We start from the raw sequence: 72,089 nt of genomic DNA on the forward strand, positions 1-72,089 counted from the left end.
TGTCGTAACTACAATACCCTTCCTTTTTCACGAATGTGACCTACCGAATTAGACTATTTACCAAATTTGTAATAACATAAGCAACACATTTCTGCACTATTATTTGTCTGTTTGTCTTTTTTGTTTAGGCCATTGCCTAGTCAGGTTTTTTTTTCTATCTATGAGTTTGACTCTCTCTCTGTTATCTTTTGTCCCTCGTGCACGACCCTTAACATGCTCAAAGTACACTTTATGACAAAATGTCGCTTTAATTACTGAGTATACAAAATTTTTCAGCACTTCGGTTTTGACATGAATATCAATTATATGATCATTTTTATAAATTTAATGTTTGCCACAGTATGAATTTTTCGAAATACTAAGAATTATAATACTGGTACTTTTGATAACTATTTACATCATTGGGTCGATGCAACTGCTGGTGGACGTTTCGTCCCCAATTGTATCACCAGCCCAGTAGTCAGCACTTCGGTGTGGACACAATTATTAATTATATGGTCATTTTTAGGAATTTACTGCTTGCCAAAGTATGAATAATTCAAAACACTAAGGATTTTCTTATCCAAAGCACAGATCACCATAGCCGTTTTAGGCACAACTGTTTGGAATTTTTGGTCATAAATCCTTTTCATTTTTGTACTTGTTTGGCTTTCTAAATATTTGATCTCAGCGTCACTGATGAGTCTCAGGTAGACGAAACGCGCGTCCGGTATATTGAATTATAAGCATGGACCTTTGATTACTATTAAGTATTTTAATTATATTTTAAGTCAGAGCACTACAGTTGGACATATAATCTTTTTTGTAATGACAGAGGTGATCATCACCTTCGTGCACACTTAATTAAATCACTTAATCTTTATTTGACGGCTGAAGAGACAAGAGTACACACATACGTGAACGCAAATGGTACTCCGATACTGTCCATAGGCTTCATTGAAGCATTTGAAAAAACTAACTCAATATATCAAACAAAGTATATATAAGTTGTGTCTTTTCATCTAAAATATGAAGAGAAATTAAAAATTTGCTTTTCAGACAAGCCTTCCATCAAAATTAATGTTAGTGACACGTTAATTGATGAAGGTAAAGCGGCAAATCTCTGTTGCTCTTCTCGGAGTAATCCAAAACCGTTATCAGTAATGTGGTTTAAAGAAGATAAGAAATTAGTTTCATCAAATAGCGAATCTGCAGTGTGCTATATGATGAACAACGTGAGTCGACATGACACTGGCAACTACACATGTTATTCCATGAACAAGATCGGAAATGCATCCAGTGAAATAATGTTCGTTATATCATGTAAGAAGTTAAGTATCATAAACATGTATTTCTGTAGAAATTTCGTCTAAAACAGGTTCAAAGTTTATTTCTGAATAATATTTTACATATTTTGATGTATATATATTTTTTTATCCTCAAATAGAAAACATATTTTGATGTATATATTTTTTTTTATCCTTAAAAAGAAAGTAATATCACAAAAATACTTAAAATTCAAAAAGGAAAGTTCCTAATCAAATGGCAAAATCAAAAGCTCAAACACACCATAGAAATGTATAACAACTGTTATATTCCTAATTTGGTACAGGCATTTTTCTATATAGAATTTGATGGATTGAACCTAGTTATAAAGCTAGCTAAACTCTCACAACAGTCAGCATAATGTTTTGGTCGTAATCACTATAAAAACAAACAAATATGTAATATAGAAGCACAAAACTGCATATAAACTAAGCATCTGAGCAAAAATTTAAGACAAGAAAACAGAAATTTACCATAGTACAATAACAATATGAAAGGATGTAAAAGTACAGAGCCACGTCACATATGTATCAATGTAACATAAAAAGGCATATAGACAAAGTACATTAACAAAGATGATAGACAAGACCACCAAATTGTTGTACAATAACACAAAGCAAATTTACTAAGCAAAAATGAAAGATAATAATGCAAGAATTATCATAGAACACTAACACAATTTTTTTTTAAGTTGCTCCCGTTGTTACAGTACGATACAGTAAGTTTAATGACGACAGTATGGTAGGAGTAATTGAATGTAAGGCAGAAGGGGAACCAAACAGTTACAGTTACTATCCTTGGGAACATCGATCCCTACTTAATGAACATATACGATATTTAGGCACGACAGATAATGGAATTTTGCAACTGCCATTTACCAACATATCAAACATATATCAAGATGCTGGGTTTTACATATGCAATGTTACAAATGGCGTTCCTGATTATAATGGCAATGTTTTTCAACAAGGGAGAGCGTACATTGAATCAAAAGGTATTAATGAAAATATGTTAATTAAGTTCGTTGTAATCATGTGAATCCATTCATCATTTGTCATGTATCTTTAAATTTCACCGTTACGTCAAAAAACAAATTAATAATATAACTTCAACATAGATTAAGAAGAAGATTTCTTGTATAGGCAATGAACTCTCAAGCGACAAAATTTCTGCTACCTATTAACATCATATTTTAAACGATATACAAGTTTGTTATATGCGATATGGATGTGAATATGTAGCGGGATTAAATTGTGTTGCCACTCGACAACCCTCAAATTTAAAAATAGAAAAATGTTAAACATCATTCCTTTCTTATAGTTATAAAGTACATTACAAAGTTTATGTTTCTGTTATGTATTTTGAAGAGACGTAAACATGGTAAATCATGGTGAATTGTAACATATATATAGTCGCTGAAGCAATCACGTAGTACTTTTTAACAAATACGATATCCATCTGTCCTACACTCAAGCAGCACTTTCATACATATTAAAAACGTTTCATCATTAGCTTTAGAAAATTTTCATGAGGCATTTTTTCTAAGGATATGTTCATTGATGAGAGAATAATAAAACCGTAAGTAAGCTGGTGGAACGAATAAACCTAAACATAGATATGTGATATAATGGTAACTATTTTCTTTAAAGCTTAGTTGTATGAAATTCTAGTTATGGTGGTTTTTTTTTGTATTTACCATGTTTATTAGCTATTGATCATTATATATATGTTAGTTTCGAAACTATCGGCATGTCGGTTAGTGTTTCGATAATGATATGATATATGACATATTTATGGATCATTTAGAAATTAATAGGAAAATAAAAGTTTCAATTCCTAAATGCTGTTCAAGAATATTGATGTTAAGCTAAAATCGACCATTCTGTTTAGGTTCCTTTACCTGAAGGCCATATATATCATAACTTTACTATATACCTCATCATATGGACTATCAATATCTTATAACTGTACTATATTTATCTACCTGATGTGTACATTGTTTGTTCCATTTATTTCATCTTTAAAAAAAAGGACCTCCTGTATTTGCTGCCAACAACGAACGAAGTCAAGGGAAAGCAAATGAACCAGCTGCTGAAGTTAAAGTATATGTGTATAGTTCATCGGCGATCAACTGTCACAACATAACGAGAATAGGCAGTGTGTTAGCTTCAACTATGGATATAGATGTGAAAACAAATCTCATTCTTTTAAAAGAGAAATACTATGATGCAAACATTACAGTAAATGGCACAGAAATAATTTTTATTTTAAATGGATTGAATTTTCATGGATCTCGCCAATTCAATATCACTGTGTGCAATAGCTATGGGCAAAGCAGTTTTGTTGTGGAATTAAAATCTGCGGGTATGTTTTCAGCTTAACCCCATTAAATGAACAAATATTGAGAAAAAAACTAATGTTGTTATACTTAATAGACCTGATGGACAGATAAGAGATTGGTGACATCAACATATTTTATATATATTTAAGTTTTCGTAAAACGCTAACACAACGTCAATAACAGAAAGTAGGTTATCCACTACAGATTGCATTAACGCAGGTTCTTTTGAGAAAAAAAAATATTGTTTTTTGCCAACTTTTATGCTCTTCAGCTTTGTAATTGTTTGGCTTTAAAAATATTTTGATATGAGCGTCATTGATGAGTCTTATGTAGACGAAGCACGCGTCTGGCGTACTAAATTATAATCCTGGTACCTTTGATAACTATTTACACCACAGAATAGATGCAACTACTGGTGGACGTTTCGTCCCCGAGGGTATTACCAGCCCAGTAGTCAACATTTCGGTGTTGACATGAATATCAATAATGTGGTCATTTTAATAAATTTCCTGTATACAATACCTTGAAATTTTCGAAAAACTAAGGATTTTTTTATCCAAGGCAAAGATTACTTTAGCCGTATTTGGCACATTTTTTTGAAATTTTGGATCATCAATGCTCTTCAAATATTTTGATATAAGCGTCACTGATGAGTCTTATGTAGACGAAACGCGCGTCTGGCGTACTAAATTATAATCCTGGTACCTTTGATAACTATTTACTTATCTATATGTATAGTCAAACGGTGTACAGTTTGTTTGGTTAAAAATACAGACTTTACACATCAATTAGCATTATCAACTATAACTGATTATATTGGCGGAACTATTGTATTTTATTTGTTTTGACAACATACTTCTTAAGTCATTTGAATCGTTTATGACAGTAACAGTAAATTGGAAAGGTCATTTTTTTTAAAAGTCACGTTTTTCACTAACACGTATCAATACTCTATCGTTGAATTGGATTTGTTTTGCATTTTGTAGTTTATTCTTGTCACGACTACATGTTCGTTTTAAAACACAGTAATACAGGGAAAAATTTACAATGCGGTACTTGTCTGTCAATGTAAACACATAAATTAGAAAAAAAACAAGGTATATCAGCATACCAAGTGGTCAATGCCCGAAAACTACTCTATCAACAGCCTGTGAATACAACAGTTGTATGTTCAAAACCCGCATGTAGCAGGTGCTTTCGGCTATATTCCTAATATATATTGGGCAGTGGTTTTCTCTGGTCACACAAATTCATTCGACCAATAAAAACAGAGTGCCACTATATGGCCAATAGTGCCGAAATTGGCGTTAAACCGAAAGAATCAATCAATCATCAAGAATAAAATATACATACATATCAATACATAAGAATGACACTTTTCTTATAGGTGTCAGGAAAATAGCTGTTACATAATATACAGGTAGCTTCCATCCTGCTAAAATCTGGTACTGGTAAGAAATGTTTGTAGCTTATCGAATTGTTATTTAAATGATGTTTTCAGCTTGTTGTACATTGCGTTAAAAAATAAACCCAAGTATTTGTACTAGGTAAATAGTATAAAGTTCAAGTTTGTAATATTTGTATGTTAGTGACACTTATAATCTATACTGGCATTTTTTTTATAAATAAATGGAGACACAATTAAATTTTTTTCCAGCATCAAGGAAAAATTCTAAACGAACAACTATACCGACTGCAATAATTGTAACGACAGTCATTTTGACATTAATATTCCTACCACTTTTACTGAAATGTTTTGGTAAGTATAATTAAAGTGAACATATAAAAGTGTTTATTTTGTTAATTCAGCCTTACATGCTTAATTATGAATTAGATTTAAAATAGATTTAGGTAGAGTAGATATTTCATTATTTTCTTTGTGGGCTATAGTCTTGAGCGTGTTCTTTCAAAGACAAGAGATACGATAACGATTGTTCAGATTTAGATAAGTTCATATTACAAATTTGACATGTTTGCTGATTCTTTTATCCACCAGAATGTTTATATTGTAGTTATTGTAAAAGACAACATCAAGAATGAGTAAGTCGATTTCTATGTAATTTATGGACTATTTAAACATCAGTGATTGATAATTTATTTTTATTTTACGATTTGACTACTAGGTAATTTATTTTGTGTTGTAATTTTCAAAGGTTTTCAGAGTTGACCTAACGCACGAAGTTGAATAACCAAATCGATCTCGAGTTACCAAATATAGCTAAACTACGATTGTATAGGATAGAACAGACAGCTTATATACAAAACAATCTTATATGAATGAACAAATTAATACATTGTATTATCCTTGTGGTTATGTTTAATTTAGATATTTCGCGTTATCAAATCGATTAAAGTAAACAGTATTGAAAAATTCATAGCCTAACTTACTACAATAAATATTACGTATGCAAATATAAGTGCAAGGCATTTTAGTACAGTACGAACATTTGTTAATTGCAATTGAAAATTGTTATATAATTGTTTTAATTTTATCTGTGTTATAGAACTGTTGACGAGGAGTCTGAAGCAATAGAAGGTGTCTAATGTTAAAATACTAAATCCCTGTGATGTGTTTTTAAATAATTGATTGTATTCTCTCATGCATGATTTATATGTTCTTAATAGTGTTTTTTTCGCTTTTAACAAGCTTTCAGTAACTGCAAGTCGTACTTTAAAATCGTAATGCGTGATAAATTGACATATTGACACGATTTGTAATATATTTTTATTATACAATAATTATTTATTTTGTGTTATATCTCGTATCAATTTTAATATATACAACATTAATAAGCAGGTAAATTTTCCTTCTTTTGTCGTTCTATGATGTACTATAAGCAATTGTCAAAAGAACAAAATTTCATAAGAATTACAGAAATAAAAAAAAATGATAACAATTTAACGACAAAAGTAAAAATCGACTTTATATGTCCAATGTATAATGTCTTATCAGCTTGTAATTAACTTATTATCTGACTCTGAATCTCGATTCATTTATTAGTTGAACGCATGTTAACGTTAATGTTTTCAATTAATCATACTGTATATTACTGCACTTATGTTTACATGAGTGTATATGTAATCTTACTATTATTACTCATCACCAAATTAATATCTTTAATTCCTAGTACTAAATTAGCTCACTTTCTATCATTGTATACTTGCACTTAATAGATCGTCTGAAAATTAATTAGATTACAAAGAAAACAATATAATCACCTTTAACTATAATAAACGTACATGTGCTATTAATGTGGTCTTTTTTTTTAATATAAGCTTCGTCTGTTATATGTTCGTTGGTCGAGTTGTTGTTTCTTTGGCATATTCCCAATTTTCATTCTCTATTTTTGTTGTATTGAGTTGTTAAGCATAGTTTTAGATATAACTACCAACATACAAGCAACGAAGAAATACAAAAAGGTATATAGTCATAGCAAATTTGAAAAAAATGAAAGTAATATTCCTAAAGACAAATAAAAGAATACTACAACACGTTGGTAAGATAATAAATAACGTCAGTATCAATAATCTATATGTGAAGACCATTAGGTATTATTTGTAAAGTAGATACGGAATATTCATCGACAAAGTCTTGGTATCTACCTAAATGTTTTGTAAAGGACATTACATCCTTTGACATAATCCAGGTGTATCAACTTTCTACTCAGACACTGATGAAGTTTTGCAAAGTCTGAGTAGCAGCTGCGAGATCCTGAATATCGAAAAAAAACATTTGGGAAATACATATTCCTTATGCAGTTGGAGATGGTATATTGCTGCTAATGTGTGGGAAATTGATAATTTCAAAATTAAAGTCGTCTCGATAGTAAACAAAATTGGTATACCGTCTATGAAAATTTGGAGGTATAAGTCGAAATTGATGTGGAGGAAGCCGTGTCTCTTATTTCTCTGTTTTGGGGGTTATATTCACGGAACCCATTCGAAATGTACATTAAAAGAATAATTTGAATCATTTCAGGGCAATCAGAATCAGTTGCAAACAGGTTATACAACTCTGTTCCGGAACGTGACATGGGCTTTTCACAGACACTCCAAGATGAATTAAGGGATGATGGCTCTTTGACAGGTCTAAGCATTGACGATTATGAATATGCTCCAATTTGTTTACATTTAGTTTAAATAGGATTGTTAAACATTAAAGCGTTTATGAAAAAAAAATCTACGTTACTTATATTTTATTTTATTTTTGTATTACGAATGTGAGGGAGTAAGGTAAGGTCTTCTGAGCTAAGAAATCAAAGTCACCTTTTAAACTGCAGTACCATAATAAGAATGAGATATATCTAAATAAAGGCAACAGTAGTATACCGCTGTTCAAAACTCATAAATCCATGGACAAAAAACAAAATCGGGATAACAAACTAAAACCGAGGGAAACGCATTAAATATAAGAGGAGAACAACGACATAACACTAAAATGTAACACATATAGACAAAATCCCACGAGAATAACAAATATAACATATATATATAACATCAAAACCAAATACATGAATTTGGGATAGACAAGTACCGTGACACGTCTTATCGCAATGTGAATTTACACTCAAAAATAAGAGAAAACAAACGACACAACGTTATAATGTAATACACACAGAAACGAACTATAATATAACAATGACCATATTCCTGACTTGGTACAGGGCATTTTTAAAGGAAAAAATGGTGGGTTGAACCTGGTTTTGTGGCATGCCAAAAATTTACTATATTGGTTCATTTTTACTCATTACTTTGTCACGTTCCACAACATTTAAAATATGCCTGCTTCATGTATTTGGTGAAATTTATACCTGTATTATACCATCGGTCGTTTAAATCAGCACTCCAAATTCACTCTTTTTACTCTCACTTACCATTGTATTTAGGTACTTTTTAATATTCATTTTTAGCTCACCTGGCCTAAAGGGTCAAGTGAGCTTTTCTCATCACATAGCGTCCGTCGTCAGTCGTCCGTCGTCGTTAACTTTTACAAAAATCTTCTCCTCTAAAACTACTGGGCCAAATTTAACCATACTTGGCCACAATCATCATTGGGTTATCTAGTTTAAAAAATTGCCGGTGACCCGCCAAACCAACCAAGATGACTGCTATGGCTAAAAATAGAACATAGGAGTAAAATGTATATTTTGGCTTATAAATTTTAAACCAAAGCATTGCGAGCAAATCTGACCAGAGGAATATTGTTTATCAAGTCAAGATCTATCTGCCCTGAACATCGGATAACCGGGTGTTGGGTTGCTGCCCTGAATTGATAATTTTACGGAAATTTTGCCGTTTTCGGTTATTATCTTGAATATTATTATAGATAGAGATAAACTGTAAACAGCAATAATGTTCAGCAAAGTAACTACAAATAAGTCATGATGACCAAAATGGTCAGTTGATCCACTAAGGGGTTATTTCCCTTTATAGTCATTTTTTACCATTTTTCGTAAATTTTTGTAATCTTTAACAAAAATCTTCTTCTCTGAAACTACTGGGCCATATTTAACAATATTTGGCCAAAATAGTCATTGGGGTATCTAGTTTAAAACTGTGTCCGGTGACCCACCAAACCAACCAAGATGGCAGAACATAGCTAAAAATAGAACATAGGGGTAAAATGTGGATTTTGGGTTATAACTCTGAAAGCAAAGCATGTAGAGCAAAACTGATGTGAGTAAAAATGTTTAGCAAGTCAAGATATATCTGCCTGGAAATTTTAAGATGAATCGGACAACTGTTTGTTGGGTTGCTGCCCTTGAATTGATAATTTTAAGGAAATTTTGCCGTTTTCGGTTGTTATCTGGAATATTATTATAGATAGAAATAATCTGTAAACACTAATAATGTTTAGCATAGTAAGATTTACAAATAAGTCGACATGACCAAAATGATCAGTTGACCGCTTAAGGAGTTATTGCCCTTTAAAGTTATTTTTAAACAATTTTCATTAATTTGGTAAATTTTGGTAAGTTTATAAAATATTTTCCTCTGTGACTAACGGGCCAAGATAGAGAAAATTGTAAGTAGCAAGAATGTTCAGTAAAGTAGTATCTACAAACACATCACCATCACCAAAACACAAATTTGTCATGAATCCATCTGTGTCTATTGTTTAATATGCACATAGACCAAGGTGAGCGACACAGGCTCTTCAGAGCCTCTAGTTTAATATTGTTATTATTTATTTTCCAGTTACTAATGCAAGATTGTACGACAATCCGGAAATTACAACTGCAATGGTAATGTTCTATATTTTAAAGCTGCTGTAGTTCTTTACAAACTAGTAGAAGTGAACAGTATTTTTACCTGACAGTACAGAATATTTCTTTACAAATAAGTCTATTTGTTTACTAGAACAACCTGATCTAAATCGTAACCATACCCGCTGTAATAATATGAACTCAGCCTATATTCAAACCATTCTTAAAATTTTAAGCTAGTACTCCCCTACGTATAATCTGAAACAGTCCAAACCAATACTTGACTAGCTCTTAGAAAATTGAAATCAAGCTGAAATGGCATGACAAGTTGCGGTAGTTAACATCACACAACATAGACATCTAAAGACACCATAAAAATGGGGGCGATCTCTGGTGACAATGAAGGGTAGCCGATACTGTGCCATTTGTAACATATGCGTGTTGGTTATATAAGTATGAATTTGGCGACAATTATAATCAGGTAGATCTCTTTTGAGGAAGAGAGGACTGGATTGTGGAAAAAATCAAATGAAACCTATCCGTTGTCATCTGTGAAACAGTTGTTTCATAAACATCTGGCAACTAGTGATCGCGTTGTTTTTTTTTTTTTTTTAAACTTCTTTAACGTATGGTAATAGTTATAATAAACAGAATTTACCATACATGTATGCTATATATATGTTGTTCTTTTTGTTTTTGTCGTGTATAACTTACATGATCCGATTTGAAAAAAATAATTGGAATGTTACGGTTTACATGTCATGTTAGTTATGTGAAGCATAACATAATTATTGGTAGGATCATACAAACACTTTATGTTTAAGGAAAGCCAACTGAACTATGCTGATGTGATTTTTCAACCATCCTCATCAGGAAATGAAGTGCAAATAATCGGCTTAGAAGACAGAATACACTATGCAGATGTTGACGTGTCAGCAAGAACAACAGTAATACAATCTGATGATAGACGCGTGGGGATTGAAAGTATAGTTGGCAGTGACAGAAGCAGCAGTGAAGACGACTTCGTAGATGTAGGTGGTATAACAAACTACATGCAAAATCGATCCATAAATATCTAGTTATTAGCAAATGAAACATGATTTGGTACTTTGTTGAAAAGTTAATTTTATTGGAAGAATTGGACAACAACAGAAAATACCATTTTGACAAATAGGAAACATAATACATTGTTTATTTCAAACATTTGTTAATATTATGTTTGTAGAGGTTAGTTCAATGGTTTCTTCTGTCTGTTCCTCCGAGCGTTCATGCCGATTTTTAGCTGAAATTTTTTAGAAATATAGAATTATTTGTTTGAATTACAACAGCAAATATACTTCATAGCTAGCATATCTGCGTGTGAAATTACTATGGTACTATTTATGTTAAGTGTTAAAAGTGAAGTTAAAGACTGATACAATGTACTGTAAACTTTTATGAACAAATATTTTGAAATATTGACTATGAATATTGAATGAGATTTAAATGCTCGTTTGAAAGTAAATGTATATTTAATTTGCAGTATCCATATAACTCAATGATAAATAAATAAATATTCTCCTCTTTAATTTTCTTTAAATGTAACCCTTTGTGTATCTTACTGGTTATTCGTATGCTCATTGATTAAAAATAAATTGTTAATAAAATAATCTTCAATATAAAACAAAAGTACAAATACAATAGAGGAAGGTTAGATAAGATATCAGTGATCACGATAGGTACCTGTATAGTGTCCGGCTAGGATCGAGGTTTTTCGAGTGATTCGGTCCATTTTTTTCGAGTGTAGTTCGGGCTTTTTCGAGTGATAACACATGCGATTAGTTCAATTAACTGCTTTTTCGTAATTATAATAGTTTTTTTTACATTACTACCTATCTTATATTGAATACTTTACATGTTTCGATCAACAAAGAAGCACAATATCCTTGTATGTAAACCAAAAATTCAGTGTTTATTATTGTCCGGGTTTTTTCGAGAGTAACTGTGAAATCGTCCGGATTTTTTGACAAATGGTCCGGTTTTTTTACAGAAAATTTGAATAAGAAAAAAGGTATTCTAGACTTTAAAAAATGACTTTTATAGTTTATACCTGTAATTTATTGAATGAAAATATTATCTTTTCTCAATAAATCATAAAAACATAATACTTCATTGATCAAAACTAACCTTTTTGAATTACAGTTTTCTGTTCAGAAATCGTTCTACCACAACTTCCCAGTATTAAATTAGAAATTATTAGATCCTTTATAAAAGGTATTTAGAACAAAGTGCAGAAGAATCATAATCTCTTTTACTTTTGTAGGTTTAAACATATTTATTAATAGTTGATTGGGAAACAAGTTATTGCAACTTATATTAATCTCTTTCCACTTTGATACTTTTGTTGACAAAGTAAATAAAAATTGCGTGGTGAACCATGGAGTTTTTATACGGGACGTAGTATGGTACCCCGGTGTTCATTCCTTCATCGCCATCATGTCGTTTTACGTTTTCTAGTTATGGGATTTTATCAAACATTATAGTTTCTTAAGAGCCTATGTCACTGACCTTAGTTTATTTGCTGCAGTGCATGTCAAACAAAGGACTCTCTTCAATATTAAAGAAAAGTCAGAATAGAATTCATGGCAAAATTATCTGTTTTTGGTGATGGTGACTTGTTTGTAGATCTTATTTTACTGAACATTCTTGCTGTTTACAGTTATCTCCATCTATAATGAACTTGGTCAAGTAGTTTTAGACGAGAAGATTTTTTGAAAGTTTGTAAAAGTTAAGTTTTTGACATTGAGAAAATATCTATAGGTGTCATAACGAGTGAGAATAGATATCGCTTTATATCAACTCGAGTTATTTCATTTCAATATAATTACTATTTGAATTAAAAAACGAGAGTTGATATCAAGCGATATCCCATTCTCACAAGTTATTAAACCTAGTTGTTTTAATACGGCCAGCAATCTCATTGCGTTAAACTTAAAGGTCCAAGAATCGTTGTTTAAGCATTTTGCACACGAAATGCACAGCGTCGTAACCTTTGAAGGTCATGAATGACCTAACGAATAGCCATTGAAAATGCCGTAATATCGTCTTATGATGATGTATAAGGTGTCAGACCACCAACTAAAATTCCCTTTCTGTTCTACCAAATTTTGCAATTTTCACAGCTTTCTAAATATCTTACCCTAAGCATGCTAAGTTACCAAGTATATCCTGATTTGTTCATGTATCATCTTTCTACGTGCCAATACCCGTAAAACCTTTTCGAATAGAGGTACTCCAAAAATAACCCCTGGTTTTCTCGAAATCGTTAATTGGTATACCGTGGAGCGCAATAATCCTGAAATTTTTAATTCTAACTCACAGACAAGTAAATTTTTGCTCCAAATGGTCTAAATATATTTCTTTTTCACCAAAAGTTTGATTTTTGAAAATTTGTTTGTTAGTTTAAGTAAACAAGGACATCGAAAGCACTATTTTGTGACAGATTAGGGCTACTTTTACATACGTTCTACATTGGAGGGAGTAATTGATGGTGTGACATAAGCAGATCAAATCAAGATACTCGTATTTTCATATCACACTCTGTTCTATTCATGCAAGAAATAGATAATAAAACACAACCATGCATAAGAGAAATGAACTTTAAAAACGTGATAGGTTTATCATGCGACCATGGCGCTGCTGTCTATCAATAAACGGAATAAGTAACCTCAGAACTGGACAGCAAAGAAGAATCAGAAAAGTGCTATGTATTAAAGCACATCTACTAATGGAGGCCTGACCCCTGCCCCAACAACAAAAAAACATGAATGAAAATTTGAAAATAAAAACCACAGACACAATTAGTCCGCTCGATTTTTTTCCCAATTGACAAACAATCATTTGAATTAGATTTTATATATAATAAACAATGAATTGAATAGCTCATCAGGAATACAAATATATGTATGTACGTCTTAATCGAAATAATTTATGCGTACATTATATTGTTGACATCACGAATATGTACTGTACATGAAAGTTATTAAATATGACAAACAGCAAAATATATACAAATGAACGAATGTTATAACATGTAAGTGTTAGAACACGATTATAAAACTGACGAATGCATTGGTCTATGTCTGGAAAAGTGCTTAATTTGAAACTTAGTTTATTATTTTTAATCGTAAATACACTGACAAATAGCATTTTAAATTAAAAACAATTTGTATAATCACTCGAAAAAAAATTGACACACTCGAAAAAGCCCGGACTGCTCTCGAAAAAACCCGAACATAAATAAATGAATTTAGCTTAAAAATGTAGTTTTCAATGCAAAAACAAGAATTTTTGTAAAGTGTCTGTATTTTTAAGGATATATAGATTCCATGTATGCATTTCCTTCAACATTATCAGTGTTATATGTCTAAAAATAGCTTTATACTGCATTTTGGAATTAAAGAATTTTAAGGATTATTTAAATTTTTTTAACGAAAAATAATGTCGGGTTAGTAATATCTTTCTATATCAAATACTATCATACAAAACATAACTTTGTATATTAAACACAAGCGTCTGGTTAGAGATGTAGTCTGTTTGTTTACATATTTGTTCATATTCACTCGAAAAACAACGATCCTAGCCGGACACTATACCTACCGTGAGTATATACAACGTAAACATCATTCAACATGAAAATTGGAAATATCTAAGTGTACAATTTTAAGTGATATATACCGGAGGTGATATTATCACAAAAGAGATGCTGGAGGTTACAAAGGAATCGTCAGGTTCAAGCCAAGAACGAGGTGACAATGACACGACAAAATTTGAAAATGACCAAATGTCAATTATCAATGATTAATAACTTGTTAAAAAACAAAACAAAGAACTAAATATTGAGCAACACTAATTCTTCAGAAAAAAACGAAAAGCTCCTACTCACATGTGGCATCCGTCGAGTTGCTAAGACCAGTATAGTCCGACATAAACTCTAATTAAGGTAAGTCACGTTCCAGAAACCAGAAAAATGAGGACGGAATTTTGTTTACGACGATTAAAACATAATTATATATGTTTAACGCCGCTGCATTTTTGCGCTTGTTCCTAGTCAGGAGCCTCTGGTCTTCGTTAGTAGTCTTGTATGATTTTAATTTTAGTTTCTTTTGTATAGTTTGGAGTTTAGTATGACGTCCATTATCACTGCACTAGTATACATATTTGTTTAGGAGACAGTTTCTCGCTGCCTTGAAGATTCATTGTTGGCCTTCGGTTATTGTCTGCTCTATCGTCGGATTGTTGTCTCTTTGACACATTCCCCATTTCCATTCTCAATGACATTGTCGTCATCTGTGAAACAGATATGACATGAAACTCAAACAACTTGTTATGTTGTCCGTAAGATTTGATGAATGACTAATCGTAACATATATATGGTAGTGTTTTTTAAAGCAGCAACCCTCTTATGGAGATCATGATCAAACATGCAATCTGGAATATCATTCGTAACATACATACTCCATATGCAGGCGTCGCAGGGATTTTAATACATAGAAACTTAAATTGTCAGTTGTTAGCATAATTTCAATCTATGAGTTTAACTGTCAATCTGGTATCTTTCGCCCCTTTTTTAAATCTAACAATTAAAACCTGGAATCATCTCTTTTGTCTCACAAAATGTGAATTATGAATGAAGACGACATTGGTTCTTTGGTAAATAGTTGACTTGTTGACAAATATATATTCCTATTTCTTATACTAATGAGTTTTGTTTGATCAGAGTCTCTCATACACCTCACCGATAATAAACATGTTAAAACAAATAAACAAATAAAACTAAGGAAGTGTATACTAGTCTAGCAAATTGTAATGTAATGGTTTGAATCAAAACCAGACATTTACGTTGGTTGTTTTTTTTAATATCTTGTTTTCTGTTTTTTAAATTGACTGTAAGCTATATGTTAGAATTTCGGTGGTTTCATTCTGGTACTCGTTATTTTTTTTGTAGAAAAATTTATTAAATTTAAATCCATTTAGGTAAAAAATAATCTGTCTGTTTATTTTAACATGAAATGTGCAAAGAAACAACCTTAAATTGGAATGTGTTGTCTTAATTATTAGAAAAATTATACAAACTTTATTCATGACACAATTGAATAATTAACTAACCTCTTCGCACTGAAAAAATGGCTATGGATATCACAACTACTGAGGCAACAATCAAACTCACAGCTACTGACGTCAGATATATATCGTTAGCTGCAAGTATTAAGCAAAAGCATTGCTTTCTTATATTCTGCATACTTAACTAATTATCCATATCTTTTTTATATCGTGTCAAATTGACTTTCTATGAATTAAAAATACCAGATACCAGAGCATTAGGATACTAGTAGTGACTATAAAATCAATAAAACAACATTCTAATGGATCTGAATCTTTACTTCCTCACCAACGGAGACTGAAACAAATTAGTACACGTTTCTTTTATGTACTGTCTTTTAGCATAATTGCATTTAAGGCGGCATTCAAAAGACATTTTCCGGATTTACATTTATCCGGGATGCTTGAACCAAAACTTTTAAAGCCGGTTGGATAGTAACGAATTATTATTTCATTCTATGATATTGCAAGATTATTGTTGTACATGTTGTAGGCACTATATAATTGTCGATTCCATGATGATGCACATATATATATTAACTGCTGAAGATACTAAGATATTACATTTATAATGGCCTCCATTTATGACGTTTACTCAAACTGTTCAAAGTAAAACCACTTAGGTTAAAATAAATAGCGAACCTGTGTACAATATAAACAATCGTGCCACTTTAACTCTCACTTTAAATTGCGAGACAGAAATTCGTTTGCAAAATAGTTTTCATCAATGTACAAGTACAAAAGAACAGTAATAACTAACGAATACTGTAAACTATGGATATTGAAAAACGAAATTTGATCATTCTGCTAACAGTTCTGATATACATTTGTTGTCTTTTGATAAAATAAAATGATTAAAAGCATTCTATGTCAGCATTTAATTTGTCAACAAGATATCTATACATCTGTAAGGATTTTACAAATCAGGACTGATTCAAAAACTATAACATGTCACACTTTAGAATCTATAAATGTTTCAGGTGACAATAAATCTAAAATGTCACAGTGCTTCTTTTGCAGTATATCAAAAATGAAACTATTCTTCAATGATCAAACTACAGTTCATAGCCGAATCATCACAACCTTTCTGACTGAACTTCACGAAGAATCTGAAAATAAATTTGAAATAAATTAAATGATAAGAAACAGCTTCTTCTTAAAAAATTCTATTACTTCAAATGTTATGTTTTCATAAATACAAATTTATTTAGACTTGATATAACATGATATCCATTAAAAAAAAATGCCAAAAATTCAGATCTAGATTTTTAGTGTGTGATTTTTTTGTTTTTAGTATAAACATAATTTAATATAATAAGTCTAGTGTACATTGTCTAATTGTACTAACCCACATACAATATGTTCCCTGTGTATTGGGTTTGGGAAATTGCAATATTATATTGTTTGCAATAATTTTCTTTGTATAATCTTTATTTTATATCAGACGCTGTGTGTTCTTTTGAAATTAACAATTATTCGTAAGAATAAAACATAAGATATAACATTGGACCTACGAAATGTAAATCGTAATTCTTGCGAACCATATTGCTTACATACCTGTAGGTAAACTCTTAATGTTCTTTGAAAACTGATCACTTTTTTCCAACGATCACTTGAAATAAAAAAATAGAAATGTTTCATACAGAATCTCTGACATTTTGCCTTACTAGTTGAGGACACTATAGTTGAATAAGCCTCAAATTTCACTGTATCAATACCTGTTTACTTCATATTAATATAGTTTGTCCAATCAGTATTGAATTAGATGATGCACCGTTGTGTGGTTAAATTTTAGTTCTAAGTAAAAGTCTTAGACTTCTCCTTAAACCGAAAATCTTCAGCGCGATAAAAATAAGATTGTAAACAATTAACCACACACATTTTAAGAACGTCTTCAAATTTAGGATAACACATTTCTTTTGAATAACAGCCAAATTGAGTGTTTGATATACCTTGGAATCGAAACCTAGCCCCTTCATTGTTTAGCTGCATAAATCTTATATAAAGTCTAACAATTTCAGGCGATCTTTTTCAGAGCAGCTATCGTGAACATATTTTTTTGTTATCGTTTTAAGGTGCAAATTTTTATATAATATATATATATATATAACATGTTAAGGTGAAAGTAGATATTTCTGTAAAAGGTTTTCTTAGTTTTTGTTACTAAATGTGTCTGTCCCACTTGCTGACTATCAAAATGAGCAGGGATAGAGGATACTCTAGTCCTATGAATATTAACTGTTATTTTAGAACACCTATGATATGAAATTATGAAACGCAGTTAGAGGTTATGAAAGGGCGTCGACTTCCCATTACACTAACCAGCTAATCCACCTATGCTTTACCAAATCGTAAGATTTTTAGTGCCTTTTCCCCAGGAGCTTAGGAGAAGTTTTTTCTAAATCTTCTTTGTAATGACATTGTTCGATAATATCTCATGAGATAAGCAACTCGACTAATTGAAGTGATTTGTTTTGAATGGTTCCCCAAAATGAGACTGTAGTAGTTGTGTTGATATGAGCAATAAAATGGGGTGTTGAATTGAATTGTTCAGTAATATGTCGTTCCATGTCTGTGCCGTCTAATTAGGAGCTAGTAGAACTACTTTTGTTTTTTCTTCTTTGATTTTCTTCAAGTATTTGGCTATCAAGCTGAAAGGGGGAGGCATATGCTTTCAAATGTATCCAAGGATGCAGAAAGCATTCTGAATCAGATTACCAGCTTATGTATGTTGAGTGTTTAAATAATCTGCAAAAAAGACGTCTGAATAATGTTTATAAATGACGTCTTGACCTGGAGTGACATCTGTTTTTATCCCTTTGACTTTCTGGAAACACCATTTTCGAAGCAATAGGTCTAGTTTCCTGCAAATATTGGACAGAGTCACCTCCTCCTTCCAACTATGTTGATATATAATAACAAGTCATTGTTAATATATTGTCTGTCTGTAGCAAGACTTGTAAAATGTGACTCTCTTTAAAGAAAGAAGATTTAACCCTTGGACCCCCTGTTAATAGTTTGTACATTACTGCTCCCTACACCAAATTGCTTGCATCTGTTTGGGATTATTACAGATAGTTGGATGGTCATAAAAGACATTTAATTCCGTTAGATTTACTGATGTATCCATCAGTTTAATTCGTTTAACGCTTTTGATATAGAACAGATAGGAATATAGTAACTGAAGTGCCTATCTGTAAATATCTGTAATAAAGTGGAGCTGGAAAAATTGCTTAAATTGAAGCCGTCAGATTTCAGATTAATTCTAATAGTGTTTTACTCTTATTTTTTTCTGAATCTTTTACTATCAATCACACGTTTTTGGTATTTGGGACAATCTCATATCTACTAAGTATAGAAATCGTTGGGAAAAGCATTTGTTGAAATTGGACAGAAAGTTACTTTTTTCTGTTTGTAAGAAATCCTAAACTTTGGAGAAGCTATAGAGTAAGTTGTGTTTCTATCTGACATGTATCTTTTGGTTCATCATCAAGTTATCGTTCAAATATATCACTAGACGAAGACTGATTTTGTCTTGGTGGTACATATGAATTTAACTGAATTCTAGTTTAACACCCTGAATCGTATATAAAACCAAAGGATCCGACGTAAAGAAAACTCCAGTTCTGGACAAACTACTTTGTTTGCGACAAGTTAGTGAGCAAAACAGTATGTTGTAAATGATCGAAAAACTTGATTATTTAACATTTACCTGGTGTATTTATAGTTCTCGGTATTGAGCAACTCCTTTGGTAAACCTTGTGTTGATATTTACTGGTCTCCGCCTCTGTCTCGGCCCGGTCCGGCCCCAAAACTGCTTTTTGTGGTTGGTTTTGGGCTCGAAACGAAAAATTGGTTATTGCCAATTCCATGATCACTACCAAAGATAACAAAATCTAGAAGATTAATTTTGGAACGACGTATTGTTTGAGGTAAACTAGACAATTCCCTGTTGTCCTTGCTTTCTTTGGTAAGCAACTTCATGATTTTGAGACAAAATTGTTCAAGCGAATTTATAAACAGAGATTTTTGCCATTTTTATCTTTTTTGTTGCTCCTCCTTTGGTAAACTTTGTGTTAATCTTGACTGATCTCCTCCTCTGTCCCGGTCCCGGCCCAAAAACTGCTTGTTGTGGTTGGTTTTTGGGCTCGAAACGACAAAAGTAGTTAACAGAGCTGTTTGCCATCTTTAGCAGCTAATACATTGATACATGCAGGTAATACTCTACAAAGTTACAACGACGATAGGAAAATGCACATAGTGATCTTTCCAATCAGGGCTAATGCTCTCTAAACAATGTCAATGACATCTACAAGTATTCCAAAAATATAAAAAGGGAGAGGGTTATGTACATTACCGATGTATTTTACAAACAATTGCAAACAAAAAAGGCGTGAGAAACCAAAGGGACATTAAAAACGTGTAACATGAAGACAGCATTGCAAAAACACGAAAAAAGAACAAATACAAATAGAAAATTATGAACGAAGCTAATATTACCTACTAAGTTCTCCTGAAAGCCCACCAACCACGTCAAGGTCAGAGTCCATATGGTAGGGTTTTTTTTTTTTGGTTTGGTTTTTTTACATATTTTCCCTTACTAGATAGATTATCATTTCCCACGATTTAAAAATTGAGAAGATGTTATATTTCTTGTTTAGAAAAGATTATGGCCTGCCTAATTTTCATCCGATGGCTAACAATGATTCGTCGTCGTCATCAATGTTTCTAACTGCAACCAGACGAGTATTTACATTTTGACAAATGTCATTTGCCTGACATGGGCATAAATCTGTACTATTATATTTTTTTCGAAGCAAATGCAAACAAAATCTTGCAGAAATTCATATGACATCTGATCTTTGAGATAGAAAGGAACAAGTCATTCTTCTTTTCCCATCCCATCCGAACTGAAGAGGCAAATATAGGATAGTTTTGCTATATGGGAAGACATCAAATTTATGTCTGAAGTGAAGCTCTTATTGTATAAAAGCATATTTACAAGGAGGAAATTTGACAAGGGAGAAATTTTAAATTGTAAAATTGAGAATGGAAATGGGGAATGTACCAAAGAGACAACAACCCGACCATCGAACAGACTATTTTAGAAAATGTAATGCTCAATGTGTTTAGGTCACAATCATCTATTTTGAGTTTTGACTTGCGATCATTCAACGTAACAACAAGATCTCGAGCTGCGTGTTTAGATTCATCGATGTCACAATTAGAAAGGTTTGACAAATCGAAAAAAATCATCTGGGTTGTCCTTCAAGATTAAAAAAGTGCGCGTACCGATCCTAAACAGGGATGACGCTGTATCGCATCATGTTAAAACATGTGCAGCTGGTAGACTGTAACAGATTGCAAACCCGAGACTTTTACATATTTCGTGGACAGATATATAGCGGCGCAAATCTTGTGTGCCAACTTATAGTGCCTGTTTGAAACCATAGCTCATGCATATGCTGCATGGAGGGGAAGTAATGAAATTGATGCCTTTCACACCGAACTCTTTGTCTAGTACATGACTAGCGTGTAAAATTATGCGGGTATCTACTTCATCGGGCGTACAAAACAATTCTTAAAACATGAATACTCTTTCTGAGCAGATTTAGGGTCCTTAGAAGTGCTAGCTAGATAAATGACTTCCTCATGTATCATAGAAACTGTTGGTCTATCCTGATGCTGAACAATCGATTCGCCCAGAAATCTGACTAAGGCCTGCTAGTTTCACTGACTCTAAGAAATTTTTTCCAGTCAGGAATTTGACGATCTTCTATATATGACCTGAGACACTTTTACAGACGAACAAGATCTTGATTCAGCTTTAAAATAACTGCAGTTGTGTCTGCTATAGTGTAAGATTGATAGCAAGAATGCTGGTACCGCATGTTGTAATCATCAGTACGAAGATGGTCTAGGTCTGAAGCATCATGCAATATACTAAAATATACATGATCTTTCCGTGCTCCCTGAGCCACGATAAAGCTTTTGTTTGTGCTAATTCCTTGAATATTAAAAAGCAATTCAGTAGAGAAACCCTGACATATAACACACTTTTCCCACTGTATTTCATTCCTACTTCTGTTGGACTGGATTACTGTCTAAATATGAGAAAATAAAGGGTGGCAGGTAGGTGAAACTTAAATGAAGAAATAAAGGAGAAATAAACAAATGGATACCCGATTTATATAATTATAAGGCCTTCCATTGGCACCAGAATCGACGAAGCAGCGCATCTATTTTGGACAGGCAAATATACACTTTTTTTATATGGGACGAGTTCTGACGTCCCACGGCCCCAGCTTGTCTGGCAAAACAGCCGTTGGACGTCAAAGTAATCTCGGACTAGGACTAGATGGGCATAGTTTCACAGGACTGTGAATGTGTGCCGTATTCCGGGTCTGAAACGTGACCGAAGGATTTAATTTGTATATTACAATTATAACAAAACTATCAATTACAAAAAACAATGAAAGTTTAAAAAACCAACAGAACAAATATTTCCTAAAACATGTAAAACAAAACAACGATCTTCGAAATAACTAGGATTCAAAATATACAAGTCAACCATACAACAAGCAAAAAAGATAAATAAAGTTTGTGACAATTTTCCTAGTTAATGACCTGATAGTGTAAGCTGCAAAACGATTTACGGTACGAAAAAGGCGTGTTTGAATCAAGGCAGAATTATCACTAAATTTGTGTTTAAATTTCTTTTTGTCTTCTCACCGAATATCATTACAAGAAAGATATTTGGCACACATATGAACCATATCTAATTGATGTAAACAGAGTAAAAATCCCGTGAAAGTATCACGTAATAAATTTTTCTTTCGTTCAAAAAGTGGCAAATTTCAGCTAAAAAAGGGTCTTACTAAAATCATGAAATACTCATACTTCAATTATATAAATCTTTTCAGCTTTCGTTATATGATAAATTTAATTTTTAAGCTTAATGATAAGTATCATTTCAACAAATAAAACAGAAAGCAATAATTCTATTTTTCGTTTTGAAGATGGCTTGTATGGGGAGGTATTTTGGAGTACCCTAGGAAACTACAAAGGTTTGAAAAACGTGACCACGTTAGCTTACGACGACATTCAATAGTTTTCATATAAATATAGCCGTGTGTTATCCGTTAACTTAATTTCGTTAACTAGACGTCTTTTTCGGTACTGGGCACCCTACTAATTAGACTTTATAAATAAAGGCAATTGCAATATGAGTTTTGTCAGATGATATTTCCTAATCGTCAATTTTCAGAGACAGCGTGGTCATTTTAATATGTCTGTCATGGATGGAAATTAGCATGTATATGCTGCATATCATAAATTCTCATTTTCAATTATGTCTTGTGGACATACGGGGCAAACATGATATCGATTACCGTCCACATATGGTAACCAATAGTTCAATTAATAGTTTTATAACATTGTTAACATTGGTAACACATATATTCTTAAAAATACTGAATAACTAGTTTGAAAGTACCTGATATAAATTGTTTTCCTTGATTTTGACACAATTGAGGTAGTTTCAACTAGAATTTACGACAAACCCTTTTTACTCTCAGATGATGGATTACCTTGATTTGTTTCTTCCTTGTCGGTTAATGATAGTTAAACACTTGTAAAACATTGTAACTCGGGATTCGTATTTTATAAACTGTCATTTATTTTCCCTGTTGTTGTTGATCTAATTCGAAATCAAGCTTGAGTTGTTCCAAGTAAGGAATATAGCGGGTGTTATAAAAAAGTTTGTTTCTATTTAATGTTAGCAGTTGTTCTGGAAGCTATTCATTGTTTTTGTTGATCCGTTGTATTTCTGTCATAGTTGATGTATTTCCGTCAGTTTTAGTGTGTAACCAGGATTTGTGTTTGCTAAACCGATTTATGACTACTAAACAGCGATATCTATCTTTCCTTAATTCACTACGTTACTGTTATCAATTACTTTGGCAATTAAATAATTGCTCTAGGATGTATGCTTCTTATGAATAAATTGTGTGGTGTTGTTTTGAACGCAATGAAATAAACATCAAATCTAAATATATATTTAAACATTGAGAGGCCGAGTCTAAATGTGTCCCTTAAATGTGTAAGTTTTACTTGTTTAATAAAACCCGATGTGGAAACTGTTATATCTTGTCTTGACTGTTCTTTCAATAGTGATATGATGTTCCCATCGTTGGGTCATAAACAAACCAGAAATCCGAATTATACCAGATATTTTACTCACCGTTAGGGGATGAACAGGCTTTGTAATCTACCACTGTTAGCACAGTTTTCCCGACTGTGCATGATACTTTAAGTGAATCTGTACATGCCGTCTCGGAATTGGAATATTCAAATTGCAAAGATGACTGATAAAATGTATCATTTCTTTTTACAGTAACAGATAAAAATGATGATAAGTTATGAATCTGAAAACAGAGATATCGTCGGTAAATTGCACGTGTTGCAGTAATAGTTTAATAAAAAAAAATGTGTGGCATATATTTAATTGAGATAACCATGCTTTATGGTATGAACATATACATTGTGTAACCTACATTTTGAAGGTATATATTTTGTGATTCTATCATATATTTTTTTAATTTTTCTTGTTACAATTTTAGATTTGTTGTCTTGGAATATATTTTATATAAAAGGATAAAAGCCTGAACGTAAAAATGTGAAAGTTAATGTCATACATTCAAGTATGTTTTTAATTATAGAAGGTAAGTTTACCAATGGTGTGAATACAAAGATATCAAGCTGGTATTGAAAGTTTATCATTCCAAGAAAGACGGACAAATACCATGGAAAAAGTACAAATAACAAAAATGGCAAACATAAGTGTAAAAAACACTTCATAGAAAACTTAATATGGAACAACACAAACCCAGCAAAACACCGGAGGTGAACTTGACCGATACACTAATGTACGTCCCCAACGATATCATTAACTCACCAGTCCTTGCTTTGGTACATGATTTTGAACAAACCTTTATCAAACTAACCGTTGATAAATTGATGAATTTTTTAAAAATAACTTAGGTTCCAATAGTCTCAAAAACAATTGATCAAAGATGAACTTGGTTTTTTTTTCTAGTCCCATTAGGTTATATAGCTTTTCAAATGTTTGAATCTAATAAATCTTTGGCTTTCAAGAGTTTGGGTGTGTGCGTTCCTGATTCAGATTTATTGGTTATAATGAAATCTAGCGAATACACGAAATTTATAACAAGTTACTAGATCTACTTTAGCTTGGTCGATACCACTTCTGCTAAAGTTAGTTCCTAACGTTATGTAGACATGACTTGTCACAAACATTTTTTCCAATTCTTCGTTGACAATTTCAGACATTATAAAGAAACAACAGTTGTAACGTAGGCAAAGCTGACCTTGGACGAATTTGGCTATATGTGTATTAAAGTGACTTTCTGGCATATGTTTAGTTTATACATCATTGGCTTTAAATATATTTGATTTTGAGCACTCGTGCTGTTTCAGCTTTTAATTTGCCAATATGATAATGGACTATTCATTATGAATTTTCCTTGATATTCTGTAGTTTTGTTATTTTACTTTTTTCTGAAAACGGTGTATAAAAAATCGCTTCGGACGCACGAAATTAATAGAGCGTGGTTTATTTCCTGTCAATTTAGGTAAAACAAAAAGCAATAGCGAGATAGTAGGCTATTCGTTTTCATTGGTTACGCAAGTAGAGTTCATATGATAAGTTGCATTCCGAGAAAAAAACAAAGAAACAATGATAGTTCAAACAATCATTTGGATCGAAAGAGTCGGCACCGCATTTTAATAAATTCCAACTATTGGAATTCGGACCATGACGATATGTTTAAGTACTTTTTCCCAAAAGATGCATAAATGTATGCGTGTAAAATGTCATATTACTGACATCATTAAACGTTTGTTTACCTACATGGCATTACTGCTTCTTAAACTAAAGTCTTAATGTCTGCCTTATCGTTTACCGTGGATTCTTTTTTCTAAAATCAACGCTTCTTAAATCTGTCGCTGAAGTGGACTCACCAAATTATATATTATTGTTTCGTTTGTGTGCTTTATTTCATTAATTTTGAATTTGCTAATTTACTTAATTCTGTTCACAAGTGGAATTAATTTAAAAACTTTTTTTTGTTTTGTTAATTGTATATGCTCTCAGTAGGAGTTGATCAATCTCTGAAATTTGAAAAGTGTGATTGGCATTACACATCAATGAAACCTCTTGGCTACCAATGGGTTGCAATTATATGTTTAATTTATATATATGTAAATGAACATGTTATACCCATCGGTACAAAAGCCACTCACGGTTTTTTCCTATAACTACATAAAAGGCAATCGTATAGTATAAGTTGGTAGTCGCAAGGTAAGCATGCTTAATGAGTTAAACAGTCATGTTAAATGTAGATCATTATTGGTTCGAATATCTGTATTCTCATGGTTGTCCCTTTTCTTTAGTTTTTCAATTTATTTTTTTATGTTTGCTATTGTAATTAAAAAAAAAATATTGCAGTGAATTTTTTCAGGCTAAAATTTATAGTGATATTTGGATTTTAATAATGGTTATCAGTGATGCCACGCAGTAAAAAGAAATCTCGAAATAGAGCACAAAAGTATTTTAGTGATTCTTCATCGTCGGATCAACGAAGTTTTTGTGATAAAAGATTTTGTACACAAGCAAAAGACAAGGTACATTTAAATAATAGTGAACACAATTCAAGTAAAAGTACTAGTAAAGGCAATAACATAAATAACGACATGAATTGTTCTAGTCAATACACACCTATGGCTAGTACGCCGAATATGAACTATCCACAAAACTTTTTGTCTTTTCCACTACAATCTATACCCCCCTATATACCACCTCCGATTTCACCTAGCATTGAAATGTCCCTGAGAGAACTCTGCCAGAAAATGTCAAATGTAGAAATGAAATTAACAAAATTAGATCGAATTGAGGAGCGTTTAGAAAACATGGATAAACAATATAAGCATGTAGATTCTGAAGTATGTGCATGTAAACAGAGAATCAATACGCTTGAACAAAGCGCCCAATTCCTTTCGAATGTACATGATGAATATGAAATATTAAAAGGACGCATAGATACCCTCACAAGTGGTATTGAATCAACAAAAAGCTTAAATAACAATGTCCTAGACATTGAAACGCAAAGTTTAGAATATAACTTGTTATTTTTCTCAATTGACGAAGAACCCATTGTAGAAGAGACAGAGGAAAATAAAGTAACCGATAGTAAGGAGTCTGGTCATGTGATAGGGGGTCACTACGAGATAATGAAAACTGTATGGAAAACATTTTGAAATTTTTGGAGAATGAAATGAAATTTGAAGATGCAAAAAGCGTTAAAATGGAAAAGGCGTACCGACTCGGGAGACGTAAAGATGGGACGGATAAACCGAGGCCAATAGTGGTGAGATTTAGCAGCTTGTCTGATAGGTCAAAAGTGAAAAATGCATCGAGAAGATTAAAGGACTCGAAATTTGGTATAAGCCCTCAATACCCTCGTGAAATAGTCGAACGAAGAAGAAAACTTGTCCCTATAATGTTAAAAGAGCGCAAAAAGAAGAAAACGGCATATATTGTAGGTGACAAATTGTACGTTAACGGAGAATTGTGGGAAGGATAGGAAAAAGCAGAGTGTGATTAACATGTGCCTGATTTACGGAAAGATGTTACTAGTATCTGTTCTTGAAATATTTCTAAAGGTTTAGTTCGAAAATTGTCTGGTCCAGAGTTTCTAAAAATAGTGCTTAAATATGATGTGTTGTGTTTTTATGAATGTTGGGTCAAGTGCCCAGAGCAGTTTGAAATAAATGGTTATAGTAAAAAACACCTCTCTAGAGCAAAGTGCAATGGCGGGGGTATAGTATTATTCTATAAGAAATGGCTGAATCAGAATATATTGATATAATAAAATGTGAAGCAGATTGTATGATTTGGTTTAAATTTGATAAATGTATTATGCCAAATAGCAAAAATTTGTATATATGTGCAATTTATATGCCTCCAGATAAAAATGTGTATTATAAAAAATATGATATAGACGTTTTTGATGTATTACAAGAACAGATCGAACATTTCTCAAACTTAGGGACTGTTGCAGTGATAGGCGACCTAAACGGGAGAGTTGGAAGAGAGAAAGACGTTATTGAAGGTGATATTTTGAATAAACAATTAATAGATAACATACAGTTTGTTGATTATATAAGTGACAATTGTCTCCGAGATAGAATTACAGAAGACGTAAAGGCCCCTAATAGTTTTGGGCGGCGAATATTAGAACTGTGTAAATCATCTGGTTTAAGAATATATAACGGACGATATGGTGCTGATAGTGGTAAAATTACATTCCAAAATAAAAACGGTTCAAGTTTGATTGACTATTTATTAATGTCACATGATAGTATTGATTATTTGATTAAACAATTAAGTGTAAAAGATTTCAATACTTACTCTTGTCATGCTCCATTGAATATTGAAATTCACATAAAGGGTTTTAAAATTGTGAGTGAAAAATGTACCTGTTCAAAATTTGTATATAATACTGTTAGATGGGATGAAGGGGTCAAGGATGACATCATGAGCGAATTATTGAAAACTCTTAAAAGTTTGAGGATCTTTTGTTACACCTGACCGAACACGAGAACAAAATTGATGAGTGTGTCGACGAATTAAATAAACTTTTGATTACAATTTGTGAACAGTATACTAAAGTTGAAGCAAAAAAAGTAAATAAATGCGGCTACTGTGTTGACAATAATATAGCAATTACCAAAAAGACAGTATTTAAACTTGACAAACCATGGATTACAGAGAACTGTAAAACTTTACGTAGACAATATAAATCAGCGTTAAACGTTTTCAATGAAAAACGTATAAATGAAAACAGAATTAAATTGAACATTGCTAAACAGAAATACAAGCAAACAGAGATGAGACTCAAGAGACAGTACAAAAACCAACAAGGGAATATGTTGAATCTGCTGCGTCGAAATAACCCGAAAAAGTTTTTCCGGAAATTTAAAAGAACTCGGAACAATAATGTGAATTCTATTTGAACAATTTCAAGCGCATTTTCAAAATTTAGTGTCGGGAAATACGTATAACGAAAACGAAAATCAAAAAGAGTCTATACAAAATGTGTTCGAAGAATTGGACGCCCCATTCACTGAGAATGAACTTAGTTATGGAATACGACAACTAAAACGAGATAAAACTCCTGGATTTGACAACATAATAAACAAATACCTTATTACTGGTAAAGCTGCACTGACACAAGTCCTGTGTAAACTATTTAATAACATTTTAAATACTGGAAATTTCCCGCAGATGTGGGTTAAAAGCATAATGGTTCCTGTGTTTAAGTAGGGGAATGTGGATGATCCAAAAAACTATCGCGGTATTTCGTTGGTTTCACACATTGCAAAGCTGTTTACTTCTATCATAAATACTCGACTGTTGAAATGGTGTGAGAGAAACAACGTACTAACAGATGCGCAATACGGTTTCCGTCCTGGCCTTGGAACTACAGATGCTATCTTTGCCCTTCATTCCATCATAACATAGTTTAAGAAAAGGGAAACGTTTGTATTGTTGTTTTATAGATTATAGTTGAGCTTTCGACAGTGTAACACATTTTAAATTGTGGCTAAAATTGATAAGATATGGTATTACAGGGAAGTTATTTAATGTGATTAAATCAAAGTATATGAATTTGAAATCATGTGTTAAGATGAATGGTAAATTATCTGAATTTTTTGAATGCACTGTTGGCCTTATGCAAGGGGAATCTTTATCTCCTCTTTTGTAATCTTTATATGTAAATGACATGGAAATGGAGTTAATAAATCAAAATTGTAAACCTTATGAGCTTAAAATGTTAAATTTATATCTTCTGATGTATGCAGATGATATGGTTTTATTTAGTGAAAATATACAAGATTTACAGCATATGATTGATAGTGTCAACACTTACTCGAATGAAAACAATTTATATATTAACTTTACAAAACCAAAGATTGTAATTTTCAGAAATAGGGATAAGCCTAAACAGGAAGAAAAGTGGTTTTTAAATGGTGATACCATTGGTATTTGTAATGAGTTTATGTATTTAGGCTTACTTTTTTATTACACTGGTAATTTTGTTAATACACAAAAGAGATTGTCAGAACAAGGAAAAAAAGCAGTATATAGTATGTTTAATAAAATACAGGATGACTATTATAACCATGAAACATTATTGACTTTATTTGAAACTTATGTTGCAAGTTTTTTGAACTATGGCTGTGAAATTTGGGGGTTTCATAAGGCACCAGATATTGACAGGGTTCATCTGTATTTTTTGAAACGTATACTGAAAGTAAAAAAGAGTACTGTTAAGGCCACACCAATTTAATTCCTTGTTCGACGGACCCGCCCGCACCTTTTTTTTTCGAAGCAGAATTTTTTTATTTTTTTTATATTCCCGCTTCCCGCATCCGGAAATGTAATCGTGTCCATTTCCCGCACCGTTTTTTGTAAATATTATAAACAAATATTTGCACTTGTTTTTATAATCACAATCTAACATGTATTTATAACGATTTAAACATATAAGCACCCAAGTACACTGTGTTAATGTCTGTGATAATATTTGATTCAGCATGAAACCCATTTATCCCAAATGGGAGTGCTCCGATATAAATAGAGAACAGAAGAAAATACCTGTACAGAACAAAACATTGGTTACCTTCCCCCTTACTTAAATTCCCTATCAGAATATGTTCGTTGTTAGAAATAAACTTCAAAGAACTTCGGAAAGAAATGTTTTCAACTGCAATATGCTGGCGATACAAAACTATCCATACCCCCTGCATGTTTATGCAGCTATCCTAATTGATTCAGGGGCCTGTCGTTCAGCAGTTAGATATCGTTCGTTGATGTTCATAAATATTATTTGGTATTTTCCCGTTTGTATATATATAAATTAGATCGTTGGTTTTCCTGTTCGAATTGTGTACACATATAATTTTGGGGTCCCTTATAGCTTGCTGTTTGGTCTGGGTCAAAGCTCTGCCGTACGTACTATGACCTGTATTTGCTATTATCCCTCAGAAGGGTACATATGGGGTCATTTTACTGTTGTAAAAAAGAAACTTGAAGAAATACCAAGGATTTGAATAGTGTTACTACACAAATCCTTTGAAGAACTTAAAAAAATTAACTAAAAGAGAGGATAAATACATCATATTTAAGTAATTTTAAACAACATTACTATATTCTTAAAGAGAATTATTTATGATCATATTATTTATTTTGAATAATATTAAAGTAAATGTGTTAACATGGCCTAAGTCCAGGAATATTACAAAATTCTTGGGCATGTTTTGACCATTTAATACCAGATAGATATATAGTTCTTTGGGAAAATATGAGCTCTTTTGTACTAAAAAGTTTTATTTACAAAAAAATATATATTGTAACTTATATTGACCCCTCATAAAAAGGATATTTATAAAATTGAGGGATTGTTCCCAACCTGATTATGACTTGGATGGAGAATTGTCTCATTAATTGGCACACATACATATACCAAATCTAATTATTCAATTGTTTATTGGTGAACAGGGAAAAATTATAAATTGATACAATTGGTATCTGTACAGAATATTAAAGAACTGAACAATCTTGGTAAATACTTAAAATTAGCGGAAAAACTACGCTGCTAACTTTTATTAATTTTCTGAATTTCATACTCTGCGTTATACTTGAAATTGTATAGTATACAAGTAATTTAATGTATCTCAATGTAGTTAACATTTTATTATTATATGTCTGTTTATTTAATATGGTGCATGTATAATTAATTTGTCAAAAAATGAATGTATATCCTATAAGCTGTACTTGCTTTTGGAATAAAGTATTATTATTATAAATACTTTTGTAGTAATAATGTGTTTTCCCGTCTATTTTGTTTATAATTAATTATTATTTTACATATTCAAAATGAAAATGATTACATTCAAATGGGTCATTTTTTGTTTTATACATATATTACGAGCTCATCTGTTTTACAAAATAATTTGACAAATGTTTATTCGCAAATCCCATTGCGCGTAAATCATGATGTGCTTTGAATTATCGATTACATATTTATCTACACATAGGTGACGACGTGTATCTGCCACTTGCATCACCAATTCCTATATATTTTTACTGGATTGTTACCTACCGAATCAGACATATTATCGGGTTGGTAATAACTTCCACTTGTTAATCAGTATCTGCTCAAACTGTCGCAGAAACAGAGATCACCCTTTTTTTATGGAGTTCGTGGTGGTCAGTTTTCATTTTTTTTTTAAATGTTTTGTACATATATACATTGTTGCCTTTTTTTCTGATTATTCCTTTGTAGATTCCGCCTTTTTCTGTCTAACAACCGTATTTATTTTTGTGTACGTGCTAATTATTACTTTCATGCATTAATACAGAAATGACGAGCAGTTATATCCGACTCATTAATTAATTTACATTTTATGTGGCGTAACAAACTGATAAAAACTCGCATTTTCAAATTAATGTATTAGCCAATAGACTGATTATTGTTATCATAAAATGGTCGATGTATTTGTAACAAGAGAATACTTACTCCCAATGTTGCTTGACAATGTGGCTTTGGAAAGACCTTTTGGAACTTTATATTAAAGCTTACGTTGTACCCTTTAACGGTTGGTATGATAGGCAGTTTTTCTGTGGGATGAACTAGAAGTTTATTAAAATTACAAGTTACACAAGAAAGACGAACTTGAATAAAAACCGCGAAATTTAAACATATGTTATTACTTAGTAATATAAATACGTAGTTGCCTCTTGAATAAGAATAACAGTGAAAGGTATACATTTTCAAACAACAGTAATGACTTCAAATTTTCCTAAATTAATATGATATCTATCTGCCATTGTAAAAAAATTTACAACTTATAAGTAGACATGTTACGAAAAGGTATATTCACGACGCTGAGGTTGACAAATTACACTTTAAATGTGGGGACTGCGTCACAACACCAAAGAGATTATCTGTGTATACATTGGATTTTATTTAAAAACTGCATTGATCCTATCGTAGGTAATTCCGTATGGAACGAATATTCAATAACATTTATACGATAAGAAATATAAGAAATAGATATTAATAATTTCCATTATAGTTTTAAGAAACTATAATAATACTGGGGACGGTCATGTTAATGCAGTAGACATGGGACACGGGGTACATACGTATACGTGTGTGAATTCTTTGGCGAGCCCTTAATATATCTTGCAAATAATTATTATAATATGTTGTATACCTACTCGTGAATATATATGTAACGATCATTTTTATATAGTTTAAAAAAACAAACAGTGTATGTATTTTAATCCAGTTGTTTGCCATCTAAATTTTTATCTAACGGGGTCTGTTTTAAAACAACTAAAACACGATTTCAACTTGAGGCATGTTGCACTATATAGTTTTAGAAAATTTTCGCCCGGTCATATTGCTTCGAAGGCATGTATTTTCTTTCTTTATTTCCTTCCAACTTTGTCTCAATTTCAAAAGTGACAGCACATTTTGTATTTTCTGTATAATAGTTTGTGATTGATTGATTGTTGGATGCTTAACGTTCAGTGGCAAATAGTTCATGTTTGTTCAGAACGAGAAGAGGTTTGTGTAAAACATGATTCGCTACTCATCGGTTGAACAACCCTGCAGAGTTTCAAAAGCATTGCATAATGACTTAATAGATATAGGAAGATGTGGTGTGAGTGCCAATGAGACAACTCTCCATCCAAATAACAATTCAAAAAAGTAAACCTTATAGGTCAATGTACGGCCTTCAACACGAAGCCTTGGCTCACACCGAACAACAAGCTATAAAGGGCCCCAAAATTACTAGTGTTAAACCATTAAGTTTGCATTTACATCTTAAAACCACCTTATGCAGATGTTTTGTATTTCATAAATTCCTGAAACATTTGTGGAAATTCGCCAACCGCTTCATAAGAAAATGAGAATATGAAAAAAGTGACACCGATGACCAATGGGTCTTTCCTGCTAGGAGTTTTTTTAACACAAACATGTTTTTTTTAAATTAAATCTGTTGGATGGGTACCTATTACTACCCTACTGAGGTACCAGGTGTTCTTTTCAGGGAGAGGGGTGGACTAGGATTAAATTTGAAAAAGGCAGGACGGGAGTTTAGAGTTGCGAAAAGGCAGAATGAATAACTTGGACAAAAAAATCCTAAAACTTAACTTGCTTACTATGTATAATATATGATTATCAATCTAGAATTGAATGAACTTGTATAACCCTTAGCCCCCCCCCTTTTTTTTCTAGACCACCCACCCCTACGCGCGTAAACCTTTTATGTCTTATGCCAGGTTTTAGCCAGCAATGATATCACAAAAGCAATTGTCGTATAAGATGTTACATACATAATGATGTTCTAGATAAATGTAATTTAAATTAACCAAGACGCACAGGATTTAAATTTTACCTATTTAAATCTATAATCAATGTTTTGACACCGTCCCCAAATTCAAAGTCTAATTTGTCAACCTCAGCGTCGAGAATATACCTTTTCGTAACATGTCTATTACCATTATGAATACATGCATAGTATGAATTAAATTTGTTATACCTCCTAAAGGTGTACTTTAACTAATGTTTGGCATAAGTTTGAATTCATCATGTTTTATTGTATGATTTAGCATCAGAAAAGAGAATTAATATTTTTTAAACTACATACATTCAAATGCATCTTCCGTCAGTTCAAGCACAGATCGATACTTGTCGAATCCGTATGCACATTCATACGGTATATTTATGTCCTGTTCGTTAAAAGAAAGTATCGTCAAAACGGAAACTTTTTTTCTCACTATTAAGTCTTCCTTGTATTTTGATGCATTATACGACAAGTCATTTATTATTATAACTTTGTACTGGTTACCAGCATTCCATTTTCTATTATCGTTGCAACATGTATCAGTCGGCAAATGACAAATTAAATGAATGTTGGTCCCAAATATTGCTGGGTTTTCCTGTAAAGTCCATTTGATATTGCCTGTTTAAAAAGTAAACAAGCAACATAAATTTAGAATACCTTAAATTATATTTACCTATTAAACTTTAAAAGAAGATAACAAAGTTTTTTTTAGGAAGATTGAAAGGATTTGTTTTATCAATTTGACTGCATTTTTTTAAAAAGATGCGTAATTATTTCAAAATATAAGATATCTATCCATTTTTGCCCAAATTACGTAAATGACAGCACATGTAAGTCACAGTACCGCTGAACAATGAGCGAGTAGTAAACTATGCAGGCCTTTAAATTACACTGTAAAAAACAATAGATTAAAAACAATGTGAATTATAATTTAATGGTTGCATTTAAAAGAAAAACATGTGCTTCAACAACGTTGCACTTTTGCATTTTAAATTATTCCTAAATCTTAAAGTTTATACTTATCACTATAACAATTTATAAAAGACATTTTGTTTATATCAAACAACTCAAGGTACTAACACATTGTGGGGTATTTTATAGGCGTAATGCACAAATTTCCTATTTCTTTATATATATTTTAACAAACCTGTCACTGACACATGTAACAGCCAGATCTTTATGATCAGCAATATAACGTTGAACATCAAAATACAGTGCTATATACGTTCAGGGTCAATGGAAATAGCATCAGCTGAAATACAAAGTGCATGTAGAATAAATATAATATGGACAAACTATACTAACTTAGAGGTTGCACTTTGCAAAATCAGCTGTTTCACAAACCATGGCTCTCTTTGTGAGATATCTAAACAAAATTTAGCAAAAACATCGAACTTCAAGAAATATTCAAACGGAAAGTCCGTTATCCAATAGGAAATTCAAAAGTTCAAACACATCAAACGAATAGAAAACAGTTGTCATATTCTTGACTTAGTACAGTCATTAAATTATGTAGAAAACTGTCAATTTAACCTTATTTTATATCTAGTCAAACTCTCACTTGTATGATAATTGCATAAAGTTTCATTATATTGACAGTGATCTGTGATCAAAACTAACACTCATAACAGCTAGAAATGTCAACAATATGGGTGTAGCTTAGACAAAACTGTGCTATGATCATAATCACTATGAACATAATGAAAACAAACAAATGTGTCAACAAAGAACAACAAAATAGCATATAGATAAAGCATATACAAGCGGATATCTAATTAAAAACGTCAAATTGGTATTTAAGTGTTTACATCTGTGGCCTTTAACAGTTTAATAAAGTAAATAATTTAGAATTTTAAGCATCTTACATACGTGTTTTACTGCAATTATACTATACATGATATAAAGCTTCAAAATGTTGGTAAACTTTTAAATTGTGGACACATTTAAATAAAACAATCGATTGTGGTAAGTGCAAAACCAAGATTAACTTTTTGTGCAAGAGACGAACTACTACAGATATTGACAATTGTAGGTCACCGTACAGCCTTCATCAATGAGTAAAGCCCATTCCACAAAGTCGGCTATAAAAGACACCGAAAACACACACATAAAGCAATTAAAACAAAAAAATTGTCAGCCTGATTTAATGTACATAATAATGATATACAGCAAAAAACGACAACTACAGAGTTACAGGCTCTTGGCTTGGGACAGTAACATGCATGTACAGAAAGTGGCGGGGTTAAACTAGTTTAAAGGCACCCCTCCAAAAATAAAGAAAATTTAGAACTTTGATTTTACAGTACAAAAGATAAAAATATATAAAAATCAGTCGAACAAGGCTTAAAAGAGAGGCTAAAGATATCAGAGGGGCAGTCAAACTCATAGATAGAAAATAAACACCATCATGGCTAAAAAATAAAAAAAAAAACAAACATACAAATAATAGTACACAAATCACAACATAAAAACCTTAAGACTAAGCAACGCAAACTCCACCAAAAACTTGGTGTGATCTCAGGTGATCCGGAAGGGTGAGAAGATTCTGCTCCACATGTGGCACCCGGCTTAACTCAATAGATAGATAAAAAGCAGACATGCATATACTGTTAATTCGTTTATTTTCAAGGGTACAAATTTTCGAAGATTAATAGAAATTTGTATTTTCATTGATATTTGATTTTCGTTGTTTTGTAACAGTATGCATATCAGCCTAATACAAAATGATACTTCATTGAACATTGAAATCCGTAGTTACCGTTTAACAACGAATTACACCAAACTTGGTATCCCACGAATATTTATAGATCCACAGTAGTAAAAAAAAGCACAGAGTGGACATGGCAGAATAATTATACATGCCACCCAATATATATTAATTCCAATGTAGGCATTTTGTAAGAGCAAGGCAACTACAACGTACACTGTACAACTTATGGTTCTACCTTGTGCATTGATTCATACATATTCAGTCACAATATTCGGTTTTTCCTAGACAGGGTGCATACTATATTTTTTACTAACTTTTGCATTATTATTTTGTAATGACCATAAATTTTAAATGTATTAAATCATGTAAATAACATCTAAAGAATATTCATTTAAATAACCTTGTACGATCTAGTCCACACAAATGCATAAATAGCATCAAATTGTATGATTTAGGGGTTATATTACGGTTCTTTAACTTAAATCAATTGCATTAAATTCTATACAAGAAACATTATCAAACTTTATAAATTCCGAGTAATAGTACAATGTACTGGTTTTTCTTAACACAAGACTTTCGTACACTTTTTGTTATATATTTTTCCTTATGCCTAGATCCATATTTACGGATTTGACGACGGATTAGCTACGGATACGATCCGGCATCACTGTGGATATTTGTATGAGTCCGTAGGTTTCCGTATTGTTGCCGTAGTCATACGTATATTTTCCTTATGCCTAGGTCACATATTTACGGATTTGACGCCGGATTAGCTACGGATACGATCCGGCATCAATCGTGGCAGTCTGTATTAATCCATATATTTCTGTATGGTTGCCGTAGTCATACCTAGCAGTACTTCTATATCCTTGACAATTTTAGAACATGCGAAAATTTTTACCCGTATTGGAGCACAGCTTGTGCTTCAGAAAAAAAACTTCACACACTATCTTCTATCAATTAACTTCTATCAATTAACTACTGATGTTAGTATAATAGTCCCTGAGGATATCATATATATAAATAGTCTGGATAAACACTTATCTCTTCAACAACGGTATAACGGTAATGAATATTCATTAGATCAATTAACTAACTCATGATTACGCAGAAAAGAACATGTATTCCGAATAAACTTCCGGTCATGGTTCCGAAAGACTACGGAGGTCGTCCAATATATACTGCGTAAACCCTGAGGGTTTACGCAACAAGAATGTGTTCATAGTACATGGATTTCCAACTCGCTATCATTTTTCTCTTTTCAGTAGACTGTGAAATTGGGGGACAAAACTCTTACAATGTATTTGGCATTAAAATTAGAAAGATCATATCAAAGGGAACATGTGTACGAAATTTCAAGTTGAATTGACTTCATCTTGTCAAAAACTAACTTTGACCAAAATCTGTAATATGAAGCGGGACAGACGAACAGACGAACGAACAGACGCGCAGACCGAAAAACATAATGCCCTAAGTGAAAAACATTATGAAAATCATTTCGGATTGTACATGCAAAATGTTTTGTTGCTAAAAAGTAACATACCCATATCTGCAGCTGCGTAATATGTTCCACTCCATTTGTACATAATTAAGCCATGTAAGAAGATGGATCAAAATATTGAAACCTCGATCTGTCTAAAATGATTCAACTGGATAACTGGTGATATATAACTATATAACTAAGAATTTTCGTTATATGCTTTAACATGTTGAATATAAGTATTATAATAACAATGTGATTTAATAACTTAGTATCACTTGGAACTGACCCAATGTTATGTTTAGATAAACTACAAAGCAGTGCGTATTTAACTTCCTAACTACTAATATAGAAATGAGGAATGCACACATACAATGTGTACTGTTCGTAAAATAACAGTGATGTTTTATCTCATATGAATATGCCCTATGACAAATAAATTTAAATCCACTAGTTTTATCTTACAATATGAATGTTTAAACTAGTTCTTAACGTTATTTTGTTTTTTGTAAATATCTGATATAATGGATCGTAAAAAATTGGGTAACACAATTTGATGATCGCAAAAAGGATCGTAAACGATCTGTTGTCGTTCTTTGTTTTTAAAAAAAATGGTCTTTCAAGAACTTATTCCATGCTCACAAAAAGTCATGCGCAAATTGGTGAGTGATTATCAAACTAGTGCACACTTTTCAAAATGACGCGCAGGAGTTTAAAAATAGTGAGCTCGACTTTCAAGAACTGGAACACACGACTTTGAAACGTCTCTAACGAGTTTCATTTTCGTGAGCACGATTTTTCAGACTATCAGGTTAAATCCTCGATAAACGTTAATATGTATACCGACTTGGCTCGTAAAGAGCTCCTAAAACAATTCCGTACATGCATACATTTCCGCGATAACATACAAAAAACATAAATAAATACAAAGGTATACAAAACGGAAAAAACACTATAAAAACGTCAGGTGTCTGAATCGCATACCGGGACACACATAAGGATCGCCAAAGGCCAAACACTGAATGATTTGTGGTAGTGGACGATGCGTTATTTCACAAAACCCTGGCTAGTGACATTTTTTATCAGGCACTGATTAATGTTTACAAACTCTTAGAAGTAGCGGCACAAGTTACGAAATATATAGTAGTGAGAAAAGTTGTAGATTTTCGGGTAACCGACTTAAAAAAAAAAGCACTAGAATGTATTGCGGCTTGGGTTCTGGAACTGCAGGGGATGGTCAGTAAAGATCAACGATAACTCGTAATTCAAAAACGGTGTATTGGATTATTCTCAGTGCGATGTTCATGCGCTAACAGAAACTTTTTTGCGCGGTGACGAAAGATTAAACATCCCCGGTTACACATTCTTCGGTCATAACAGGAAAATTTTACAAAAAATGCTACCAGAGGGTCTGCAGGAGTAGTTTTACTTGTAAAAAATGAAAATTTTAACTTTTACGATGTTGATATACTGGACATGGAAATAGAAGGAATACAGTGGATTAAATTGGAAACAAAATCTGAAACCACGCAATATTGTCGATTTGAGTGAAAATCACCAAGGAGATATCTTTATTAATCTTTTAAGTGATATAAATTTTGCTATGCTAAATAGCCGGTTTCATGAAATGGAAAATAAATTGCCAGTTTTGAATTTTACAAATGGAAGTCAAAAACGTAAGAAATCTTTACATAAACCTTATTGGAATGATAATCTTTCTCTACAATGGAACAAAATCTGTGAATCAGAAAAAAGTGGTAAAAAATTCAAGGAACAAAGACAATCTTAAACGTAAACTGTAAGAAGAGTATTGTAACGTTAGAAAACAATTCGATAGGCTATATTTACGACCTTGCAGATCGTAAAAATGCGTTGAATTGTAGAAATAATGTAAATTAGACGATGTTAAGCATATTTGTTGTACGCGGATGACATTGTCTTAACTGCGCGCAACGAAGACAGTCTACAAAGTATGTTGGATGTGTTGACAGACTGATAATTGGAAGTTATCCATTAACGCAGATAAAACTAAAGTGGTACATTTCCGCCGACAGTCATTTAACTTTACCAGATGTTATTTTGAATGTGATGCAAACAGCATTAAATGCATTGACTCATATAAGTATCTTGGGATATGGCTAGACGAGCATTTGACTTTTTATCAAAAACAGTAAAGAACTCGCGAAGTCCGCTAGTCGAGCTTTAGGAGCTCTTTTTTGTAAATTTGCATCATCTGGTGGAATGTCACTTAGTGAATATACTAAAGTTTATAATTATATGGTGAACCCAATTCTGGTGTACGTACATGTACAGTACTAAGTTCAGTGTGGGAAACTAAATCAATTAATGTCATTAATACAGTTCAAAGCAAAGCCTGTCGCCTGTCTTTTTATCTGTCGGAAAAAAAACACGTCCAATATCGCAAGTTGGGCAAGTTGGGGCGACATGGGTTGGATTTCATGTTTAAATAAACAGCGTATATCATGTATCAGACTTTAGTGTAAAATAACAAGAACAGACGAAAATCGAAACGTGTTCAAAATATGAAAGGGGGCCTCAAGAAGACGCAAAGGTTGGTGCCGCGAGGTAGATAAAATTACCGACTTCCACTTATTTTTGTCCATCTGATGAGTTAAGCCTTTTTCAACTGATTTTTATAGTTCGTTCTTATGTTGTACTGTTATACCACTGTCCTAGGTTAGGGGGAGGGTTGGGATCCCGCTAACATGTTTGACCCCGCCACATTATTTATGTATGTGCCTGTCCCAAGTCAGGAGCCTGTAATTCAGTGGTTGTCGTTTGTTTATGTGTTACATATTTGTTTTTCGTTCATTTTTTTTACATAAATAAGGCCGTTAGTTTTCTCGTTTGAATTGTTTTACATTGTCTTATCGGGCCTTTTATAGCTGACTATGCGGTATGGGCTTTGCTCATTGTTGAAGGCCGTACGGTGACCTATAGTTGTTAATGTCTGTGTCATTTTGTTCTTTTGTGGATAGTTGTCTTATTGGCAATCATACCACATCTTTTTTTTTATATTATTAAACATTCGAAACACCGTAAACGATCTATCATTATCTACGAAAGCAGTTATTAAGTTTGTGACGGAAATAAAGGTTTTAGATAATACCGAATGGCAAAGTGAACTATTCAATGATCGTGGACATCAAAATGTAAACAAACTTCGAACGTACAGGTTTTTCAAAACTAACAATTATGCCGAGACATACGTTCTCCAGATTATACCACGTTCGTACATGCGTATTCTAGCCTTGTTCCGCGCCGGCTCGCTCCCGTTAGCCATCGAGACTGGCAGGTACATGTACACCAGGCCGCCCACAGCATTAGAAAATAGACTTTGTACATTTTGTTCCTTTAATAGTGTTGAATCTGAAAAACATTTTCTTTTAAAATGCTCCTTTATATATGATGACATTAGGTTTGAATTGTTGTTCGAATGTTCAAAATATATTGACAATTTCACAAAATTAAATGATGATGTCAAACTTGTTGAAATAATGAAATGTTCTGATATTCAAAAATATTTAAGCAAATGTTTACACAAGAGTTTATGAGACGAACATCATTTTCTTAAATATAACTATTACATACAAGTTGTAAAAGTCTATTTTAAGATTTTAAAGTCACTGTGATTGATTTATGATAAGATAGTTAAATATGCAAATTGTTAATTTTTAGATAAAATTCTTTTAAAATTTAAAATATATTTTATTCCTTTTTATTTATTTCCAAACTTGTTTAAACAACATTCAAACAACATTTTTGAGGGCCTCAGGGAAGATTAGGTTATTGTAACTAACTGAGTTTACCCTCTTTAAATAAAGAATTTATTATTATTATTCATTTCATATTTTGATTTTTTGCTCAAGTATATACTGCTTTTAAATGCATAAACATGTTTTAACTTTTTCGATGATAATTTTATGAATTTTTACCGTGAACCTATATTATTTAATATGTACACATAACATGTGTTAAGTGTCTCATAAGTCAAATTTATGACTGGGTATTGATTGTTTTATTGAATACTGTGATTTGTAAATATTTGTCAATCAATATTTGACACTATAATAAAATAGATATGCAATATTACGCATTAAATCTACACAGATATTTACTTTTCGACAATTAACGCTCACGAAGGTCTTATATATTTCTTCTTTAACTATGTGGACATAATTTGAATCATTTTGACAGACACAATTCATTTTCTTGCTTTGTTCCACCTATGAAAATGGATCAGCTTTTCACCGTTTTGATGTAAAATAGCATTTAATTTTATTCACGATCCGATACCGATCAACATGCTTGGCCTCTGTGTGTTATTTATGTGTTCTCGAACTTTACCGAATTACACCAATCCAGTCTTATAAAATTAAATACATTATGTATATACTCTCCACCAAATTTCAAATTGAATTATATAGTTTAGTGTACCTGTATTTGCACATCTTTTTACCATTTATATTCTTTCTAATTCTATAAGTATAGACCATGATTGTCAATTATAAATTAATCACTCTAATCTATTATCCGGTAATCAGATACCTTATTAGGCTTGTTTGGAAAGAGATTAAAATACTGTGATGGTGTTAAATAACAATACCGATAGATTCAAGATTTCAATACCACGCCCGACACTCGGCTAACCGAGAGATTGGTCGGTTAATCTATATTGAGTATGCGGCTATGGGCGGTTGGTCGTTAATCGGGTTGGTTATACGTCTGTTAAGAGTAAAACGCACAATTTAATGTTAAACTCTATTAAATGTTCAGATTTTTGGCATATAATAAAAAACAAATGAAAAAAAGAAAAGTGTCTGACAAAATGATATTTATCATAGATCATTTTCCACCTGTAAAAACATTTCATAGTCTTCACAGTTTTCAGTAAAACTAAAAGGCGTCGCGCAAGTATGTAGTATTTATGCTTGTACGCATAGCATTTTTTTTAATAAAAGGCGAAACAAACAATTTTATATATCATTTAAAGGACACAAAATAGTACTTTGGTTCTGAAAAAATATATTGACATTAGTAAATATTTCATAATTGTAATATAACGTGAATAATACCACTTTTTAGTGAAAATTATGGGAATAAAGTCTGTTAATGGGTTGGACAATTAGAATTGTGGCAAAGTAGCACGTTCTAAAATCCGACTGAAAGTATCTTTTTAATACAACACAGGATACATATAACGTGTTGTCGTTCTCATATGCATATAATATTTGTCACTGGACGTTAAACCTAATTCGTCAGCATGAACCAATTGGTTCTTTTCTTCTATTATTCAATCATATGCTGTTTACAAATCATTCTTAAGAAGTAAATGGAAAGGAGCGAATGCAGCTACATTTGGTTATCTTAAGTTTTAATTCGTTTAATTCCGTTTAGTTCCTTTCTACATAAGTGCAGTGGAGAACTTCTAGCATTTGTCACCAATTTGAGCAATCGCAATCCGTTACTGTTTCAACACCCAGGGGTGTTTCATGTCTGTATTATTAAACAATTATTATTTTTTCTCTCTTTTTTAGCAATGCATCACTCACTACTGTCCTTTAATATCTATTTTTCTATATTCTGCGTCTCTATCAGATTCTCGTGTATACTATGAGGGTCCGGATAGGGGGTGTTGTTGATTTCTGTATTCTTTAATTTGTTATGTCACTTTTTGCGTAAACCCCTGAGGGTTTACGCAGTATATATTGGACGAGTGATGTAGTCTTTCGGAACACCGGATGTTAGTCGGAACACTTCTGGTCTTTCTATGACCACCTTTCAAATACATGCGCAATAGCTATGACCACCTTTCAAAGGCATGCGCAATAGCATGCTAATCTGTTGAATATGCATTAGCATCTTAAGTTGCTATAGAGATATTTTACGTATGATCTGAAATTTATTATGATATAATATTTTCTTGCACACGATTACAAGCTGCTAATATTAACCTACATGCGTAGTATTTTAATTAGTCAAACGATGTAACCAGCTGTGTTTAGATATGAGATAAGATTTCATGTAAAGAATGCGCTTTATATTCTGAACGAGAATAATTAAAAATAAAATCTTTAGAAAGAGTTTTAGTAGCATTTTATTTTAGATTTTACGTTTAGTGAAGATGTACATGTTGTAAAAAGCAAGCTATTTATTTTTTTATACTGAAATTAAAGGGAAGTCTTTCTTGCATATGATTAAATTACAGTTATTTTTTTGGTTAAATATTGCAACTTTAATAAAAAAAAAAAATGGTTATTAAAAATAAAATTAAATAGATATTGAATATGAAAAAATAAAATATTTTGAACGAGAACAATTAAAAATAATATCTTTAAAAAAAGTATTAGCACTTTTTGAAATTTTATGTCTAGGATAGACCAAGGACATGGAAATATAATCATAAATACGTGCCTCAAATAGGTGTAAAAACGAGGATTTAAAAAAAAATCGTTTATTGAAAATAACGTTAAAATTAATTATGAAAGTTATGTCCGTATTTATTTTCATTAATATTGCAAATATAAAGTTATTTTCTTTGTTTAAATATTGCAACATTATTTACTTTTTTTAATAACCTCTGAATCCTTTTCGTCATTAAAATGCGACTGATAAGTATAGATATTCAATATGAAGGGGGAAAAAATAACCGTGACTGAAATCTAAATCTAAAATTTATTTTAAAAAAATACACATTTGACCATGCAGATGTAAGAAATGATACTTCAAGCAATGAAACAACGAATTAAATGTGCCACTTTAATTACGACTGATAACCTAAAAATGAATCATGCATGCATTTTTGGCAGACTTAACCAGGTCGGCGATAAGATATCGAATATAAAAAAAGAAGATATCGGGTTTGGTGTCAATGAGACAACTATCTACAAGAAACCAAAATAACACAGAAATACAAACTATGGGCCACCGTACGGCCTTCAACAACAGGCAAAGCACGTACCGCATAGTCGGCTATAAAAGGCCCCGAAATGACAATGTAAAACAATCAGTCAAAAAAGAAAATTAACAAAGTCCGTATCATCGTATGCGTAGCTTAGTTGCTCACCAGAGGAACTCTACGCAAGCGTTTAAACACGCGTTCCATAAGTTTGAAGTACGTCGAAATGCAAAGGTATACGCTTGGTGAACGCTTTTACTTCAGGAAAATTTTAATGAAACATAAAAAAAAATCGTTCAGCTCAAGCGTTTGTCAAACGTATATATCTGTAAACTGCACGCACATAATATACACGCTACACGAGCGTTGAAAACGCTACAGATAAGTTTTAGACACGTTAAGGGCACATTGCATACAAAAATACTCGTCGCCTTAAAGCTTTCATTTAGGAAAAGAAGTCCGATACGGGTGAAACTTCATCAAACCTACAGAAGATATTACACCCTCTACAACCATGCAACATGGGACTAGACATAGAAGTACAGGAACTACTCACATTAGTTTGAGCTGTACAAGATCTACAAAAATATTCAGCCTGCCTCAAAGGTGCATATAGGATCGACCATGGTCCAGCACTAATGATACAAATACCAACCAGAGTTACAATGACGTGGTAGTAAGTCTTTAAAGGCCACCGAGCGGCCTCCAAAAATGAAAAAAAACACTATTTAGTCGGCTATTAAATGCCCCGACCATTAAGATTTAAAAACAAAAATCAAACAAAACTAAACAGCCTTATTGATAACAAAATAATTTACGAAAACAACTTGACCGACATGAATTATGAACAACAACCAGTGTACTACATGTTTCTGGCTTTAGAATGGACATTGGCACATAAACAATGTGGTGGCCATAAACCCAACCCTCCCAAATGAACCAAACCTTAAGGACAACACATCGCAAGAAAAAAATGTAAAATATCAGTTGCAATTCGCGTCCCTAAAATTATGGGTACGGTGCACAATAATCACTTACATAAAAACAATAGACACAAATCACTGAAATAATCGCACTTACCGAAAGCTATTTCAAAGCTAGTGAACATGTAGACGAACCAGTGGACATAGACGGACTGGTAAACATGTAAACAGACGGGCGAATGTGACAGACTTATTGACAAACATTCACATATAGACAGACCTGCAGTTGAGAATGTAGGAAGACTAGGAGAAACGCTAAGGTACGCTTTACGCACACCCAATACACGCTTTAAGCTCGTTGTGCACACGATACAGATATGATTGACAGGTTGAATGCATCAAAATTACTAGCGTTTTGGTAGCGTGCATGATTTTTTTTACCTCGGCCGACGTACGTCGGATCTATACGTTGATGTGTGAAGCCGGTATTACATTATTTAAACCACTAAACAGGCAATGTCAGTTTCTAATTCTTATGCACAACAAAAGTAATATAAGACAATACATCTTTATTAAACAATTATCTAATATATATCTAATGCCAAACAAGCATTTGGGTTTACGATTGCATTTCTTTTTTTAAAGAAAGCAACTTGTCTCTACATTTTATCTCTCTTACTCCTTATTCTTTCTCTATTTTTTATATTTTAGCATCTCAATATATTTTACTTATTGATGTTTAGTTACATTACGACGTTTATCTCTGATGTATATACTGGTTACCAATGTAGATGACAAATCGGTGTCATTCATGACAATTAAACAGAATTTACATGACATACATGTATGTGACCATTCTTGGATGAAATTAATATTACTTTAATATCACACTTCTTGAAACCATTTTTATCAATTTTCAATTTTCATTGTCTAAATTGTTCATTGTTCATGTGTTGTTTCCGTATATTTTATGTTTTATTGTTCATGTGTTGTTTCCGTATATTTTATGTTTTATTGTTCATGTGTTGTTTCCGTATACTAGTATTTTATGTTTCATTGTTCGTGTGTTGTTTCCGTATACTAGTATTTTATGTTTCATTGTTCGTGTGTTGTTTCCGTATACTATAGTATTTTATGTTTCATTGTTCGTGTGTTGTTTCCGTATACTAGTATTTTATGTTTCATTGTTCGTGTTTTGTTTCCGTATACTAGTATTTTATGTTTCATTGTTCGTGTGTTGTTTCCGTATACTAGTATTTTATGTTTCATTGTTCGTGTGTTGTTTCCGTATACTAGTATTTTATGTTTCATTGTTCATGTTCCATATATTTCAGCCGCTCGTCTTGTTCCTACCCAATTGACCCGATATAGCAATAAAATTATACATTGTACTGTTATTGCCATTCATTGAAGCTAGGTTCACACTGCCGATCAGATTAACACGATGAACCCGATTGTCAAAATTTCCAGGACCAAGCTCAACCAAATTCTTGATCGGTCCTGTTTACGACTTCTACCTGACCGCCATCCGATTGTACACGATCTTAACTCCACAATTCACGACACCATCAGGGCTCCACCCCGACAACACAATGAATACTTATTCGATAATTCCGATCAATTCACGATCTTTACACGATCTTTAATCGACTAGCTAGGCCAAATCAACTTTTTCACGATCTTAGTCTGATCTCGACCAGACCAGATCGACCTAATCGTATATGGGTCGTAGGGATAATCGGGAATTGGTCGGGTATGCACAATTTTGGTATAAAAACGTCCGAAACTTTTATTCCCAACCGCTTCGGAGTGGGCATTACGTGTTACCCTTGTTCGTCCGTACGTATGTGCGTACGTCCTAACAATATTAGTTTCCGTTCGCTAATTTTATTTTGCCTCAAAAAGAAGACGAACAAGAAGGTGTAGACAGCAACGAGCGCCGAGAAATCTAGGTGAGGCAGTGGCTGACACGCCGAACACATGTGGGCAGTATGAGAGACTTACATTAACTTAACAAAGAGGAACCCAATGCTTATAAAAATTTCCTCATAGTGGACACTGATATGTAATGGTAGTTGTATTGCTCTTTTTTGGAAATGACACCACAAAATGAGACTTGTCACTGGATTAGTACTAACGTTAGATAGCAATAAACATAAACTTTACCATCCCTTTTTCCTAGCTTTCTTACAAATAAAGCATACTGTTTATGTAATATATGTGCATAAGTATGTAGTCAGTATTTCTCATAGATTTGATCCAGTAATCAGCACTTTTTGTGCTGACATGAATTATCATTGATATGGTTATATTTATAAGTTAACTGTTTACAAAATTTAGAATTTTTAAATACTAAGGCTTTTCTACCTCAGGCATAGATTACCTTAGCTGGATTTGGAAAAACTTTTAGGAATTTGGTCCTCAATGCTCTTCAACTTAGTACTTTATTTGGCCTTTTAAACTTTTTTGGATTCGAGCGTCACTGATGAGTCTTTTGTAGACGAAACGCGCGTCTGGCGTATATACAAAATTTAGTCCTGGTATCTATGATGAGTTTATTGATATCCAGTAGTTGAATGGTTAAAGATACTTATTTTCTTTTTGCTGTATGGTAACAACCTGCATGTATTTGCTTAAAAATATTGCAAAAAGAGGCAAAGATGTTAAATATTTCCCCAAAATGTGACCCAAAGTAGAATTTCAATCCCCTGGAGTGGTACCTTTTCTGAATCTGTTTACAACTTTACATATATATATCAAGAGATCAAGAGTGCATTTATTTCTAACCAAAGTTTAGTAAACGTTGTGTACCATTTGTTATAGTTTATTTAACGTTACAGTAGAAGAAACAAACGAATCGTTTAATCAGAGTTTGCTGACCCTGTTTGAACTGTCAAAAACGCATGCACATTTTGTTGTTATTTGAACTTATTACACGGGGAAAAAGCCTCCGTAGAAGATGTTATAGACACAGAGGACATCATCGCTCATCTATGCATATTTAATTTTATTGACAGTTTTTCATCTTAATCAGATGAATGAGATGAATGCATGAAGGAAGTGATGATAAGGCCTTTTAAAAAAAAACTTTATAACTCAAAATATTGTCTGATATTACTCAAATTTAGGTATTATCCTCCTTTTTTCATAGCTGTTATTTTATGAAAGGAAGGAGGATAGTACCTAAATTTGAGTAATTTTTGACAATATTTTGAGTTATGACAAGCAAGAACACGGTTAGATAATTGATTTAATGTTAAAGTTAGAAAGAAATGCATCGTTTGAACTAACAAAACGAAAAACGACAAACAGTAGACGCATTAGCAGCGAGTGTATATAGTTTGTCAAAATTTATGCAAACTTTGCAAAAGTATGCATGTTAGAAACAAATGATCAAAACGTGTGCACGCTGAACTGTTTGTATCGCTAGTGTAAGAACGTAATTCGATCCAAATAAAAATATATTTGTCTTTCGTCTCCTTTTTGTGTGAAATTACGTAAAAAAGTTCGAATAAAAAAAATTGGCAGCAACGTGACCTATAGTCGTTATTAATCATTCCCATGTCATTAAATGATTTGGTGTTCTGTGAAGAGCTGTCTCGTTGGCAATTGTACTTTATCTTCTTTTTTTATACTAGTACAAACATGCTGATCAAAACGTGTGCACGCTGAACTTTTTGTATCGCTAGTGCAAGAACGAAATTCGCTCCAAATAAAAAAATATTTGTCTATCGTCTCCTTTTATGTGAAATTACGTAAAAAAGTTCGAATAAAAAGAATAGGCAGCAACGTGACCTATAGTTGTTATTAATCATTCCCATGTCATTAAATGATTTGGTGTTCTGTGAAGAGCTGTCTCGTTGGCAATTGTACTACATCTTCTATTTTTATACTAGTACAAACATTTCTGGACAAATGAAAAATACGGACAGACAAAACAGAAAATATTAGCCCCTAAAACAGGTCCATAATCTTGATCGATGTTCTTATCAACCAACTTCGAAAGATAACTTAGTCGTCAGCAGTCTAATAATGAATGTTATTGCACAATTACTTTCATATTTGAAAAATCCGCCGGAAATCCTCCCTTCCGGAACACATTAGTTCGTCCCAGGTTTTTGTTGGGTTATGTATGGCACGCCTGAACCACTTTTATAGATAATCCTAGATTATCTCAGATAAACCAGGATTTTCTCAGATAAACTAGGATTATCTCACTTTTTTACATTAAGCTCAGATAAACCGGGATTATCTCGATTTTTTCCAGATAATGCGGGTTTATCTCAGAATTTTCAGATAAACCGGGATTTTCTCCAGATAATGAATTTTCTATATTTTCTCAGATAAACTAGAATTTTCTCGAATTTGAATTAAGCTGAGATAATCCTAGTTTATCTGAGATAAACCGGGATTATCTGAGAAAATCCGGGATTATCTGAAAATTCTGAGAAAATTGATTATCTGAAAAAAGGAGCCAATAGAAACTCACGACACAAATTTGAAGATAATTTCATGGTCATAAGGGATAAGATATAGAGACCATGGTGCATCTATACAGACAGAATAATGAAAGATAAGACTCTTACGGGAAACGTTTTAGAACGTTTAATTTTTCTAAATTTTATAAAAAATAACAATTGATTTATTTAGGATGTACATGTATTACAGGTATATCGATATTAATGAAGATCAGAGGGAAGTTGTCTTGAGAGTTTCTTTTAAGAGAATTTGAATGTAATATCCGTATTTTTCCTTATGAAGATAGTGAAATATGTTACATAAATCTGACATCCGCACAATTAACTAGGACAAATAACTTTAATGTTGAAATAAGTTTAGCACAGATGAAATACACCATTTAGAAGTCCTAAAGGGTTTCCTTTTAGAAAGTTATAATCTTAATTAAAAACGATATCACGCTCCATTTTTCTTTCCGTAATTTTCTCTATTAGAACAGTGAAATATGGTATCATACATTTTATTACTTAATGTTACATTTTAGTACTTACATTTTGTATTTTATTAGTAAATTGAAATATAAAGTTTTAAGTGTTTTTTGTTAATTAGATAATCTAATCATGATGATGACAAATGCCCAATACCTGAAATATTTATTACCTTACAACTCTATTATATTGTTTATTAGTTTGTTATTTAATTGATTACTTGATTGTTGGTTGCTTTACTCCCGCATTTTGTTATTTAACGACACGTGTCCAGTGCATTGTTAACCATTAAACAAACTCTGTTAACACGGGTGTTTGATCGCCACATTTGCATTGAATTAGATCTATTTGTTTGCAACTTGTATCTTTATTTTTGTTCTAAGAAAACCTTTCGTACTCAGTGCAATCAGGAGGTCTTGGGCGGTTTTAAGACTTTCTGGAAAATTATTACTTAAAATATTTTTTTTTACTGTTAAATGAAATACATGTAAATTCATGGAGTGTCAGTGAGTTTTAATTTATTATACAAATGAGAGCCCAACTTTGGTAGTCCAGATTGAACACATTGGGCAATCGTAACTATATATGCAATCAGGAACAGATGTATCCACAAAATTATAATAACATTTTATGTACTTTCCTGCTTTAATAAATCATTTTTAATAAACAATACTATTTATAAATCAATGTTTAAAAGTCACCAATTTATGCTAATTAAGATTAAAACTTCATATAACATATTGTAATACTTAATCTTGTAAAAATTTTCATTAATAGATACTTTTTAAACTAGCAAGATTAAAATTGCATGTGTCATTCGGTCATTTCATGTGTCATTCAATCATTTCATGTGTCATTCAATCATTCGTGTTACGTATCTCTAGTACTTATCTATGGATAAGAGCTAACACTACCAAAACAAATTCACTAGAATTAATCGAAAAATTCTAGAAAAAACTACCTCTAAGCTTATACTCTCATTACCAACTTATGTAGCAGATGTTACTATCATCATCCTAAACGGAATACTTCCAATAGCCCAACTTCATATTAGACTATTGAACAACATCTTTTGCGCAAGGAATCGAGTGGCGCTATGTTCAAAAATCTGAAACTATAGGGCTAAAAATTTGAAAAAAAAACGGAAAAAAGTGGGGTTGGTCTATTTTATGGCTTCTTGAGAAAAACAATGAGGGGAGTCACCGGGTATGACTATTTAGGTCTTGTAGAGGAGAAACAGGCGCATCTTTTGCGCAAGGTATCGAGTGGCACTATGTTAAAAAAAAATATGAAAAAATGGGGACTTTTTTTTCATAGCCTCTATAGAAAAATAATTAGGGGTGTCACGGGGTATAGCGTGGTGATAGATATACAGAGTGATTGTAGATATACAAAGTGTTGTTAGATATACAGAGTGGTGATTAAATTCTTTTAAATTCGACGTCCAATTGTTTGATACTCAAATCGACGCCCAATGACAATGTGCCGTCATGTATTGCCAAAAACGACGTCCGATTTATAGTAGTCTTCTCTTATGCCCGCGTCACACTGTCCCGATTTTTATATACGATGGACACCCGAATGCTAAAATTGTAAGTTCGTACGAAGATGGTCCCGATCTCGTTAAAATACCAAAAAGTGACCGAAGCAAGTACGATGAATAACGAAGTCTATACGATGGTGCCGAAATTGTATACGATAGCAAAAGATGGACATACGAAGGTTAACCGAAGACGGGTATTTAAGCTTCATATCTCAGCCGTAGCCTACACGATGGATCACGAAGGCTACACGATGGATTACGAAGGCTACACAATGGATTACGATGATGGCACGATGGCCTTACGATGTCTAAAAAATACGAACAGAATTTCGACAACATATCGTTTCTGTACAAGTCTGCCATGCATGGCGGGTAATCGATCTTTTTGTCTAATTCTTATAAAACTTAGTTTATTATCCCCTCGCCTACTACATGTAAGTTGCGTGTAGATAAAATTGTTATGGACACTCTAGAACCAAAATGCTCAAAACTTGGTATGGTGTTACTCGTTAAGAATATCTTAAGCGCTATTGACTGTAAAGTTCAAAGGTCAAGGTCACAGTGGCAGTTGTAATACAAGGCAATATCAACCTTGTGGACACTCTAAAACCAATATGCGTCAAAAGATTTTAACAACATTTGGTATATTGTTCCTCCTTGTAATGATCTGACATTTTTTACGTTCAAGGCCAAAGGTCAAGGTCATGCAGATGGACTTGTTTTTTCTCCTTGAAATAGCATAATACACAGGAAATTGGTTGCTCATTTTTTTACCTGCTGGTTCTAAAGACAATATTAAAGGTATTTCCAGTTACAAAATGTTTTGGTTGATTTCTAAAAAAATAGTTTATGTATCAAATATGCATATTCAATTTACCATTTTCTGCATGTGTCATATACAAATATAGTGTCCATATTTGTCCCCAATATGTTACATACGAGGGGATGCCACGCTCGGCATTGCCTTGTTTGAACTGTGTTATGTGTGGTATTAGGGGTTATGTTTTAGTATCTATGTTATGTGGACAGCTGTTTGTCTTCTCGTCGGTTTTCGTTTTTTGCTATTGCTGTGTCGCTTTGTTTTTTTGTTTGATTGTTACTTTGGTGTCTTTTGTCTCACATTTAAAATGTTACCTCACCTTGCTAAAGTAAAGAGGAATTTTTGTACAGTTAGAAATGACGTTGCCAATATATTTTTGCGGAGGCAGAGTTATGGGAGTTAATCAGATCTGCACACACTTTTAGAGAATCGTGTAGCAGTCATGAGTTCTCGTGTATGGGAGAGTAGGGATCGAAGAGTGGTCGAATGTGGTCGCGAAGGGATCGGGTATTGGTCGAGTTGATCTGGGAGGAAATAAATACAGAAGTGGCAGTGATCTGGAAGCGATCGGACATTGGTCGAGTTAATCTGGAAATGATTGGACATTAGTCGAGCAAATGTCGAAATGATCGAGTACTGATCGGTAAAATTTTTGTATTCCGACCAAATTCGATCTCTACACGATCCTTTCCCGACCAATTCTACTGCTACTCGACGAATTCTCGATCTCTTCTCGAGTGACTTGCATCTCGGTCCTTACTCGATTGTTTTTGACATGTCAAAAACACTGGAGTAGAAAGTCAGATCGATGACGAGTAAGGTAGACTATCCCAACCATCCTTGTCGATTGAGTCAGACCAGTCTCCCGATCACGTAATTTGTCTTGATCGGGCTTGATCGAGTTGATCTGATCGGCAGTGTGAACCTAGCTTCATGACTCTTAACAGACCAATTAACATACCGGGTTTTATACATCCGACCCATTAACAGACCACGTTTTAAATAAAACATTATTAATGTCACCAAAATACAGATTTTCGTGTAGATTTTTCACACAATGATATTAATATGGTTAACAAACATAATGTCTGTCTTTTTCGATGTTCAAAATATGGCATGCAAGTAAATTCAACCAACGTGTCATTTTGTGTACATTTTGTGTGTGTAAAATGTGTATACATTTATTGATGAGTAACCCGCCTTTTCATTTTATAGATCGTTTATCGAAGCTAGAAAAAAAAAATGACACCACTGGATTCAGTACATTGAATTGTTTTGTCAGACATGAATAATATTTATGATACAAATACATGTATATTTCAAAAGTTATACAATGAAACATACTGAACTTGCAATGATTTTCTCGATAACACCTGATTAACAGACTTTAGCCACATCGATTAACAGACCAAACGCAGATATAGCCGCATACTCAATATAGATTAACCAACAAATCTTTCGGTAAGCCGAGTGCCAGCCGTGACTATGCATTTTATAAATAAAAATATATGTGTTTGTATTTAAAAAGTATATAAATAGGTAAAGAATGAGAAAATGGTTGATTCTATGGTCACAAGACATACACATTGAGTGATATTCTTATAATACGTTTAATGGTCAACAGTCAGTGGCGGATCCAGAAGTTTTCTTAAGTGGGTGGCCACTGAATGCCCGCTCCAGACAAGCTTCAGTAATTCTCCATATAATCAACAATCCGTCTGTGATCAAATAACTCAGTTTGTTTCTTCACAATTCCAGCAAACAATGAAACAATGTGACGTAACTCGAGTCTTGGATGTCTCCATAAAATTTGTATATGTTTTTGAACATCTAGATCTGGTGGCGTGTTCGACAAAAACTCGATACTCTGAAACTCTGCCATCTAGATTTCTGCATAATGCTTTTTCCAAAAGTTTTTTATATATATTTTTTTTTTTGAAACTTGGTGTCTCATATGCGGTGTTACAGTTGGTTGATTTTATTTCTATGGCGCTGAACTTTACATCTCAAGCGTTAAATTTTATATATCTAGCACTGGACTTTATATCTACAGCGCTATACTTTGCACCCAAGTGCTATACTTGATATCTACAGCGCTTTGCTTTTTATCTACAGCACTTGAATTTATGTAGCGGTTTATTTCTTCCTCTGTGATATTTTATCCTGAGGATAATTTGTCCCGGTAATTTTTTTCCAGGCATGGTATTTACCAGGTTGATTTTTTCCAAAGGAGTGAAAATCTGTCTGTGTTATGCGGGTAGTATTTATCGGTATATATTTGCCGTACTATATTTCACAGAACCGTGTTGAAAAGAGTTCCATTAACTACTATGTAAGTTACTCACAATCAGTATATACCTGACTATAATAATAAAATGTTTCACAAAGGTAGACTAAATTTGCATAATTAATCAAAGGCAGGTAATTATGAGCAATTTATATTTTAAAGATATTAATATAATATATGTCTGAATCTATTTTATCATGTTTATAGTGAAAATTTTCACCGCGCTGAAGTACGTCCATTATTCATAGTTCATTATTCATTATTTAATAATGAATAATGAAATAGTTCACTATTCACTATTCAATATTAAAAAATGAATAATGAATAATGAAATAGTTCATGTTTCATTATTCAAATTGAAGCGGTGAATAGTGAATAAATATAAAAAAAAATGACTGTGACACTAAAGCTATATCCTGATTTGCAATGCCCATAAGAGGGGTAACGGAGGACCTAAATGCCAAAATACGCGTGAAAATTAAGAAAATAGCCAATTTTGAATAATGAAATGGATATTTTGAATAATGAAATGGAATGCTAGGACCCGTGAGCCCCTAATTACAGATATACCTTATACCTCATTCGAAAGCTTACCAAGAGAGGAACAAAAGGTATATAGTCAATATGTTCCGCAACGCATATAAGAGGAGTAACGAAGGACTTAAATATCGAAATACGCGTGAACATTGAAAAATAGCAAATTTTGAATAATGATATGGATATTTTGAATAATGGAATGGACTGGCAGGACCCTTCAGCCCCTAATTACAGGTATATATTGTAATACCTCGATCGAAAGCTTATTAAGAGAAAAGCAAAAAGTATATAGTCAATATGTTCCGCAACGCATATTAGAGGAGTAACGAAGGACTTAAATATCGAAATACGCGTGAACATTGAGAAATAGCCAATTTTGAATAATGAAATGGATATTTTGAATAATGGAATGGACTGGCAGGACCCTTCAGCCCCTAATTTCAGATATATATTATAATACCTCGATCGAAAGCATATTAAAAGAAAAGCAAAAGGTATATAGTCAATATGTTTCGCAACGCATATTAGAGGAGTAACGAAGGCCTTAAATATCGAAATACGCGTGAACATTGAGAAATAGCCAATTTTGAATAATGAAATGGATATTTTGAATAAGGGCATGGACTGAAAGGACCCTTCAGCCCTAATAACATATATATATTATACCTCAATCGAAATCTTATCAAGAGAGGAACAAAACGTATATAGTCAATTTGTTCCGCAACGGATATTACAGGAGTAACTAAGGACTCAAATATCGAAATGCGCGAGCACATTGAGAAATAGCCAATTTTGAATAATGAAATGGATATTTTGAATAATGAAATGGAACGCTATGACCCTTCAGTCCCGGATTACAGATATATATTATACCTCATTCGAAAGCTTATCAAGAGAGGAACAAGAGGGTATATAGTCAATATGTTCCGCAACGCATATAAGAGGAGTAACGAAATATCGAATTACGCGTGAACATTGACAAATAGCTTATTTTGAAAAATGAAATGGACTGCTGCAACCCGTCAGCTCTTAATTCAGGAAAATAGCACACACCACATTAAAGCTTATTGATAGAGGAATAAACTGAGTATAAACAATATGAGCCGCAATGACCATTTGAGGGGTAACGGAGGACCTAATTGCCAAAATACGCGTGAAAATTAAGAAATAGCCAATTTTGAATAATGAAATGGATATTTTGAATAATGGAATGAACTGCTATGATTCTTCAGTCCCTGATTACAGATATATATTATACCTCAATCGAAAGCTTACCAAGAGAGGAACAAAAAGTATATAGTCAATATGTTCCGCAACGCATATAAGAGGAGTAACGAAGGACTTAAATATCGAAATACGCGTGAACATTGAGAAATAGCTTATTTTGAATAATGGAATGGACTGCTGCAACCCGTCAGCTCCTAATTAAGGAAAATAGCACACACCAAATTAAAGCTTATTGATAGAGGAATAAACTGAGTATAAACAATATGAGCCGCAATGACCATTAGAGGGGTTACGGAGGACCTAAATGCCAAAATACGTGTGAAAACTAAGAAAATAGCCAATTTTGAATAATGAAATAGATATTTTGAATAATGGTATGGACTACTGCGTCCCTTCAGTCCCTTAATTACAGATATACCTTATACCTCATTCAACAGCTTATTAACAGAGGAACGAAAGGTATATAGTAAAAAAATAATCATAATGCACGATTTCTATTTTACAAAAATTGCAAGAAAGGACAGCTCGAATTATTTTAAACGAACACGATTCTAAAAATCCTAAATTCTCGCACGCTCTTTGACGAGGTTTTGAGCTCAAATTTTTCGTTGAAAGCTGCATTATGGTCGACTGCTGGATAACGTTCTGAGTTGAGGGTGACGTAGATATTTCGCAACCGCCAGTGGTCGAATACGGCTGCATTTTGAGTCTAATCGTTATCTTTACCGGTCTGCAAAGCTACAATGTGTCTCGGTTTCTCTCGACCGCTCTTGGCAGACAGACGCCAGTAGAAGTGTGAATTTTGGGGAACACCTATAGAATCACACAGTCGCATTCGTAAACCACAATCGATATACTCTTGCTCTAGATAATCTTGTACAACCGCAGTTTCTCTTCAAGGACGGACGTGAGAAACGAACCAAGAGATCATAATCAGATTGATTTTCGCCACGTCGTTGACGGCAGCGGCTCTTATGATGGCATCGGCGTCTGAGTCACGCACCAGTGACAATTCTTGATTGAATCCATACACAATCTTGTTGTAATCGTCTGCAAAGCCGAAAAGCTGAAGGACGCCTCCGGGTGCGGGAGTTTCTCGCTGCATTTAAGACCTATTGGTGACCTTCTACTGCTGTATGTTCTATGATCGGGTTGTTGTCTCTTTGACACATTCCCCATTTCCATTCTCAATTGTATTCAGAAGGATAACAAAAACGATCCATTGTTGGTTGGCTTGGTGATAATTGGATATAGAAAGATGTGATGTGAGTGCCAATGAGACAACTCTCCATCCAAATAACAATTTAAAAAAGGTAAACCATTATAGGTCAATGTACGGCCTTCAACACGGAGCCTTGGCTCACACCGAACAACAAGCTATAAAGAGCACCAAACTTACTAGTGTAAAACCATTCAAAATGTATATCCATGACGGGCTGCAAATCCAGTGTTCTCAGCCTCGGCATCGATGGAAGAATCCTTATACCACAGTTGGTTGAGACCCTGCGATTTGGAGAAGTCGTCGGGGTAGAGTAACACTCCTCGCATAGTGGTGGCGATGCCGGGGTCGTAAATATGTTCGATCTGCTGACCTGAAAGCCTGTAACTGATGCTCTTGAAGAGATACATAATACCATTATGGGCGAGGGACACAAGATCGGCATTGGCATATGTTATGTTATCATTCTTGATACATTCCACCACGAGATAACTCTCGGCGGGGGGTGTGAACAAATCCTTGGTTTCGATTTTGATGCGGATTTCGCCGGAATTGTTCAGCTGGGCACCGGCTTGTGGTTCGTATTCTCGAAACCTGATATTCCTGGAGACTTTCGTCGAAGGCGATTGTAAGCATAAGGATGTCAGACATATTTTATTTATTTATAGCGTTAAACGAAGTCGTGGATGGTTTTGATACCAGAGCCGGAGATTAGATTGTTCACCCGAACTTGCTCTGGCTTCTTGCGTTGAACACTAGGCTGTTGAGGAGTTTTACTGCGTTTCCTGGGGCGGGTCACTTTATCAACCACATGGTTGACGGCTTTGGAGTCCCCTTTTTCAACACATTTCAAGGCTGCATTGGTGGCAGCACTCACGGCCTTACTTCTTAGGGTTTAAGCGACAGAGGAAGTAAACATGTGTGCAGCCAAACTGGCGATTCTGTCAAACAGTCCTCTACCCCCGTATGCATACTTTCGAGCGCAACCTTTCTTGATTCGCAACATTTATTTATAGGATACTACGATGAAGCGCCTTATATTCCTCGATACTGATATGTCTACCCTTTTTCATAGCATCTATAATCGACCCCATTATTTCCTGCTCGGTATGCTGCGGCACACAGTTCTAAGCGATCGAGAAGCTGCTTAAAGTTGGATGGAAGAAACGCAGTTTGCAGCCCTCTGCCAAACGTATCCTTCTGGCAGATGTAGGACACGATTCCCGTCCCTTCTTATTCGCCTTCGGGGTTCTCGAGAGGGTTGAATTGCCTTGATACATGGCACCGGATCTTTTAAGGATCTCTGCATAGTCATTAAGGTCGTGGGGCTCGAACGATTCTGGTTTCTTTTTTACCATGAGTTCCCAGAGGCCAAGGGTTCCTTTGTACCTCACACCATCCATGAAATTATATCATCGCCAGCAACGCGGTTGGCATGGGTGTGTGCACTGGTGGCATCGAATCATCTTTGGCAGAGCATTAGGGTTGAGGCAAGCGCTTCACCTTACCATACTGGCGACCAGAATTCCATGCGTCAAAATCACCTCCACCGCTATAGATTTGGTGGGGGATCGCGCGACCGCATTTCCAACATATACTTCTCTGTTCGTCTGGATCCCACTCAAACTTACATTTGCAGGGCCATTCGAACTTGCAGGCCTAGGGCTGGGGTTCCTCTATGTCTAGATATTCTTCATACTCCAGTTCCAGGAAGAAATCTTCGAACTGATCCATTCTTTATCTTATACCTCATAGAACTCATCTAATTTGCATCGGTATCTCCCTGCCGACTTGGGGCTCACGAGATCGATGGTAATAAACCCATAGGGTTCGGCCCAGCAACGCTTACACAGAGCGTCGAATTGTTCCTTTGTAAGATCGTTGCAGTGGTCACGCCGGATATGATCGAGTTTCTCAGGATCTTGCTGAAAGAGACAGATAAAGTTTGCATTCTCACGGATCGATTGCATGTCGGGACAGTTTGAAGTAGTTTTGGCACAGGTCGAAACAATCAAAATTATTGTGACGACCGCGAACATAGTAGTCTTCACACGTAGTTTGCTTGCTCAGCATTAAATCATCAAACACCATAAGGTTTTTGCCAGCCGGATCAAACTCTCGAGGATCTGGCATATCGCTCCCTTGCTAAAAGAAAAAGGTATCGATTCTGAGGTAGCTCCTGGTTATTCAAAATTGGCTATTTCTCAATGTTCACGCGTAATTCGATATTTAAGTCCTTCGTTACTCCTGTTATATCCATTGCGGAACAAATTGACTATATACCTTTTGTTCCTCTCTTGATAAGCTTTCGATTGAGGTATAATATATATATCTGTAATTAGGGGCTGAAGGGTCATAGCAGTCCATTCCATTATTCAAAATATCCATTTCATTATTCAAAATTGACTATTTCTCAATGTTTAGGCGTATTTCGATATTTAAGTCCTTCGTTACTCCTGATATATCCGTTGCGGAACATATTGACTATATACCTTTTGTTCCTCTCTTGATAAGCTTTCGATTGAGGTATAATATATATCTGTAATTAGGGGCTGAAGGGTCATAGAAGTCCATTCCAATATTCAAATTATCCATTTCATTATTCAAAATTGGCTATTTCTCAATGTTCACGCGTATTTCGATATTTAAGTCCTTCGTTACTCCTCATCTTATATGCATTGCGGAACATATTGACTATATACCTTTTGTTCTTCTCTTGATAAGCTTTCGATTGAGGTATAATATATATCTGTTCTTAGGGGCTGAAGGATCCTACCAATCCATTCCATTATTCAACATATCCATTTCATTATTCAAAATAGGCTATTTCTCAATGTTCACGCGTAATTCGATATTTAAGTCCTTCGTTACTCCTGTTATATCCATTGCGGAACAAATTGACTATATACCTTTTGTTCCTCTCTTGATAAGCTTTCGATTGAGGTATAATATATCTGTAATTAGGAGCTGAAGGATCCTACCAATCCATTCCATTATTCAAAATATCCATTTCATTATTCAAAATTGGCTATAATTTCTCAATGTTCACGCGTATTTCGATGTTTAAGACCTTCGTTACTCCTCTAATATGCGTTGCGGAACATATTAATAATAATATCTTTATTTAGAGAGAGTAACTCATTTGGATTACACCAATTTTCAATAAGGCTCTCTTAATACAATAATAATTACATAACAAATAAACAATGCATCAATAATAATGGCAAATAAAGATTATGTACAATTTAAAATACAATAAACATTTATGATATGGCATTACAGTAAAAATATGATGGTAATGTTAAAAGTACATAGATTTGTATTTATGTTTAAATTCGGATATTGTATTTGATTTTTTTAGTGAATTAGGAAGAGCATTCCACACTTTTGGTCCATTGTACGAGAAACTAGACTTATACAACTCTGTATTTGGTTTTGGAATAATAAAATTATCTGAGGATGAAAATCTCGTATTATATTTTTGGTTTGCAGAAGCTGATGCAATAAGACTGGACATATAGTCTGGGGCTAAGCCATGTTTTGCCTTATACATTAGTAATAATTTGTGATAAAGTATTCTTTGTGTGATTGGCACAATGTTACATTCTTGAAATAATTCTCTTGAAGGTTTGGTGTAATCATGTTCGTCTAAAATTATTCTTGCTGCCCTTTTTTGCAGTTTTAGTAAACTATCTAATAGAAAGTTATTACAGTTTCCCGATATTGAACAACAATAATCTAAGTGAGGTAAAACGTAAGCGTTATAGTACATTTGTCTAGCTTTAAGATTTAAATATTTCTTTATCCTTTTTAGTAAAGCTAAAGAAGAGTTAACTTTTTTGATTATATAATCGATATGAGAAGACCAAGATAGAGATGCATCAATAAAAACACCTAGAACTTTTTCACATGTACTTTCTATAATTTGTTGTCCATTTAAAGCAAGATTAATGTTTTCATTTGATGTAACGGAAAGCTTTTCTTTAGATCCAATGCATATAGCTTTCGTTTTAGATACATTTACAGCCATTTAATTGTCATCACACCAGGAAAAAATATCTTGTAAAACCGTATTAAGTTTTTGACTGATGCAACTTTGGTTTTGTCCAATGACTGATATGGTGCTATCATCAGCAAATAAATCTGTGTTATGATTAGGATTAGACAAAGGAAGATCATTAATAAAAATTAAAAACAACACCGGTCCTAATACGGATCCTTGAGGTACACCCGTTTTTTGTTTTTGTACGTCTGATAATGTATTTGAAATAGATACTTTCTGATATCTGTCAGTCAAATATGATGTAAACCAACGTAATGAAGTATAAGCTAATTTGTATTTGTTTAATTTTTGAATAAGCAGTTCATGATTGAGAAGATCAAAGGCTTTTGTTAGATCTAGAAATACTGCTCCAACAAGATCGCCATCATCAATGGCTTTAAGCCATTTATCTATTAAAGCTGTTAAAGCAGTTTGACAAGAATGGTTTGCACGAAAGCCTGACTGCATTCTATACAATAACTTGTATTTATTAAGATATTTTACTAAATGTGTTTTCACATGTTTTTCAAGGATTTTAGAAATGAGTGGTAAAATTGCAATTGGTCTATAATTTAAAACATCCTGTTTTGAGCCTTTGTTCTTATAAACTGGTATGACTTTTGCCAGTTTAAATGAGGATGGAAAAATACATTTTTTGATACTTAAATTAAAAATATGACAAAGTGGTAGTGAAATAGCATGAGAAGACATCTTTAAAAATTTTGCACCTATGGTATCAAGGCCTGTTGCTTTTGATTCATGTAGTGCTTTTAGTTGTAAACACACAAAATCATAACTCATAAGTGGTATAGAAAAATACACGTCATCTGGTACATGACCCGATACAAAATCACCAAGTTTGTTAAAACAACTACTAGAATTGTTGATGTTTTGATCTATATTAAGATTATCTGTGATATTTGTGAAATAAGCATTAAAAACATCAGCAATGCCTTTTGGTTCTAAAATTTCCTTTTTGTTACAATCACTTATGATTTTTATACTGGTATGATTGTCGGTACCGCTGACAGTATGTAGGTGCTTCCATAATTTACTGCTGTTGCTCTTTTTTTGTTCTATGATATTGGTATAATAATTTTGTTTAGAGTTTTCGATGAGATATTTGGCTTTATTTCTCCAAAGTCTATAACTATACATATCTTTTTTCTTATGATAAAAATCACGTTTTCTCATGCTATCTAGAATTTCATCATTCATCCACTCATTTTGATACAAACGTTTTACTCTCTTTTTAATGAGTGGAGCATGATGATTTAATACTTTAGTAAAAATATTCAAAAAAGACAACAGTGCTTCTTCGGGGTCATCAATTTCTAATACACAATTAAATGAACACTGTGATATGTGATTGACAAAATCATTTTCATTAAAATGTTTAGTAGATCTGAACGTAATATATTCATGAATTTTCTTTTTCAATTTTAACCCTCTTTTGTGAGAAATGCATACTGGATAATGGTCACTGATAGAATACTATGGAACAGATATAAAATGAATATTATGTGGTTCATTGCTATAAATATGGTCTACCAAAGAGGAAGATGTTTGTGTGACTCGAGTAGGAACTGAGACTATTTGAGACAAGTTAAAAATGTTTTTTAAATGTGACCATTTAGCTGGAATCTTTCTCGACGACAAATTAATATTAAAGTCACCCAAAATAATCATGTCCTTATCTTCAATATCGACATTTGTTAACATTAATTCAAATTTTGTAACCCACTCTGCATTACTTTTTGGTGGTCTATAAATGTTACCAATTAATATAGGTTTTTGATGAACAAAAATAATTTCGATCCACATTGATTCTATATCATCATTTTCCAAATCATATCGTCTTATTGTGGTTAACATGTTAGAAATATAAATTAAAAACCCACCGCCAGATTTTCCAATTCTGTCTTTTCTGTTTGTATCATAACCCTTAATATCTATTTCTTTGTTTTGGACAGAATCTGACAAAAATGTTTCACTTAAACACAGCACATCTGTGTTAGATTTTGATAGCAAATATTTAATTTCAGAAAACTTTGGCAATATATGATTTATGTTTAAGTGACATATATTAAGTGACTTGTGTGGAAATATAAAAGGGTTTGTAAATGGAGATGATTTGGCATTAGATGATATAATATGTGTTGCAGTACATAAATACAAAATAACAATACTGACAATATTTCCTAAAATAGAATTACATGTTCTGGTAGTAGAAAAGTTATTGGTTAAATTTACCTCCAGTACGTTTGACTGGACACACTTTGTTCTTGAGTTGTTGTGTTGTTGAATGGTATAAATCTCCTCTCTGTTGACCTCACCGATTGAAAATTTGATTCAGTTTCTGATGTACAATTTGAGAATTGAAACAAATTGTTGACGCAGGAGATAATGTTGTGGCTTAAAACTTTGGCACCAGCAACATTTGTGTGAACATAGTCTGCAAATAAAGTAAGATTGGGCTGGTCTCCATATAGAAAGTCTAATGTATTGTTCCAAATTTCCACATGTTGTTCCTCTAGAGAGAACAGATGATTATTGACATTGTAAATTGTACGATTAGCTTGAGAATTGGTTGGCCTAGGTAGAATTGAGGAAATTACCAGCTTAGTTCTTGGTAAGCTTTGCCTGACCGTACAAATCAAATTTGTGAAGTCGTCCATAATAGCATGAACAGAGTCTCCATCTGATACATTGTTAGTGCCCACATGAATAACAATAACATCAACACAATAAAGTCTGCCGTATTGTTATTCATGTGGGCACTAATTATATATATATATATATATATATATATATATTGACTATATACCTTTTGTTCCTCTCTTAATAAGCTTTCGATTGAGGTTTAATATATATCTGTAATCAGGGACTGAAGGGTCATAGCAGTTCATTCCATTTTTCAAAATATCCATTTCATTATTCAAAATTGGCTATTTCTTAATTTGCACGCGTAATTCAATATTTAAGTCCTTCGTTTCTCCTCTAATATGCGTTGCGGAACATATTGACTATTTTCCTTTTGTTCCTCTCTTGATAATCTTTCGATTGAGGTATAATATATATCTGTAATTAGGGCTGAAGGGTCATAGCAGTTCATTCCATTATTCAAAATATCCATTTCATTATTCAAAATTGACTATTTCTCAATGTTTAGGCGTATTTCCATATTTAAGTCCTTCGTTACTCCTGATATATCCGTCGTGGAACATATTGACTATATACCTTTTGTTCCTCTCTTGATAAGCTTTCGATTGAGGTATAATATATATCTGTAATTAGGGGCTGAAGGGTCATAGCAGTCCATTCCATTATTCAAAATATCCATTTCATTATTCAAAATTGGCTATTTCTCAATGTTCACGCGTATTTCGATATTTTTGTCCTTCGTTACTCCTCTAATATGCGTTGCGGAACATATTGACCATATACCTTTTGTTCCTCTCTTGATAAGCTTTCGATCGAGGTATAATATATATCTGTAATTAGGGGCTGAAGGGTCCTTCCAGTCCATTCCATTATTCAAATTTGGCTATTTCTCAATGTTCACGCGTATTTTGATGTTTAAGTCCTTCGTTACTCCTCTAATATGCGTTGCGGAACATATTGACTATAAACCTTTTGTTCCTCTCTTAATAAGCTTTTGGTCGAGGTATGATATATATCTGTAATTAGGGACTGAAGGGTCATGCCAGTCCATTCCATTATTCAAAATATCCATTTGATTATTTAAAATTGGCTATTTCTTAATGTTCACGCGTATTTCGATATTTAAGTCCTTCGTTACTCCTCTTATATGCGTTGCGGAACATATTGACTATATACATGTACCTTTTGTTCCTCTCTTAATAAGCTTTCGATTGAGGTATACTATGTATCTATAATTAGGGGCTGCAGGGTCCTAGCAGTCCATTCCCTTATTCAAAATTGGCTATTTCCTCATTTTTACGCATATTGTGGCATTTAGGTCCTACGTAAACCCTCTTATGGGCATTGCGAATCAGGATATAGCTATAGTGTCACAGTCAATTTTTTTTATATTTATTTCACTATTCACCGCTTCAATTTGAATAATGAAACATAAACTATTTCATTATTCATTATTCATTTTTTTATATTGAATAGTGAATAGTGAACTAGTTCATTATTCATTTTTAAATAATGATTAATGAACTATGAATAATGGACGTACTTCAGTGCGGTAAATTTTTCCTTGAATCTTATTTTTTATATATTCATTAATATAAAAAGATGACTTACAACTTGATTTAATAAGACAGATAACATTTCAAAGGTAAAAACTATCCAGCTGATAAACATGCTTTTGTTCCAATATATTGTTATGCTATGATTTATATATTTATATATAATCAACAACTACATCTCTGTCCCCAGACAATACTATTTATATAGTTAAAAATATCATCATAATCAAATTCTTCTATTACTGTTAACAGTAGTAATGCAACTATATTTCTACCTTACTTTTAAATTTATATTTGTACTGAGTTCTGGAAACAACTCACTTTTACATGTATTTCACTAACCTTATTTAATCATGATATTATTTTCACAATTACGATCTTTGAAATTACTTCTGGTTTTCTTCCGTATGTTTCATGATAATTTTCTTTTTAAAAGGATGATGTTGACTTGAATATTTCAGGAAATTTTTTCAAGGATAACTTGTGAAATTATTTCCCATTATAATACATTTTTTTTAACAATTTCGCTTTATTTCAAATACACTTATCGTAAATACCGCACACTGGACGTTTATTATGTACCGCGCTTTATGTAACGTCACGTCACCTTGACGTGTTACTATGCTTTTCTAATAGTAATACATCTATCAAATAGTCAAGACGTCTTTTATTTCTATCACCCACTTTATGATATTATGGTGCCGTAACCAAAAGGGAAAATGGATACGAAGATGAAAGCCGTACGAGCGGGGCACAAAGGTGCAGTAACGAAACTCCTGAAGAAATTTGAAGAAATTCAACAAAGTTCCGAAGCGGATTACGAGGAAATTTCAACATTATTAGAAGTAGTCACTCAGAAGAAAAGAACTTTAGAGAACATCAACGAGAAGATCTTGGAGCAAACTTCGGATGAAGATGTAGCAGTGGAAATACAGGAATCAGATGAGTACATGTTCAATTTAGAATATAAATTACGGCAAATTACAAAATTGTCAAAGTCAGTTCAAAATCAGAGTTCAACCGCAAATGAACCAATTTCATTGAATTTGAACCCTCATGCCGATAGTTTTATACAATCAGTTCCATCTACATTTATTAGTCAACCTTCAACATCAGCAAACCAACAATATACGCATAGCTCGAATTCACGCTCATCGTCTAGCGCAAACAGCGAGTATCACAAGCTACCAAAGTTAAACTTACCTATATTTACCGGAGATATACTAGACTGGCAATCGTTTTGGGACTCCTATGAAACCGCGATCCACACAAATCCTACACTGAGTGATGCACAAAAATTCAACTACTAAGTACCTAAAGTCCCTTCTACAAAGCGAAGCTTTACAAACTATAGCAGGTTTTTCCATGACGAACACAAATTACGACAAAGCAATTTCATTACTCCAGGAAAGATACGGACAAACTCATAAAATCGTCCAAACCTACATGCAGGCCTTACTTGATTTACAGGCTCCAATTCATACAATTAGTAGTCTTCGTAACTACTATGATAAGACAGAAACTTATGTAAGAGGTCTCGAGTCACTCGGACAGACAGACGATACGTATGGATCACTACTAGTCCCAGTAATTCTAAATAAATTACCCGCAGAGATACGTCATTATTTAGCACGAGAACACAGATCCACAAACTGGACCCTACATGATTTACGCAAAGCGCTTCTCGAAGAACTTAATATTATGGAAGCCGGCAAATTACCGGAAAAAGTAGAAAGCCCACTCGCTACCGCTACATTCTTGACCAACGCAAAATCACGTACAAAATCATCATTCAACAAGAACGAAATGTCGTATTCGGATAAAAAGATAAACACAAAGCAATGCGCATTTTGTCACGAAATCGGACACACACCCGTCAACTGCACTAAAATCACAACCGCTAACGCGCGGATAATATAGTCAAGAGTTAACGACTGTGTTTCAACTGCCTAGGTCACCACAAACTAGCTGATTGTAAATCAAAAAGTAACTGCCGAAATTGTAACAAACGTCATCACACTAGTATATGTAGTAAAGATGAGAAATCTGAGGAATCGAGCAAACCGCCAGCCAATGAAACCGAAAATACGGTATTACATTCGTCCCTAACACAAAGAACTACAAAAGACAGCCGTCGCTACTGTTAGTTCGAGAAAACAAAGTACAGAAGCCAATATTTTGTTAGATGAAGGTGCGCAGAGGTCCTTCATAACGGAGACACTTGCAGAGAAGTTGGAGTTAGTTTCAAGCGGAAACGAAGTAGTGCACCTTTCCGGTTTCGGAAAACAAAATAGACAAGTAAGACACATGAAATCGGCAACAGTTTACATTCAAACAGATGAAGGCGAAAATATACCACTAAATGTACTAATTATTCCTGAAATTGCAATGCCACTACAAATTCACGTGAAATCCGTTACTAACATGAGACACTTACGAGGACTAAAATTAGCACATCCTGTATCGGACGATGACATGTTCGAAATTGAAATACTAATCGGAGCAGATTATTATTGGAGTATAGTTGGAGATGACATTATCAGAGGTGAAGGACCAACCGCCGTTGAATCCAGGCTTGGATACCTCCTATCGGGACCCACAATGACAAGTACATGTACCAAAAGTAGGAGCTCTATTCTTAATGTTATCGTATCACACAAGACAGAGGAATTAAACCTAGAGAAATTCTGGGAGATTGAATCGCTTGGAGTAAGATAAGACCGCAAATACTGAAAACGACGAATTTCAGAAAATGTACGAAGAACAGCAATATCTTACAATAACAACAGGTATATAGCCAAACTTCCGTGGAAAGCAGAACATCCACTGCTACCAACAAACAAAGCTGTTGCTTTCAGAAGGACGGAGAGTGTAATTAAACGTTTACGGAAGGAACTAAAATTACTTTTAAAATACGGAGAAATAATTGATGAGCAGGAAAAGCGAGGGTTCATTGAGAGAGTTGATAACGAAGAAATCAAACAAAATATCAAGCCGCATTACATTCCACATCACCCAGTAAAGAAGGATTCAGTCACGACGCCAATCAGGATCGTATATGATTGTAGTTGCAAACAGACACCGGATAGTGCTAGCTTGAATGACTGCTTACTGAATGTACCGCCTAAATTAAATGAAGTCACCGCCATACTACTCAGATTCCGCTTGAATAAGTATGCAGTATCTACAGACATCGAAAAGGCGTTTCTAAATGTTGGACTGGACATTGAGGACCGGGACGTAACTAGGTTTTTCTGGTTGAGTAAACCAACAGACCCAAACAGCGATTTAACAACATACAGATTCAAGTCCGTACTATTTGGTGCTACATGCTCGCCATTTATATTAAACGCCGTATTATCAAAGCACTTGAATAACCATCCATTTGATTTCACGGAAAAACTTACCAAAGATTTATATGTAGATAACATTGTATCAAGCTTTGAATCAGAAGAAGAACTGTTGAAATACTTTAAACTCGTTCGTAGTTTATTTGCAGATGGAGGATTTAATTTGCGCTCATGGGCCTCGAACAGTCAACTATTACAAGTATTAGCAAGAACCGAAAACGTTATGGACAAAGATCAACTAATTAAAATCTTAGGATTACGATGGGATACAACCAGTGACACATTAGGATTCGTTACGCCTAATCTGGATATATCAGAGCTAATAACAAAACGCGAAGTACTAAGACAATCATCAAGGATTTGTGACCCGCTAGGAATATTAAATCCTATAACCGTCCGCAGTAAAATGTTAATGCAAAACATATGGGAGAAAAACTTCAACTGGGACGAATTACTACCTGACTCAACGATCACAGAATGGGTGAATATCAGAAAGGATATACAGGACGCCACAAAGACAGTTATACCCCGACATTACTTTGATGAAAGTTCAGACACAAACAACGACAACGAACGTTATACATGTATACACGGTATTCTGTTACACCGTTCCGTAATTTATATAGTTCGTTTGATTATATTCTTAATCTATGTATGTGTTCCAGTCTAGGAGGATTATTCATCTTTAACGTTAAAACATCGTACCGTCGCTACCTTTCCCTCTCTCACACGGATCCGTTACATGAAAACTGCAAGGTCATAACGATCACGAGGAACATTTCATTTCAAACGTCACCTAGGACACAATTCGTGGCTAACCACAGAGTGAGTTAACTTTACAACATTGTTTTTGAAGCCTTCAAATTACTCTATACATATTTGAACATTCTCTCTGTGAAACACTTGAAATTTAACTGCTCTTGAAAGTAAAACATTTTCTCGGATTCAACGGACTGTGCTATCTATTACATTTCGTTTTAATAACATTAATTGAACACATTGTAAAATTGTATTTTATTTGTTTTTCAGCTTTTTACCTTTTGTTAGATTGGCTTGAGAATAAATTGTCAGCACCTGATATTCTTATTGCTTGAGCCCAGTCGTGGTTATACTTAATGGTCAGGCCATTACAGTATAAAGTCTATAACTTGCCTGTTGTGTCTCACAGATAACGCCACTCCACATTAGTTCTACAGCTACATAACAACCTACCTGTTGAGCCCTGTACGCGTCATCCCTTGACTTACAATAAATTGACAACAACTTGTCTACACATCTCCTGAACAGGAAATACAACGAAGCATCGTTCGTAGCTGTTGTCTTGACACTACGCAACACAGCTTGTGCGTCCTAGTCAACAAAGCAACAA

The 72,089-nt window shown here is 33.2% G+C and overlaps 1 long non-coding RNA gene across 1 annotated transcript; it reads right to left on the minus strand.

The window, feature by feature from the left end:
* Positions 1–11,041: 11,041 nt before the first annotated feature.
* LOC143058498 (uncharacterized) lies at positions 11,042–38,900 on the minus strand. Its single transcript, XR_012973091.1, has 7 exons — positions 38,751–38,900; positions 35,645–35,749; positions 34,801–35,115; positions 32,658–32,770; positions 24,236–24,419; positions 16,000–16,089; positions 11,042–11,134 (listed from the first exon to the last, which is right to left on the minus strand). It is a non-coding gene; the product is annotated as an uncharacterized LOC143058498 (long non-coding RNA).
* Positions 38,901–72,089: the final 33,189 nt, after the last annotated feature.

The sequence above is a fragment of the Mytilus galloprovincialis genome, chromosome 14, assembly GCF_965363235.1.
Source record: "Mytilus galloprovincialis chromosome 14, xbMytGall1.hap1.1, whole genome shotgun sequence".
Lineage (NCBI taxonomy): Eukaryota > Metazoa > Mollusca > Bivalvia > Mytilida > Mytilidae > Mytilus > Mytilus galloprovincialis.